This window comes from Pinus tabuliformis, chromosome 8 (assembly GCF_031772625.1).
Source record: "Pinus tabuliformis cultivar Carrire ecotype Pingquan chromosome 8, CPIR1, whole genome shotgun sequence".
NCBI lineage: Eukaryota > Viridiplantae > Streptophyta > Pinopsida > Pinales > Pinaceae > Pinus > Pinus tabuliformis.
This window is the reverse complement of record NC_142294.1, coordinates 1,877,053,333-1,877,125,421: the sequence shown is the minus strand read 5'-3', so window position 1 is coordinate 1,877,125,421 and position 72,089 is coordinate 1,877,053,333.

Below are 72,089 nucleotides of genomic sequence, written 5' to 3'. Positions count from 1 at the left end.
TCTCATTAAAGATGATAATTTCTCTTTGATTTGCTTATTCCAGTAACCTTTAAATTTTGTATCCTTGCATATATGTTTGTATTCTTGTCGTCAAAGGATCATCAAGAGTGAAACAATATTCACAAGAAAAACTTCTCAAAAAGTGTGTTGTTATTTAGGAGGAACAACAAAAAAATGCACACAAAAAAGGGTGTTGTTTCTTAAAAGGAGCTGTCACCGTTCCTTAAGAGAAACAACAGAAAGACAAACAGCACACAAAATTGTTGTTCCTTAGGAGGAACAAAACAAATTGCACACGAAACTATTGTTCCTTAAGAGGAACAACAGTTATTCCTTCAAAGGAACAATGGAAAAATGAGCATAAGAGAAAGTGCTGATCCTTCAGGGGAACAACAAATAATGACGAAATTGTTGTTCCTTAGAAGGAACGGCAGCTGTTCCTTAGGAGGAACAGTAACTATTCCTTAAATGGAACAACATAAAGCACTTGCATAACAAACTGTTGTTCCTTAGATGGAACAATTGTTGTTCCTTTAAAGGGTGTTAGAGCCTAGATCGACCTCAAGCTGAAGGGAGGCAATCCTAGGATAACCAAAAACCACGCTTAACCTGATAGCTAGCCCTACCAGGTCGGGAGAGGGCTTTCTCCTTGTCAATCTCAATTAGGATGAATATAATTACAGCTTGAGATGACTGAATTGAATATGGATTTTAGGCTAGGTATAGTAGCACTAGGGTTTTTGGTTGATTTTGAAGGTTTTGTTGCTGGATCAAATGGAGCAGGCAAGTTGGGTCTGGGAAATCAAATCAGGGATACATACATGTTCTGTGGGGTGAGGTAGACAAAGGATTTATGTACTAGAAATTGGTTAAGATGGTAGATTTAGATTGCTGAGGGTTTGAAGAGGGCATGAGCATGAATCCTTTTCAAACTGTTGAAAAACACAAAAAACCAAATGCTTTCCCAAGACAAAGCATTGTAAATTAGTGTATTTTGTCTATTCACCTTGATTCATTTAGTTTATAAGAGAGAGAGAGAGAGAGATGTGGATACATATAAAACATCAGAAAAACTCATTACAAAGAAGAAACAATACATAAACTCAATATCACAAGAATCCCACAAAATAGCTGTGAAACCTGGTTTTATTCATTGCCAACTACTGTAGAGATATATAATAGAGCTCAGAGCTTCCACAAGAGTCCAACCTTTTCAAATTACTAAGAAAGTACATAATATAGGCACCAAACCACCTGTGCTAGCCATCAGGGATTGAATGCATGAGAAGTGGGGTGGTTTCAACCATATCTAAACTAAGAACAAGAATATAGGCAGTGGAATAGCTTGCCTCTAAAACCAAGGAAACCAATTTATTCAACTCAAAACCACCTATGACTTGATGTATCTACCCTATCAAGTGTTTTACATACATAACTACATCAACTTACATAATTTACCATGCCAAATTCATCAGGAGAGCGAGAAAAAGTCAATTGTAGAGAAAACTAAGAAAAATTTGACTTTTCTAGCATAACTAGCAAAATTTCGTTTAATGCGTAGTGCCACTTCAGAGGTAGTTTTGGAGGTCTTCCACACATCCAAATCAGGCCCAAGATGGCTTGTTGGAAAGCGCTGTCTGTCTAGTTTCTGGAACAATTTTAATTTCTTGATTTGGAGGTCATTTTCCCGCTCAAAAGTGGAATCTCGCAAGACTACTTCCTGTGTAACAAAAAATTGGCAGAGAGGTCATTTTTTGATGGTATTTTGGCCTTTAGGTGACCAAGATCTGCTCCAAAATTGATGAAACTTTTTGGGTTTTCTTGTTTTTTCATGCTGAATCCAAAAATTCAAACCATTCTCTCAAAATATGCTCCAATAAAAAGTGCAGTGCCAGTGGCGTTGCGCACCTATTGGGTTTTCCTGTGTTTCCAATTTCAAAATTTGAAAATTGCAAAATTTTCTCAAAATTGCCCCAAATTTGGTACAAGGCACCCTCAAGCACTGCTATGATGAGCTAATGAGGCATCAGCTAGGATTTCCAACTTGTTTTGCTCCTTTTTGCTTCTCAAAGCCTTCCTCAATCTTGCCTTAAGCTTTCTCATTCTTATATTGCATATCTTGTTCTGGGTTAAATAGTGATAAGCCATGTGGAAAAACAATTTCTTCTCTTTATTGGACTTCTCAAGCATCTTCTCAAGGTGAATGTTCACCCTCTCTAACCAAATTTCTCAGTCATTCTCAATTTCTTGCTCAATGGAGGTCATCTTTCCCTTTTCTTTCTTCCCTAATCATTTGCAATTCCATAATAGCTTGTTTATCTGTTAATTTCTTGTTTTCCTACTCAAGGTATTTAATTATCCACTTTTCTCTTTCTAAATTGACTGATAGGGCTTGAATGTCAGCCTCTTTTTCCTTGATGATCAAATCCTTGACACTCCTTGAATTTTGAGCATCCAAGTCCATGACATTCTCCTCTTGTGCCACCTCATGGTCCACCAGGACAAAATCTCTCTCTTTCCCCTCACTAAGATCATACTCATGCATCTTTTTCCTTCCTTTATCTCTGCCCTTCTATCGCTCCCAACCTGTACCTACTAAGTTGGAGAAGAAGGAAAATCCCTTTCCACTCTAGGTGGAGATAGCATTTTCATGTGATCTATAGATGAAGGTGAGACCCCTTCCACTCCTTGTGGAGATAATACTCGCCTGAAAGCTGCAAAAATCCTCCTAGTGGCTCTCTCATGTTTTCCAAATTCATCTTTTCTTGCTCAGAAACACAGTTTGAAGAAAAACAACCGCCCCTTATGTGATGAATGGCTTGTTCCTTGGAATGAATTCTCGACAAATGGTGGAGACTTGATGTTTGATGATATGAGATGGCCTCATTCCTTCTGATATCTCTCATGCCTCCTTTTCTTATATATCTCTGATCCCATAGCCAACCCTAGCTCAGTGGGAGAGGAAATTAGGGTTTATTCTCTTTTGCTTTTGCAGGCGGATTGGTGCTCAAGATGACTTGATTTTTGCAATGGCGGGTGCTTGGAAATATCACCGGGTGACCAGGAGCAGCATGGAACCATTTATTACATATGAGAATGATAAAATTAAATTAAATTTAACTATGAAATCCAAATGCTCTGTTTTCACCTCAAAACTAGTTTTGAGGTGAGCTTTTCATTAAGCTTACAAATTAACACATTTTGACTTTTCTGATCATTATTAACCTCCTCATGTCTTTGCTAACCATTATTAGCAATAGTCACTTAAATTTGACCATGGTGGAAACCCTAGACCTAATGAGACTAAAACCCTAAGACCTAAGACCTATTTAAACATGAATCATTAACCTGAAAAGTATGAACAGAGGTCAGCAAATATATGTCATGAGGGAAAAACTCAATTGAACCCTACCATCAATTGATCCATGACCTAATGGAATGCAACTCATCAGAATGGGACTCCTAGTATGAAATGCAAAAGAGTAATTTTGATCACTGATGGTAGTGTGAAGACACTGACACTAACAAAGGGAATAGCAATTGTTCCCTAAACGGAACAACGAAAACAAATGTAAACAAAATTGTTGTTCCTTAAATGGAATGGCTGCTATTCCTTAGAGGGAATAGCAACGGTCCCTTAAATGGAACAACATAAAGAAACGCATGCAAAACTGTTGTTCCTTAAATGGAACGGCTGCTGTTCCTTAAGAGGAATAGCAGATGTTCCTTAAATGGAACATCAAAAAGAAAATACATGCGAAACTGTTGTTCCTTAAATGGAACGACTATTGTTCCTTAAGAGGAACATTAGTAGTTCCTTAAATGGAACAACAACAAAAAATACAAATAGGCGAGATTGCTTTTCCTTAAATGGAACGGCTGTTGTTCCTTAAGAGGAGCAGCAGTTGTTCCTTAAATGGAATAGCAAAAATACAAACACACGAGACTGTCGTTCCTTAAGAGGAATAGCACACGCAAATCTGTTGTTCCTTAAATGGAACGACTGTCGTTATTTAAATAGAACAACAAAAAGAAAACATCCGCAAAAATATTGTTCCTTAAATGGAATGGTTGTTGTTCCTTAAGAGGAATAGCAGTTGTTCCTTAAGAGGAACAGCAAAAAGAGAACACACGCAAAACTGTTGTTTCTTAAATAGAACAACTGTTGTTCCTTAAGAAGGACAATAACTATTCCTTAAATGGAACAACAATAAGAAAACACATGCAAAATTGTTGTTCCTTAAATGGAATGATTGTTGTTCCTTAAGAGGAACAGTAGTTGTTCCTTAAATGGAACAACACAAAAATCATATATACAGGGGACTGTTGTTCTGTAAATGGAACAACAGTTGTTCCTTAGAAGGAACAGTAGTTGTTCCTTAAATGGAACAACACAAAAATTAAATAAAGAGAAAATTGATGTTCCTTAAATGGAACGGTTGTTGTTCCTTAAGAGGAACAGAAGTTGTTCCTTAAATGGAATAGCACGAAAATCTGTACAAAAAAATACAGTTTATACAAGCAAATTTAAATAGAAAGAAAAATCTATATATAAAATTCAAAAATAAATGAGTTGTTCACTGGATTGATGCTGAGGATGGGATATCCTCTTCAGTGAGAATTTTCATGGCGGAATCTTCTCATAACTGTTGGCAAAAGGACTCCCTGGTAAGCAGTTTGTGATGCAGTCGCACTCGATGATCCATCAATGGTTGCCAATGTAATGGTGCCATAATCATGCAATTTTTGTATCTCATAAGGTCCTAACCTTCTGGTCTGGAGTTTTCTAGGGAAATCCTGGAACCTGGAATTGTATAGGAGTGCCCAATCTCCTTCGTGGAAGATCTTCTTTTTAATAAGGGCATCATGCCATTTCGCTCTCTACTGTTGGATTAGTGTAGTGTGTTGAAGAGCAGATAGCCTGATTTCATCTAATTCATTGATTTGCTGTAATCTATTGATCTAGGCTTCATTTAAATTCAAACCCACCTCCTGGGTTGTTCTTAATGTTTGAATCTTGAATTCGATTGGGAAGATGGGTTCTTTACCAAATACTAACTGATATGGTGAATATCTTGTGGTATTTCTCCATGTTGTGCAGTATGCCCACAAGGCTTCTGGCAATCTGGAAGCCCAATCACATCTGTGTGATGCAACTATTTTTGTAAGTATTGCCTCAATTACCTTATTAGTACTTTCTACTTGGCCATTTGCCTGTGGGTGGTATGGAGTTGTAATTTTGTGGAGAATATGGTAATTTCTCAATGTTGCAGCAATCTTGTTACCCACGAATTGTAGTCCTCCATCTGTAATTATGTCTCTTGGCAGGCCATATCACACAAATAATTGGAAAATAAAATGTATCACTAAATCCTTAGCAGCTCTTGGTAGTGTCTCTGCCTCAACCCATTTAGTAACATATTCTGTTGCAACCAGTATGTATGTTTTTTCATTGGATGATGGGTTAATAGGACCAATGAAATCTAGCGACCACCGCTCAAATGACTCGATTACTAATTGCAGGTTCAGAGGCATCTCATTAGATTGTCCAGGGCGTCCCACCCTCTGGAAGCTATCGCAGGCTTGTACAAACATTTTAGCATCTTTAAAGATAGTGAGCCAGTAATATCATGTTTGTAAGACTTTGTGACTGATTTTGTGGTCTGCAAAATGTCCACCGCACAACCCATCATGGCATGGCATGCTTTTAAAATGTCAAACACTTCATCTTCTTAGATGCATCTTCTAATGTGCATATCTGCTCCTATGTGGAATAAGTAGCCTCTGATCCAAGAGAACTGGGTATTGCGTTGCACTAGTTGTTTTCTTTCATTAGGCATTAGGTGCTTGGGTAATTTGCCTACTGCCAAGTAATTTGCAACGTTCGCATACCATGGTGTTCTGACAGTAACAACAAATAAATGTTCATCAGGAAATTGATCTTCAACTGTTGCTGCATCAACTGGCTTTGGCATTTGTGAGAGAAAATCAGCTACACGGTTCTCTTTACCAGGTCGATCCTTAATTGTGATGTCATATTCCTGCAAGAGAATCAACCATCTTGTCATTCTTCCATTTGTAACAAGTTTATTTGTGAGATATTTAATGGCAGAGTGATCTGTATATAAAACTACAGGATATTCAGTTATATAATGTCTAAATTTATTTACAGCATATATTACAACTAAAAATTCTTTTTCAATCACAGTATAGTTTAATTCAATAGGAGATAGATTTTTGTTGATATAATATATTGCATATGGCTTTTTATCTTCTTCCTGTACAAGAACTACTTCGATTGATGTGTCTGAAGCATCAGATGAAGTCTAGAATGGAAAATCCCAGTTTGTGTTGGGTGTGGAGCATGATTGTTTAGAGGTCTTTGTTTCAGTCGGATGTATACCCCACGAAGTTTGTACACCCCTCCACGAGCGGGGGTGCGGGGGTGACTTTTCCCCCCCACGGGGGTTTGAGGGGGCCGATCCCCCCTGGCTGGGGCGTCCGGGGGCCAGCAGTCCCCTGGCGGGGTTTCGAGGGTAGCGCCCCTGAAGCTAAAAACAGAGTCTAAATTTATTTACAGCATATATTACAACTAAAAATTCTTTTTCAGTCAAAGTATAGTTTAATTCAGTAGGAGATATATTTTTGCTGATATAATATATTGCATATGGCTTTTTATCTTCTTCCTGTACAAGAACTGCTTCGATAGATGTGTCTGAAGCATCAGATGAAATCTAGAATGGAAAATCCCAGTTTGTGTTGGGTGTGGAGCATGATTGTTCAGAGGTCTTTGTTTCAGTCGGATGTATACCCCAGGAAGTTTGTACACCCCTCCACGCGGGGGGGTGCGGGGGGGTGCGGGGGGGACTTGTCAACCTCGCGGGGGTTCGAGGGGGCCGATCCCCCCTGGATGGGGCGTCCGGGGGCCAGCGGTCCCCTGGCGGGGGTTTTGAGGGTACCGCCCCTGAAGCTAAAAACAGATGTAAATTTTCCTTGTAAAAGTACAATAATTTCTAGTCAATCTGGTCCGTTCATTAGGCAGATGATCTGACGGTAGAACTTATGTTTAGTTTAGGGTTTTTTGCCCTAGAAGGCAACCCCTCTCTTTGTATGAGGGCATTGTATTTCAGGCTGTGTAATAGATGTGTATTCTCCGAGCGAGAAACAGAGAGGTGAGACTGTGAAAGAAAACAGAGGATATTACAGCGGATCTGTTGTAGGTTGTGTCTCTTCATTTTGCTGGTTAATAGAAAGGAAGGACTGGCTGTTCGGGGTGGACGTAACCCAAACTGGGTGAACCACACATATCTGTGTCTCTCTTGTTTTATGCGTTTTCTGTGCTTATATTTCTGCAATATTTTATGTGTTCCATTGCTCCGTAATATATAATTTTTCTAACAACTGGTATCAGAGCCGAAGGTCTATTTGGCTGATAAACTCGCAGGAAAGAAGGGTTCCTCATTCGAGTGGGAGAAATGGCAGAAGATGGTAAGTTTAGGGTCGAGAAATTTAACGGCCAAAACTTCCGGCTGTGGAAGATGCAGATGGAAGATTATCTGTATCAAAAAGATCTGTACCTACCATTGGGCTGAAAAACAAAGACGCCGATGGGTATGACAGATGAAGAATGGAACCTTCTCGATAGAAAGGCACTCAAAACAATACAGTTATGCCTCGCAATGTCGGTCGCATTCAACATTTCGAAGGAAACAACGATAGAGGGTTTGATTAAGGAGTTGGAGAAGCTATATGAAAAACCCTCGGCCTCAAACAAGGTATTTCTTATGAAACGGTTATTATTAATATGAAGATGTCGGAAGGTGGATCCGTTGCAGACCATTTAAATGATTTTAATATTGTTACAAGTCAGTGATGTTCTATAGGGGTAAACTTTGATGATGAAGTTAGAGCTCTGTTATTCTTGTGCTCATTGTTGGAAATAATACTGAGAGGGGGGTTGAATCAATATTATTAAGTCAAATATTTTTTATTTCACACCCAGATCATATACGCTACTTCAGTTAGAGAAAACCGCGTATATACGCAACTTCAGATAAGAAAACCACCGTATACCATGTAGACTTATAATTTAATGTATTCTAAAGATGTTGATCATTAATCTGTGCATCAGAGTCATATAAACAGTAACCAGGAACAGTAAAAATAGAGTAGAAGACAATCACACACAAGAACACAAGATATAAGGTGGAAACCCAATGTGAGTGAAAACTACTTGCTGCAATTAGTCTCTATCTTCTTTTAATTAGAAACTTCCTTTTACAATGATTCTGTATTGGTGCAGACTTATACCAATACGCAGGTTGCAACCTGCAGAGAGCTACAACCCTCTCTCATTCTCCAGCTTCTCCTAGAAGGGAGCTGCAACCCCCTTATCTCTTGTACTAGCTGAGATACTAGTATGTAGGTGCTGACCTACAGAAGGCTACAACCTTCTCTTCCCTTCCAGGGACCACGTTTCATCAATTTTCAGACTAGATCCATGAATATCAAACAAACATCAAGTATATGTGCATCAACTAATCCCATTTCCACAAACAACTACTGAATCAACCAATAACTTCTCAGAATGCTGTAACCAGAAAACAATACTAGTAACCAAACACCAATGCTGAACCCAGAATACTACAGTAATCCACAGAAGCAGCTAGAACATATTTCAAGAGATGTACGCTACTTCACTATGTATAAACATGCGTACATACGCAACTGAATCAAGGTCAACCAGCGTATACGCTTTCTTCTCTTGCTGAACCTGCGTGTATACGCGCCTTTGCAGAGCCGAACCTGCATATAGATCTATAAAAGACAATTCACCCTTTACACTTAAACAGACTTCATTTATACTCAGATTATCAGATTTATAGATCTAATTATGCACCGATTATAACAGATCAAATCACAAAAAGATATTACTATTCAAGCCTTGAGATCTCGACCCATCAATAGAACTTATCTATCTTGTAATGCTCAGGTTCCTCCTTGATTTATATCTAGCCACGCAAACCAATCACTTGCAAGTCTTCAGATATTCAATACATCAGATGATCCTTGCCTAATGATCTCCTTCCTCTTTTATAGTCTTAGGCCTTTCACAATACCATGGTCCAAATTCATAACAAACCAATACCATGGACCCAATACTTGGGATCAATACATCTGACGAGATACTATGGTCCAAAACCATAGGTTCAAATACCAAGGACTAAATACCATGGACCAAAAATAAGTTCTCCCATATGTACGCGCTTTTCTTTGCGTGAAAGTGCGTGTATATGCATACGCGTCTTTGGAACGTCTAACCCGCGTGTATATGCGTCTTGGTCAAGGTGAACCTGCGTATATATCTTTTTCCTTCATAATAAGAACCTGAACTGAGATCTGTCATCAGAGTGAGTTGCCATCAAGGACAACACCTATGCCATAGTGCTAAACTTGAGTCATAATGTCAACAATCTCCCCCTTTGGACTTGATGGCAACCCCAAGATCCTCAAAGTCATTCTCCCCCTTTTTCATCAATGGCAAAGGGTTATGCTCCCCCAGAGTACATGCTGAAATCTCTACTCTGCTGTGCTGACCATGCTCCCCCTGACTGTAGGCAAGATCTGCAAAAATATCTTCTTCAAGAATAACCATGACTTATACATCATAAAAGAACTTCCTATCACCAAAAGACTCTTTACAAGCATCCTTTTCCCAACCAAGTGGGGATACATCAGAAGATTACATATGACAACCAAGTACATTACATCATTCATCCCAGGCATAGTGGTGAAACCAAAAATAGGTCGTTACGTGACCTTGATAATAAAAGATATACATGACATAGAGATGAAAAATTTAGAGCAAGACTATGAAGGTCACCAATAACTAATATCAACAGCACTATTCAGATCAACAACCATGTTCTCCTTTTGTTCTCCTTCTGAAGCTGATCCTCCTGAACCCAAAACAACCGGTGTACTCGAACCAAGAGCTTCTAATGTAATGCCAACAATGCATTATTAGAAGATTATCTACTCCCCTTGAACCTATGCCAGATGGTCTCTCGTCAGACCCATATCAGACTCTCTTCAACCAGAGTCTATCCCCACTGATTTCCTTCAAACCACCATATACGCGAATGTATCTGCATAAATTGGTGTATGTACACGGATCCTCCTCATGAAACTCGCGTACAACCACATTTATCTGAAACAGACAGGTTTCAACAGCAAGATGATTCATCAACTACTCCCAACTTCTGTCTGAGGTATTCAAATGTCTCCTTGGGCAGTGGTTTGGTGAGAATATCAGCAACTTGTTCCTTAGAGGGAACATACTCCAACTTGACCTTTTGTTCAAGCACTTGTTCCTGAATAAAATGGTATTTGATAGGTATGTGCTTGGTCTTTGAATGCATGACAGGATTCTTTGAAATGTTGATTGCACTTGTATTATCACAAAAAATGGAAATAGGTGGAGTACAAGTGATTTGAAGATCTTGCAATGTTTGCATCATCCAAAGGAGTTGTGTGCAGCAAGATGCAGCAGCTACATACTCTGCTTCAGCTGTAGATAATGCAATGGAACTTTGTTTCTTGCTGAACCATGATACTAATCTAGGACCCATAAAGAATGCACCACCACTAGTGCTTTTCCTGTCATCCACGCTACCTGCCCAATCTGCATCTGTATATGCATGAAGTGTGATATCTACATCTCTAGGATACCATAAACTATAGTTTTGAGTCCCTTGAAGGTATTTGAAAATTATCTTGACTGCCTGAAGATGAGTTTCCTTTGGATTTTCCTGAAACCTTCCAACTATCCCTACTGCATGCATAATGTCTGGTCGGGTACCTGTTAGATAGAGTAGACTACCAACCATGGATCTATAGGTAGGTTGATGTACATCTACTGATTCATCATTTGTGCTAAGACAACATCCTGTAACCATAGGAGTACATACTGGTTCTGAATCCTCCATCCCATATTTCTTCAAGATCTGCTTGAGATACTTGGTTTGTGATAAGAAAATGTCATCTTTGTTTTGTTTGACTTGTAAACCAAGAAAATATGTGAGCTCACCAAGCATGGACATTTCAAACTCCTTTTGCATTACCAAGGCAAAATTTTGACTCATGTCTTCTTCATTGCTGCCAAAGATGATATCCTCAACACACACAACCAGTATTAGCAACTTTTCATTGTCAACCTTTATATATAGATTGTTGTTTGTTGATCCTTTTGCAAAACCTTGTTGATGAAGGTACTCATCCAACCAAAAATACTAAGCCCTTGGAGCTTGTTTAAGACCATAGAGAGCCTTTTTGAGTCCGCATAAAAGATTTGGATCATTTCCAAGGATGAACCCATCTGGTTGTTTAATGTAAACTTCTTCATTCAAGTCTCCATTCAGAAAGGCAGATTTTACGTCTATCTGAAATACTTTGAACTTTTGAAAGCTAGAGAGAGCAAGGAACATTCTTATAGCCTCAAGTCTAGCCACTGGTGCAAAGGTTTCTTCAAAGTCTATGCCTTCTTGTTGCGCATATCCTTTAAAAACAAGTCTTGCCTTGTTTCTAACCACATCTCCATTTTCATTCAGCTTATTTTTGAAAATCCACTTTGTCCCTATTACATTCTTATCTTTTGGTCTAGGAACCAACTCCCAAGTGTTATTCCTTTCAATCTGCTCAAGTTCTTCATTCATTGCCTTGACCCAAAATTCATCTTTACATGCTTCTCTTACATTTTGTGGTTTGGTGGAGGAGAGCAATGCTAGATAGCTTGAAGCTTCTAAAATGGTTCTCCTTGTTTGTACACTTGCCTCTTTCTGCCCCAAAATTTGAGATTCTAGATGATTCTTCTGAACGTATCTGGATGGAGTCTTTTCTTCTATTCTTATTTGTTCTTCTGGTGCCTCATGAGTTTCTTCATCATGAATCTAATTTGATGTTGAGGGATAGTCCTCATCATCTTCGAAAACTTCAGATCTTTCCTGCCTAGAGGTATTTCCTTCTTCATCAATCACTACATCAATACTTTCAACAATTTTTCCAAGTCTTTTATTGTAACACTTATATTCTTTGCTATGGGGAGAGTAACCAAGGAGAATGCCTTCATCTGCTCTAGGTTCAAACTTGCCAAGATTTTCATCAATCCTTTTAATGTAACATTTGCTTCCAAAAATTTTGAAGTATTTCACCGTGGGAGTCTTACCATACCAAAGTTCATGAGGAGTCTGAGTGTCGTTTACCCGGACATTTGTCTTGTTAAGAATAGTTACTGCAGCAAATGCGGCTTCACCCCAGAAGGTTGCGGGAGTTCTAGATTCATCGAGCATAGCACGAGCCATTTGTTGAACCGTTCTGTTCATCCTTTCCACTACTCCATTTTGTTGAGGTGTCCTTGCAGCAGAAAATTCCCTTCTTATGCCATGTTCTTCATAAAAATCGAAGAATTCATCTGAGGTAAATTCTCCTCCTCGATCAGATTTGAGACATTTGATTCGTCGATATGATTCGTTTTCAACTATGGCTTTGAATGATTTGAACTTTTCGAAAGCTTCATCTTTATACTTCATGAGTCCTAACCAACACATCCTTGAAAAGTCGTCAATAAACAATATGAAGTACTCTTCACCTCGAGGTGACTTCTTCCTAGTTGGACCACATATATCAGTATGGACAAGTTCAAGTGGCCTGCTAGCTGATCCTTCCTTCTCAGGGAAATTAGTTATGGTTTGCTTACCAAACTGACATGATTTGCATATTGTATTGTTTGGAATTTTGATGTCGGGAAGATCATGAACCGCCTGATATTTGCATGCTTTCCTTATCCGAGAGAAGCTAAGATGCCCCAATCTTTTGTGCCACATCCAGTGTTCACCATTCTTTCTTAGATAGCATTGATGTTGTCCTTCTTTGAATATGTATAAATTATTTGGAGTTCTTATGCCTTTGATCACTATTTTTCCTGTATCAAGATCACGAACACTACATCCATTTGATCGAAATATTACCTCAGTTCCTTGATCACACATCTGACTGACACTCAATAGATTATTCTTTAAGCCATCAACATACATAACATTTCCGGCTTTGACCTTTTCTTTCAACTAAACAGAACCTTTACCTTTTATGAACGCAGGGGTGTCATTTCGAAATGAGACCTTCTTTGCCTTTTCTAAGGCACTATATGATTGAAGTTTTTCTTTATCACCTGTCATATGTTTCGAACATCCACTGTCGATATACCATTGATTTTTCTGTCCTTCTGCATATAAGGCTATCCCACATCTTTCTGGTTGCGGTTCTTTCATTCTCCATGTTTTGGCACTTGAGACTTGTTCCTTCTGAGTTGTCAGCCAAAACCTGCTCCTACATTCAAAATCTTCATGACCGAAGTTGTTACAAATAGAACATTCTATTTCATTTTCAAGAGCAGAAAAATTATTGTAGGTCCTTTTCATGATCCCAGTCATACTTCTTTGTTTTTAAGCTTCTCTAGTCATGATTGTCTTATAGGCAACACATTGAGCTGCTTTGTGACGAAAGTTATGACAAGAGAAACACTGGCCATTGAAGAAACTCTTGTGATTATCAAATCTACTAACTGAATGATTGTAGTTTCTATTGACATCCATTCTTGAGTCAAATTGAGGATGTTTTACCTGTGGCTGGTTGTAGCTTTTGTTCATCCTTAAAGTAGATTGCCCCTGATTTACCTGGTAGTCTTTGTTCATTCTTGAGGTAAATTGTCCCTGATTTACCTGGTGATCTCCATTGTCCCTTTGCTGTCGATTGTCAATTTGTTCACTCCTCTTTGTTGCATCAAGATAACGTTTGGAGGTGGATGGCTCCTGTGCTTAAGATGCTTCTTCATTATTTTCCAGACCTGTCTTGATTAGTGGAGAACGCTGCACTTTGATAATCTCATCTAAAGTTTCAGATCCTTTAGCAAATCTGAGATTAAGGGCTTTTGTTTTCTCAATTTCTTTTCTAAGTCCCACAATTTCACATTCTAACTTTTCATTGTATTTATCTTTTTCGGCAAGTTGGAATGTTAGAGTATCTATAATCATATTCTTTTCCTCTAAACAAACTTTAAGTCTAGAAATTTCTTCATAAAGACCTTCTTCATTTATAGCATCCAAGAAATCATCATCTTCAAAAGCCATCAAAAGTCTATCATCATTACCTCGTTCATCTTCATCACTATTTGACAGTCCATCACTATCTTCATGCATGTAATAGCTCTTCTTATTATGCTTTATGTTCCATCTGACAGGTTCCTTACCTTTGTCTAGTTTATCTTTATGAGGACATTTTGCAGCATAATGACCGACTCTTCCACAAGCAAAGCATTTGAAAGGCAGCTTACCTCTGAATCTTCCAGTTCCCCGTTGGAGGTTCTTGACAAAATTTGATTCTTCCTCTTCTTCTGACATGTGTCCTGACTCATAGTAATCTCCTTTGCTTGAAGCCTTGAATGCAGCTTCTCTCCTGTCTGATGGTCCTCCTTTTCTCATTTTGTAAGCAGTTAGAATTCCGTGCAGTTGTGACATGGTAAGGCTCTATAGATTCTGCTTTTCTTCTATGGCAGAAACTTTTGATTCAAACTTAGAAGACAAATATCTTAGAACCTTTTCAACCAAAACAACCTCTTTTATTTCTTCACCCAAGTTTTTCATACAATTAACAATCTCATCTATACGAAGGAAATAGTTAGCCACACTTTCATCATTGTGAATTCTGAGATTTTCATACTGAATTCTGAGGGTTTGAATTTTTGCTCGTTTTACCTGTTCATCTCCTTCATAGCTCAAAACGATCTTGTCCCATATTTCTTTTGCGGTTTTGAGCTGCATAACCTTGATGAATTCTGTTTGAGATAGACTCCCTAATAGAGTATTGACAGCCTTTGCATTTGTTTCATACTGCTTCTTCCCAGCCGGATTTGTAGGAGTTGCTGATGGAAATGTGTACCCTGTATCTATGATATCCCAGACTTCTGTACCAAGAGATTGAAGATAGGCTGTAATTCTTACCTTCCAATAGACGAAGTTGGTCCCATCAAAAATTGGTGGCCTGATCGAGGATTCTCTCTCGTAGTTGCTCATGATGATAGATCCTCCATCAAGCGATCAACCTTCTTCTGAAGAACCTGGCTCTGATACCAATTGTTGGAAATAATAATGAGAGGGGGGTGAATCAGTATTATTAAGTCAAATATTTTTTATTTCACACCCAGATCATATACGCTACTTCAATTAGAGAAAACCGCGTATATACGCAACTTCAGATAAGAAAACCAGTGTATACCATGCAGACTTATAATTTAATGTATTCTACAGATGTTGATCATTAATCTGTGCATCAGAGTCATATAAACAGTAACCAGGAATAGTAAAAATAGAGTAGAAGACAATCACACACAAGAACACAAGATATAAGGTGGAAACCCAATGTGGGTGAAAACCACCTGTTGCAATTCGTCTCTATCTTCTTTTAATTAGAAAATTCTTTTTACAATGATTCTGTACTGGTGCAGACTTATACCAGTACGCAGGCTACAACCTGCAGAGAGCTACAACCCTCTCTCGTTCTCCAGCTTCTCCTGGAAGGGAGCTACAACCCCCTTAGCTCTTGTACTAGCTGAGATACTAGTATGTAGGTGCTGACCTACAGAAGGCTACAACCTTCTCTTCTCTTCCAGGGACCACGTTTCATCAATTTTCAGACTGGATCCATGAATATCAAACAAACATCAAGTATATGTGCATCAACCAATCTCCTTTCCACAAACAACTACTGAATCAACCAATAACTTCTCAGAATGTTGTAACCAGAAAACAATACTAGTAACCAGACACCAATGTTGAACCCAGAATACTGCAGTAATCCACAGAAGCAGCTAGAACATATTTCAAGTGACGTACGCTACTTCATTATGTATAAACCTGCGTGTATACGCACCTTTGTAGAGCTGAACCTGCGTATAGATCTATAAAAGACAATTCACCCTTTACACTTAAACAGACTTCAGTTATACTCAGATTATCAGATTTATAGATCTAATTATGCACCGATTATAACAGATCAAATCACAAAAAGATATTACTATTCAAGCCTTGAGATCTTGACCCATCAATAGAACTTATCTATCTTGTAATGCTCAGGTTCCTCCTTGATTCAGATCCAGCCACACAAACCAATCACTTGCACGTCTTCAGATATTCAATACATCAGATGATCCTTGCCTAATGATCTCCTTCCTCTTTTATAGTCTTAGGCCTTTCACAATACCATGGTCCAAATCCATAACAAACCAATACCATGGACCCAATACTTGGGATCAACACATCTGACGAGATACTATGGTCCAAAACCATAGGTTCAAATACCAAGGACTAAATACCACGGACCAAAAATAAGTTCTCCCATATGTACACGCTTTTCTTTGCGTGAAAGTGCATGTATACGCATACGCGTCTTTGGAACGTCTAACCCGCGTGTATACGCATCTTGGTCAAGGTGAACCTGCGTATATATCTTTTTCCTTCATTCTGAGAACCTGAACTGAGATCTGTCATCAGAGTGAGTTGCCATCAAGGACAACACCTGTGCCATAGTGCCAAACCTGAGTCATAATGCCAACACTCATTGCCAGAAAGTTGGAATGGTTTAGTAATGGCCATTAGTAACTATGTTTCTGGATCTAGTACTTTAAAGTTTGATGATGTCGTCGGTGCTATCCTTAGCAAGGAAATGCGACGAAAAAGCTCCGGTGAGACATCGGGTAATGCTTTAAGTGCAGAGTCTAGGGGAGGAAAAATGGAAAGAGGAAAGAGCTCAGGATATCACAGTAAATCAAGGAAAGGTAGATCCAAGTCCAAATCAGGGATAGTGTGTTGGAAATGCGAAAAGAAAGGACACCTAAAGAAAGACTGTAGATCTCGGAAGGGAAAAGAAGGAGATGCACAACAAGAAAACAATCATGAAGCAAATGTAACAGGTGAGGTGTTACAATATGCTTTGATTCTTTCTTTCGAAAATATTACTGATTCCTAGGTGGTAGATTCAAGGGCCTCATTCTATGCCTCACCTGATAAGAAATATTTTCATGACTATGTTCAAGGAGATTTTGGATAAGTCTGTTTGGGTGATGATAAACCCTGTAAAATGGTTGGAATGGGTAAGGTTCTTGTAAAACAGCAGAATGGAAACCAATGGCTACTAAAGGAGGTAAGGCATGTTCCAAATCTGAAGAAAAATCTAATTTCAACAGGGCAGTTAGGCGGTGAAGGTTGTGTGTCAAATTTCAAAGATAAAGCTTGGAAGGTCACCAAAGGAGCCCTGGTAATAGCAAAAGGCGAAAAGGTTGGTACATTGTATTTATGCAATGGTATTTCTAACTCTGTTAATGCTTTAACTTCCAAAGGAACAGATGTAGCATTATGGCATCATAGGCTCGGACACATGAGTGAGAAGGGGATGAAGATCCTTTACTCAAGGAACTTGTTGCCGGGTTTGAAGAATGTTGATTTGGATTTCTGTGAGAATTTCATTTATGGAAAACAGAAGAGAGTCGGATTTCTCAGAGTTGGGAAAGAAAATAAGAGCGAAAAATTAGAGCTTGTGCATAGAGATGTATGGGGACCTGCTCAGGTATCATCTCTTGGTGTCTCTCGTTATTATGTTACTTTTATTGATGATGCAACTAGAAAAACTTGGATTTATTGTATTAAGAATAAATCTGATGTATTTGATACCTTCAAGAAATGGAAAGCTTTGGTTGAGATTGAGACAGGAAAGAAAGTGAAGTGTCTCAGATTAGACAATGGAGGTGAATATTGCGGCAAAGCGTTTGATTGGTACTATTCAAAGCATGGAATTCGCAGAGAGAAGACAGTTCCAAGAACACCACATGAAAATGGTGTGTTAGAAAGGATGAACAGAACAATCATGGAGCGTGCAAGGTGCATGAGATTACATGCAGGATTGCCTTTACAATTTTGGGCAGATGTTGTAGATACTGTTGTTTATCTAATAAACATAGGGCCTTCAAGTTCCTTGGATGGTGGTGTTACAGAGGAAGCACGGACAGGTAAAAAGGTAAACTACTCTTTTTTAAAGCCTTTTGGTTGTGAGGCCTTTGTCCGTATTAATAAAGAAAATAGAACAAAGCTTGAGGCAAAGTCAAAGAAATGTACCTTTATTGGATATGGTGTTAATGATTTTGGTTATCGCTTATATGATTACGAAAATCACAAAATCACTAGGAGCAGAGATGTAATATTCAATGAAAATGTCTTGTATAAGAATTAGTTGTAGGAAAAGAAACAGGAAAAATAAAACAAGGAATACACAGTTCTTGATGAAATCACTAAAAAAGTAAAGGTGCCTGAAAATAATAATAATCAACAACCACCACAATAGCAACAAGCACCCCAAACACCTGAAAGTGGTGTTAGAAGATCTACCAAGATAAGTATACCCCCTGAACAATACTCTCCTTCATTATATTATTTATTGTTGACTGATTCTGGTGAACCCGAATGTTATGAAGAAGCAATGCAAGTTGAAAGCAAGAAGAAGTGGGAGGTAGCCATGGAAGAAGAGATTGACTCCTTAATGCATAACCAGACTTGGGACTTAGTCAGGTTTCCTGCAAGAAAAACTACACTGAAGAATAAATGGGTTTACAAGCTGAAGGAAGAAGATGGAGGAAAACAAAGGTACAAAGCTAGACTTGTGGTGAAGGGGTTTGCACAGAAGAAAGGTATTGATTTTGATGAAATATTTTCTCCTGTTGTTTAAATGACTTCAATTGGAACTATTTTAAGTCTAGTAGCAGTTGAAGATTTGCATCTCGAGCAGTTAGATGTAAAGACAGCCTTTCTCCATGGGGATTTGGAGGAAGAGATATATATGCAGCAGCCACAAGGATATGAGGTAAAAGGGAAGGAGAAACTAGTGTGCAGGTTGAAGAAGAGCTTGTATGGCTTAAAATAGGCTCCAAGGCAGTGTTATCTAAAATTTGAGAAGTTTATGTCTGAACATGGTTATACTAGATGTCACTATTATCATTGTGTTTATCTGAAAAAGAAAATGTTGGCAGCTATATTATATTGTTATTGTACGTAGATGACATGCTTGTTGAAGGGTCTAACATGCAGGAAATAAATGTGCTCAAAAGAAAATTGGAAAATTCATTTGCAATCAAGGATTTGGGAGCTGCAAAACAAATCCTTGGTATGAGAATAACTAGAGACAAGAAAAATCGCAAATTAACATTGTCTCAGAATGAGTACATACAAAAGGTGTTGAAAAGATTTAACATGCACAATGCAAAACCAGTTAGTACACCTTTTGCTAGCCATTTCAAACTTAGTAAGGAAATGTACCCAAAGACCCAAGAAGACATGGATCATATGTCTAAATTTCCATATGCATCAGTAGTTGGAAGCTTAATGTATGCAATGGTCTGCACAAGGCCTGATATTGCACATGCAGTAGGAGTTATAAGCAGGTACATGAAAAATCCAAGAAAGGAACATTGGATGGCAATGAAATGGATTCTCAAATATTTGAAAGGTACCATAAATCAAGAATTATGCTTTGGTGGTTCAAACATTTCTCTACAGGGATATGTTGATGCAGATATGGTAGGTGACAGAGATAACAGGAGGAGCACTACAGGATATGTATTTACTGTAGGTGGAACAACTATCAGTTGGGTTTCAAAAATCCAAATCGTTGTTGCACTTTCAACAACAGAAGTAAAGTATGTTGCTGCTACAGAGGCTAGTAAAGAAATGATTTGGTTACAAAGATTTATGGATGAATTGGGTAAGAAGCATGATATGGGCACATTATATAGTGATAGCCAAAGTGCCATTCATCTTGCAAAGAACTCAGCATTTCATTCCAGGACTAAACACATACAGCTCAAGTACCATTTCATACGATCAGTGTTGGAAGATGGAGAGTTGAAGCTGCAAAAGATACACACTAGCCAGAATCCTGCAGATATGCTAACAAAAGTTGTAACCAGGGAGAAACTGGGAATATGCTCAGTTTCAATTGGTCTTCAAGGATGATGATGAAGATGAGAAACAGCCAGGTCCAAAGAGGAGCCATTTTCTAGCGAATGAAGCAGCGATGGAGTTGCTACAATCGTTCTCCAAGTGGGAGATTATTGGGTGTTGAGTATGACTATTCAGAGGTCTTTGTTTCAGCCAGATGTATACCCCAAGAATTTTGTACACCCCTCCATGCGGGGGGGTGTAGGGGGGACTTGTCCCCCCCCCCCCCGCCCCCCCCGCGGGGGTTTGGGAGGGCCAATCCCCCCTGGTTGGGGGGTCCAGGGGCCAGCGGTCCCCTGGCTACCCCCGAAGCTAAAAATAGTTGTAAATTTACCTTGTAAAAGTATAGTAATTTCTAGTCAATCTAGGTCGTTCATTAGACGGATGATCTGACAATAGAACTTATGTTTAGTTTAGGGTTTTTTTCCCTCTCTTTGTGTGAGGGCATTATATTTGAGGCTACGTAATAGATGTGTATTCTCTGAGTGATAAACGGAGAGGTGAGACTGTGAGAAAAAACAGAGGATATTACAGCGGATCTACTGTAGGTTGTGTCTCTTCATTTTGCTAGATAATAGAAAGGAAGGACTGGCTGTTCGGGGTGGATGTAGCCCAAACTGGGTGAACCACGTATATTTTTGTCTCTCTTGTTTTATTCGTTTTCTGTGTTTATATTTCTACAATATTTTATGTGTTCCATTGCTCCATAATATATAATTTTTCTAACAGTTTGGGCCCCTTAGCACCAGGGCTGTTGATACAAGCCTTTTTAAATCCTCGAAAGAACTTTCACATTTATCTGTCCAAATGAAATCAATATTTCCTGTTAGTGCATATAGTGGTGTAGCAATCTGAGAAAAATTCTTTATAAATCTTCTATAATAACCAGAAAATCTCAAAAAACTACGTACCTCTGTTTGTGTGGTAGGGGTAGGTATTAACAGAATTATCTGAATTTTAGCCGAATCTACCTGTATTCCAGCTTCTGAGATATAATGACCTAATATAAGTTCCTCGATCATCATGATATGACACTTTTCATGGCTTAAACAGAGCCTGGTGGCAATGCATCTTTACAACACCTTTTCTAATGTTTGTAATGTTGGCTCAAAGTCATCACCATAAGGTGTGAATTCATCCATATACACTTCGAACCCTTCATTTATCAAATCTGAAAAAATGTTGAGTACAACCCTCTGAAATGTGGCAAGTGCATTACACAGCCCAACGGGTAAGACCCTGTAAGCAAATGTTCCCCAAGGGCGGGTAAAGGTAGTTTTATCCTGATCTTCAGGGGCAATTTGAATCTGATTGTATCCACTAAAACCATCTAGGAAAGAAAAGAATTTCTTCCCTGCTAATGTGTCCAAGACCTAGTCAATGAATGAAATGGGAAAGTGGTCTTTCTGGGTTGATTTATTCAGTTCCCTATAGTAAACACATATCCGCCAGTTTCCATTCTTTTTCGGCACCACTACTAATGGAGAGACCCACTTGTTGTCAAATACTGGGTAGATAAATTTTACGTCTAAAAGCTTTTGCAATTCAGCTTTCACGATATCCTTAAGATGAGGATTTAATCTCCGTTGGGGTTGGCGAACGGGTCTAGCATCCTTTTCTGTATAGATGTGGTGCGTACACAACTGGGGATCAATTCCTTTCATGTCCGGGTAATCCCATGCAAAGGCTTCTTTATATTTTCTCAGGAGTTGAACCAGCTTTTGCTCTTGGTCAGCAATCAGGTTTTTGTTAATGTTCAAAGTTTTTCCTGGCTCAATTTCTATGGTTTTGTTGTTATAAACAGAGGTGGTTGGTATTGATTGATCATTAGTATCTTTTAGGGGATCTTCTTCTACTTCATTCTCGAATGTTGCTTCGATCATGTGACATTTTAGATGGGATCTGGCTTCTAGTTGGTTAATGAAGCTATTAATGATGTCGTCTTCTGTTTGATCTTTAAATTCGAGAGCATCTTCTATGGTTAGTGGTGATCTAATGTTTTCAGTTAGGTATGATACAGGTTGTTTTCTAGTTTTGATTATTGTTAAACTTGGCTGAGCTGGAGGATATAAGGCTAAATTCTTTACATTGCTTCCTCTTGCTATAGTCATGCTGCCTGTTTGACAGCTAATGTAAGCATCCGTAGTTGCTAGCCAAGGTCTACCTAGAATTAAGGGGTGTCCATCCAGTCGATTTCTAGGATTGATGATCAGAAAGTTTGCAAGGTATTCCCAAGAGACTACATAAACCATTACATCATGCAATGTGCCTTTTGGTCTGACTACCGATCGGTCAGCCAACTCCAATAAGGTTTTGGTTGGGTCTAATGATGTAATGCCAAGCTTTTGACAAGTGGTGGTTGTAATAATATTGATTGCTGCTCCTAAATCAACTAAGGCATTGGGAAAGGAGAATCCATTTACTTGCACGGTGACTATAGGGTTTCCTGGGTCCTCATATTTTACAGGTGTTTCTCTTCCTGATAGTAAGTCAAATAAGGTACCGACTACATGGACAGTTGGATTTGTTGTTATTTTCCTCTTTGGCTTTTTCATACATAACTCCTTGATGGTTTTTGCATAAATTGGGATATCTTGAATAGCCTGGAGGAGTGGTATTTTTATACACAAATTTTTCAATTCTCCCAGAATATGAAAATCAGGGTGTTCTATTGGGCGAGGTATGATTAGTCGTTCTGGGAATGGTGGAGAAGAGGTGATTTCTTGTTCATGAGTTTTCTGTCTAACCAAATTATCTTCTTGTGGTGTTTGTTCTATAGGTAACAGATTTTCAATTTGAACATTTTTACCCCCCTCTGATTCTATTATATGTCCAGATCTTAATTGAAGGTCATTGCACTCCCTTAACTCAGTTTCTGGTTCTGATCCTTCAATAATTTGCATATATTGAACCAGTCTGTTGTTGGGGTTCGGGTTGGGTTGGGCTAGGAGCTGCAGTCTTAAGTTGTTCTGGGGGTTTTGTTGCAATGTATAAGGTGTTGGCAGTGTGGGTTGAGGGAGGGGGATTGTTCCTGCTGGCTAATTTACGAGTCTTTGCCAGTTCCACTGCCAGTTTTGACTCTGTGAGGTGGAGGGTGACCATTGTGTTGAATATGCGTTATTTTGCCAAAATGGTGGACATTAAGGAAAGTTCGACCAATTGGTTTGATTGTTTTGATTTTTCCATGGTGACATGGGGAATGGCTGCTGTGACCAGCTAGGGAAAGGTATCTGATTCTGCCACATTCCATTATATTGTTGAGCATTATACTGAGGAGGCTGAAAAGAAGAGGATGGATCAATGGGCATACCTATTTGTCGCGACTGCCATTGGCGGGGCTAATTTAGTAGGTAAACTGGTTTTGTTTCTTCTTCTGCTTCTTTGTAGACTACTTTAAGTCCTGGGAGTGATGGGTAGCTTTCTGTGGCATGATCTTTCGTACAGATGGCGCAGATTTTGACCATATCCAACGGGCACTCTTTATGGCTATGCTTCTTTCTGCATCTAGGACAGAATATTACCAAGTTTTTTTCTGCTTCTGCTTGCTTTTGTTTGGCCTGCATAATGTCCAACTGCATTGTCAGAGTCCCTAGGATATCAATTTTGAAATCCTCTAACAGATTACCAATTTCTATGCGAGTTATTCCTCCACCAGAGACTTTGTTATCCCTTGTGATCATGTCGTGTTCTGCTGGCTTCAGTCTTGTGCTGCCTCTTGAACACATGATGCACAAATTAATGATGTCAAAAAAAAATTCGTGATATATGTCATCTTTACCCATTTTTTTTAATGTTTCAATCCATTGTTCTTTCATCCCTTTAATTAGTGTAGTTTTCAACACATTATTAGGCAAGGGCAAAGATTGTTGGGTCCCTATAATACTAGTGATTACCCCATTACTATTGTAGTTATACCCCTTATTTATATTGATGTACCCATGTAGTGCCCATATTGTTACTATTGTGCCACATAGAAGCCCACTATTGTTATTGTTGTGCCCTACAATATTATTGTTATGTAGGCTTTGATTGTATTGGGACCACTTAGACTCCTATATATAGAAAGGAGGTATTTTCATTTGTATCATCCAAGAATTGTTCATTTATGTAATGTAAAGGAGGTTTCCCCCTCGAAGAGGCTGAATTCTAAGGCGTTGATCTTTCTTTTCTATCTTTTCCTGAGCTGGTTTCATAACATTTGGTATCAGAGCTTTGGATTCTAGGGTTTCGCTGCTCCAAACAGGTCATCGTGGCATTTTCACTATAACTTTTTTTCTGTGACGTTTCAGAAGTCGCAAAAAAAACCCATTTGAGAAGAATTGGCGCTGAACCTTGGGTCCAAATTTCAGAGATTTTCGCATGATATGTTCGGAGATATGATCTGAGGAAGTTGGCCTTTTTGCAGACTCCTGAATTACATTCAAAACAGGTGACCTGGGGAAAATCGTCATAACTCTCTCTGTGAGGATCGGATTGAAATTTCGTAAAAAGGTGCAGAAAGAGGACAGACTGTAGTTTCTTGTATGTGTGTTTTAGATTCAAAGGTTGAAACAGTGACTCGTGGCACGTCGTACAAGTTCGCTCTACTGAACCAGTCTAAAAGTAAGTCACTGTGGGAGATTTCACATAACTCTTCCTTGGAGAATCCAATTTGGCTCAGACTTGTGGCATTGGAAAGAGGACGCAGAAGGCTACTGCAGGTAGCAATTTCAGAACTAGATGATTCGAAATTACAGAGATACATCAGATTCAATATCAGGCTTCTATAAAGTGAAAAAAAGGTGTGTAGTTTTTTTTTAAATTTTTGTGTAAGCTTGGTTTAAAGGAATTCAAAGGGCATAGTAAAGAATTATTATCGGTAACTGATGCCCCGAGGAAAGAAAATGCAAACACCTAGTAAGGAACCTGAAAGCTCTAGCATGACTCATGAAGAAGAAGAAGAAATGCTACATGATATATCAAAATTACAAGAACAAGTGCAACAAATGTCACGCTCACAAAAGCTAACAGAAGCTAAGATAAGTGGCGTGGAATCTAAGATAAAGGGCATGGAAGCTAAGATGGACGATTCAAAGACAGATTTGAAGAGAGACATGGCAGATTTGAAGATAGATTTGAAGATAGATTTGAAGACAGATTTGAAGAGAGACATGGCAGATTTGAAGATAGATTTGAAGACAGATATGGAAGAATTGAAGAAGTTGCTACAAGAAAGTGTCACTAATGGTGAAAAGGTAGTAAAGGAAACTCATGATGAGAACAAAAGAAATGTTAATCATGATACCATAGACGCTAATGTTGGATCGAAGACTCACCATGTTCCAAAAATCGATATGAGGAAGTTTGATGGCAAGGATCCCGCCACATGGATATTACAGATGGAGCAATTCTTCGATCTCAATAATGTGCAAAACACACAAAAGGTACGTATGGCAACTTTATATTTGGAACCAAATCAGTTTGTATGGTATCAATGGCTTTGTTCTCGTAAACAATTTATCACTTGGGCAATTTTTACGGAAGAATTGATAGCACATTATGAGGATACAAAAAGCAACACTTTTTTTAGCCAATTGATAAGTCTCAAACAAAAGGGTTCAATAATGGAGCACATTGAGGAGTTCCAAAAATTGAACATAAGGGTAAAAGATATTCCAGAGGAGCATAGGATTGATGTGTTCATAGGGTCTTTAAAGGATAATATCCAACATGATGTGCGCCTTTGGGAACCTGATTCATTAGAGAAGGCATTCAGGTTAGCAAGAAAAATGGAAAGCAAAATTATGGCAACTAGGAAGCATACCATTCACAACTATAAAGATGGAAGTGTTGTTGCCCATAGTCTTCCACAACCTACAAGGTTGACACCACAACAATTGGAAGAAAAAAGAGCAAAAGGGCTTTGTTACAATTGTGATAGCAAATACACAAAAGGTCATAAGTGTGCTGAGAAGAAATTATTCTACATAGATTGTGAAGAGGAAGAAGAAAAGGAGCAAGAAAGGTCAAAAGAAGAGGATATATTCCAGGAACAAAGCCTAGATGAAGAACAAATAAATCCGACCATATCTTGTAATGCATTGGCGGGAATTACCACTCCTCAAACCATCAAGATAGAAGGACAAATCAAGAAGAAAAAGGTAATAGTGTTGATTGATTCAGGAAGCACCCACAATTTTATTCATTGTAGGGTAGCAAAAGAATTGAATTGCTTCCTATATCCAGCACCAGAGTGTCAAGTGATGATTGCAAATGGAGGAACAATAAATTGCTCTGGAAAGTGCCATAATATCAAGCTATCCATGGGAGAATATGTATTGACTAGCCCAATGCTTTCCATTCCAATGGGAGGTGTTGATGTTGTACTAGGAGTCCAATGGCTACAATCCTTGGGTACAATAGCTTTTAATTTTCAAGAACTTTTCATGAAATTTTCTGTGGAAGGAAAGGAAGTTGAATTAAGGGGTATTGCAGGGAAACCAGGAAAGATAATCAGCTCTAATGGTATGACAAAGCTTCTAAAAAAGGAGCAAAGAGGTGTAATTGCACAATTATGTTCGCTAGATGTTTCCACATTAGAATCATCTATTTCTCCAGATCTCCAAAAAGTCTTGGACAATCATTCCAAGGTATTTGAGACTCCCAAAGGTCTCCCACCTATGCGTGATCATGATCATGCTATTCATCTGATTCCAGGAAGTGTTCCTCCAAACATCAGGCCGTACAGATATCCCTATGTCCAAAAAAGTGAAATTGAACGTATGGTTGCAGAAATGCTAGAGGCTGGTATAATTCAACCGAGTCAAAGTTCTTTCTCTGCTCCAGTAGTATTGGTGCACAAGAAGGATGGATCATGGCGCATGTGTCCAGATTATAGGGAGCTCAACAAGCTCACTATTAAAGATAAGTTCCCCATTCCTGTCATTGATGAATTACTGGATGAATTGCATGGATCAATTTACTTCACCAAGTTGGATCTTCGTTCAGGATATCATCAAATCAGAATGAAGATTGAAGACATTCCAAAAACGGCATTTAGAACTCATGAGGGTCATTATGAATTTTTGGTCATGCCTTTTGGCCTTACCAATGCACCTTCAACATTTCAAGGTTTGATGAATTCAATTTTCAAACCATTCCTTAGAAAATTTGTGTTAGTATTTTTTGATGATATACTAATCTACAGCAAGTCTTGGAAGGATCATGTTGAACATGTTGACAGGGTGCTACAACTATTGGAGGAGAAACAATTATATGCAAAAAGATCCAAATGTTTCTTTGGAGTCCAGGAGGTGGAATATTTGGGTCATATTGTATCTCATGAAGGAGTTAAGGTAGACCCTAGCAAAATTAAAGCCATTAAGGAATGGAAAATCCCCACATCCATAAAGCATTGCGAGGATTTCTTGGGTTGACAGGGTATTATCGCAAGTTTGTTAAGAATTATGGGAGAATAGCAGCACCTCTAACAACATTATTGAAGAAAGATGCATTTTCATGGACTCCGGAAGCAACAAAGGCCTTTGAACATCTTAAAGAGGCAATGTGCCAAGCACCGGTCTTAGCTACACCGGACTTCACAAAAACCTTTATTGTGGAATGTGATGCTTCAGGAAATGGAATTGGTGCTGTTCTAATGCAAGATGAAAGACCCATTGCTTTTGAAAGTCGTCCAATCAAGGGAAAGTTTTTAAGAAAAGCTATTTATGAGAAGGAAATGTTGGCAATACTCCATGCACTTAAGAAATGGCGACCCTACCTAATGGGAAGACACTTCAAGGTAAAAACGGATCATGATAGCCTTAAATACTTTTTAGAACAAAGATTATCCTCTGAAGAGCAACAAAAGTGGGTCACAAAGATGTTGGGTTATGACTTTGAAATCATCTACAAAAAGGGAAGCAAAATGTGGTGGCAGATGCACTCTCAAGAAAGGATGAGGATGTGGAAGCATTGTTGTGCGCCATTTCTATTATCCAACCAGATTGGATAAATGAAGCAAGGGAGGAATGGAAGAATGACGAAGAAGTGTGGGCACTTATTCGAAAGCTACAACAAGATTCCAGTACGTCTGATACATTTAGCTGGAAAAATGATTCGTTATGGTACAAAGATCGCTTATACCTCTGTAAGAATTCCCAGCTAAAACAAAAGATTCTTATGGAATTGCACACTTCTCCCTTAGGAGGGCACTCAGGATTTTTAAAAACTTACCACAGGGTTAAGAAGGAATTTTTTTGGGATGGCCTTAAATCAGATATTCAAAAGTTTGTGGCAGAATGTTTGGTTTGCCAACAAAATAAAGTTGAAACAATTAAGACACCGGGTCTATTACAACCTTTATCCATTCCAAGCCAACGTTGGGAGGAGGTTTCAATGGATTTTATCACAGGTTTACCCAAGTCTGAGGGAAAGAGTGTCATCATGGTGGTAGTTGACAGACTTACCAAGTATGCACACTTTTGTGCATTATCACATCCATTTAAAGCCAGTACAGTTTCTACTGCATTTATGGAAACAATTCAAAAGCTACATGGAAACCCAAAGATTATTGTAAGTGACAGAGATCCCATTTTCACTGGAAATTTTTGGACAGAATTATTTTCTTGTCTTGGTACTCAGTTAGCTCATAGCTCATCTTATCATCCTCAATCTGATGGGCAAACTGAGATAGTAAACAAATGTTTGGAAGGATATCTTCGTTGCTTTGTATCTGATAAACAGACACAATGGGTCAAATGGTTGCCTCTGGCTGAATGGTGGTATAACACTTCCTTTCATACAGCAACAAAAATGACCCCATTTATGGCACTTTATGGGTATCAACCACCATCCATCACATCATATTTAAGAGAAAATTCTAAGGTTCAGGCAGTGGAACATCACATCGAACATCAACAACAAGTCCTCCAACTCTTAAAGGATAACCTTGTGTTGGCACAGAATAGAATGAAACAACAGGCAGATCAACATCGCAGTGAAAGAAGTTTTGATGTAGGTGATTGGGTATTCCTACGGCTACAACCATATAAGAAAATGTCCCTCAAGCAAGCTAAGAAGGATAATAAATTATCACCAAAGTATTATGGTCCGTACAAGGTGTTGCAAAAGATTGGTACTATGGCATACAAATTGGAGCTTCCTGCAGCTTCTCGATTGCACCCAGTTTTCCATGTTTCATGTTTAAAGAAGGTTATAGGCGACAAGCTCCCAGTTCAAACAATATTGCCAGAACTTGATGAAGAAGGAAAAATTATATTGGAACCGGAAGCAGTTATAGAAACAAGAACTCGACAGCTACGAAATCGATCAATTTCAGAGTACCTTATCAAGTGGAAGAACTTATCCGCTGAAGATTCCACATGGGAGGATGAGAATTTTATGCAGAAGTATCCTGAACTACTCAAGCGTTGAGGAAAACACTTTTTTGAAGGAGAGGGGCATGTTGGGTCCCTATAATACTAGTGATTACCCCATTACTATTGTAGTTATACCCCTTATTTATATTGATGTACCCATGTAGTGCCCATATTGTTACTATTGTGCCACATAGAAGCCCACTATTGTTATTGTTGTGCCCTACAATATTATTGTTATGTAGGCTTTGATTGTATTGGGACCACTTAGACTCCTATATATAGAAAGGAGGTATTTTCATTTGTATCATCCAAGAATTGTTCATTTATGTAATGTAAAGGAGGTTGCCCCCTCGAAGAGGCTGAATTCTAAGGCGTTGATCTTTCTTTTCTATCTTTTCTTGAGCTGGTTTCATAACAAAGATACATAAGGAGACCTCTGGAGATTGTATTGAAAGTGTTCTACATATTCCTCCAATGTTTCACTAGGTCATGTTGTCATTTGAAATATCTCATCTTTTGATTCTCTAGATCTGCAATAGTCCTGATATTTCTTTTTTGTTTATAACGCCGCCACCTAACCCCATAAACCATCGTAAAGCTGCTCCTTTTAATGTGGAGGGAAATAACTTTAGTTTTTGGGGATTAGTGGTATAGTCATACCCTCGGCACAATACATCAAACTCAAACAGAAATGCATATGGATCCTATGATGTTAGCCCATGGAAGGTAGGAATATTCTGGAGAGGAATGGCTTTCATAGGTGTGTTGACTGTTGTGTCCACGATGGGATACTGCAGTGTGGAGGTCTAAGGTGTTGGTTGGTTCTGAGCCATTTGATCAAATATGTGCCAATACCCTTCTGGGATTTCCAGAGAGTTGTTCCTAGGATGATAGGAAGGGATGGGGATGAGCTTAACAACACTCCCTTGGTTTGGGACGATGAGTGTTCCTTGCTGAACTACCACCTGGGGGGATCTTGGCTCCTCAGTTTCTTCTATTTCTTCTTAGATAATTTTAACAGCACTCCTCTTATCTGGGTTGTTGAGTGTTTGAATTATTTCATGAGGGGATCTTGGCTCCTTTGTTTCCCTTGTTTCTCCTTCTCCTTCACGGAGATTACTAGAATTCCCTTCTTATAAAGAAATTGGGCGAGAATTTTCAATTTCTTGAAAACTTTGCTCAGTCTCTTCTGTTTTGCTATGCGCCTCAGCAAAAGCTACGGATGGTGAATCTGTGGCCCGAAGGGAGCCAGTAGGTTGTCTGGAAGCAACTTTCCTAGTGCTTACTGATGGATGAGATTTGGCCTTCTTAATGATGTCTTCTATGAAGGTTGATCGACCAAGGGTCCCCGGCAACAACGCCAAAATGTTGAGGTATAAAAGGTGTCTTTTTAACTCCTAATTATCTTCACATTGGTTATCAATGTGGGCAAGACTTTTTATTTCAAGAGTGTACACAATTTGTGGCGGCTATTTACTCAAGAGTAATGTTTCTAAATTGCAGCACAGTTCCCTCAAATACAAGAGTAAATGGATGCAGCTAGTGAACTCAAATTACAATTAAAATAAAGCTTAACTTGTTAATCGAAACCAAACCAAACATTCATTCACGTATCAGTCAATATTACGGTAACAATAACTCATTTCTCTTTTAACTGATTGATATTCCAAAAGTATTTTCTAATCTAAATAGTAGGGATCTCGGTCTGAGAGCGTAGACAGCAATAGTCAATGCTCTTTACAGTGGAGAATCTCAAGATAGCACGCTGAACTAAATTACTAGATTGGAAATAGAACGCTGAACTCAAATGACTAAATCTGAAATCATGATAAGGAAATACTGAAACATGTAATTGAATAACAACTTGAACCAATACTTCTGCAGCATGTAAAACAGAGTAATTACGTTAAGTCTAAGAATATGAAATAGCAAAGCGATGTGATAAATGGAAATCAAACCAAACCATCACACAACAGAAATCATAAAATAATGATACAGGAACAACAAGTGAATCCACCAGGGTCGAGCCCTTAGCCACCAGTGAACACCGCCAGATTACTTCAGTATGAGAGAAGGAACAACAACTGTATTATATATTAATCATTTGCAAAATAGTTACAGCCAGTTCGTACTCTGTTTCAACAATGAGAGTCGATGATCAAAGTAAAAATACAACAGTAATTTCTGAATAATCTCCAATCCCCCATTCTCTTTACAATCGCTACCTTTTATAATGGCCAAGCAGTAAGAAGGGTAAAATAGTAACAACGATCCCTCAGGATCAAGAGATCCTGAGGGATTCACGCAATATTCCATCTTCAGTTAACTTTCTTTCCTTGCGCTGATGTTGTGATCTCCTTTGTTCTTATCCATAACTGCGCACTCCATCCTTGGCTTGCTACCTGTATGCTGTTTCCTGGCTAGGGAACAACAGTTGTTCCATTTCGTCCTTTTCCTGCATAAGGAGTGATAACAATTAGCTAAATCGTGATGATAGATAATTTCCTTATTTTTACCATAATCCTTTGATATATTAACACTTTAGGGTGTAGAAGGGATATAACTAAAGAAAAAGATAATGAAATAAATAATATATATATATATATATATATATATATATATATATATATATACCTTTTCCATGACTCAACAACAGTAACAAACTACGGGCCTAACTTTCTGAGGTAATTAGTAGAAGTTATCAAGAGAATTCCATACAGATCTTTTGGTAGTTATATGTTTTTTTCAAGCAAGGGTCAAGCTTGTTTTGATAATTCTAAGACCATTTGAAGATTCTTCATTTGGAAATGAAAATACATGAAAAACCTTATGATGATATCATACATGAATGATTTTTAGAGCATGTAGAGTATGGTTACGTTTTGAATCATGTCATAGAGAAGTCCATAAGCGGGAGAAGAACTGCAAAACCTAATTCAAAATATTTTGACAAGATGGGAATGTCATTGCAGTTGGAAGCCATTGGTGTTGGTGCTTGGGTAATCTTCTTAAAACAAACTTTGAAAAACCAAATTAAAAAAATATTTAATGTTATAGTTAGTTTTTATATGAATAAAATGCCTTGTAGTCTTATGAATTAAACTATTATGAACTAACATAGATCTATGTTATACCTGATATAATATATATGGGTTTATTGTTGATTTGCTTGTCTTTGATAAGAAAAAAAAGGATATCTTCTCAACTTGACTGAAAGTTCTGCTAGTTTCTTATTGTGAAAAAAAATTACTATTAAATTATAAAGTGAGACGACTTTTATCTGCATTTTTGAAATTTATTTTCAATTTTATTGTCGATTTATACTTGTGTTCTCAAATTGGAAAATTTGAATTTGTCTAGAATGATCATGCAACAATTTCCCTACAAATGGCAAGAGATATTGAAAACAAGCATAACACAAACATTGCTAAGCTACCAATTGAATTAAGCGAGAAACAATGTATTATGGCATAGCTTGAGTGTTCTAAAGAGAATTCTAAGAAGGAAAACACCATCACATATTATAGTTCCTTCACAAAACATGAGTATATCGATACTAAATTGCAAAGGGAAATGCTGGCCACATTTTGGGATGAGATTATTGAAATGTGGGAGAGACATGAGTTGCCCGGTGATTTCAAATCTCAAAATAAGTGGATAAACGTTGGCACTACTTACAAAATATTTGTGGAGTGTCTAGATATTGTACATGATTATCGCATGTGTGGGAGTAAAGGCATCTATACTTCAGATGGAAGACACTTGTCATAGAGTTCTTCGGAAATGAATGGAAGAAAGAAAAAACTCAGAATTCAAGAGGTCTGAACGATCACACAAAGCTTGCATCCCTCACTCAGGACTCATGATTTTGCGCACAAGTAGAAGAGGCTTTAAAAGAATTGAAAATTTTGGAACGAGGGCAACACCAAAAGCTAGGAATTCTTGAAAGTTTTGAAGGCCATGTGACAAAAATGATCTATGATCGCAACATTTCATCATATCTTTTATTGGAAGGGAGAAACTTCATGGAGTGGTGGAAAGAGTGGAAATATTACAAGCAAAATCGATTTCTATAGTGTAGATCATGTAATATCCTCGACTTCTTAGAAGAAATAAGATAGGTTCCACTAGCCTAATAAGTTCTTGTAGTCTAAGGCAAGGAAATTTTTTAATAATGGAACATGAACCACATAGGAAAAATTTATAATTACTTATGGGGTGAAAAGGGGACATATCCTATGGTAATGAAAATTCACTTTAATTTTATAAAGTGGAAGGCTCCTAAAGTGACTTAATAACAATTAAAAGAGTAAAATGGAGGCAAAAGTAGCTAATCAATTATAAAAAGAGAAAAGTGAAAATTGTATCCTCATTCTAACACTTGCATTTTAGGAAAAATTTCTCTTGAAGAATTTTTGGAGAGAATCTTAGGGTTTGAGAAAACCTAGTGGCCATAGCTAGCTTTGATTTTGAAACTAGAAACCGTAGTCGGTTTTGAGAAAAATCACTGATATTTCATCATTGCACTACCATAGAGTAAAATATTTACATAATATATTTGCCACATTACACTTGGATGGTGAATCCCATGAGTGGTGGCACTATGGGCTTGTGACAATGGGTCACAACATCATCATCTCATACACTAACTTCACTCAGAGGCTCATTGAGAGGTTTGATAGGAATTTTATGAAGCTTCATTTCAAGGAGTTGGATCAACTCAAGAAGACTGGTAGTCTAAAGGAATTCATTGTAGAGTTTGAAAGACTAGTAATTATGGTCACAGATTCCTCAGAGGCTATATACCTAGGTTGTCTGAACCTCTACTCGGTTAGGTCAAAGTTTTTGAACCTTCCCCTTTGTGCAAAAATTAATAGAGCAAGGGACATGTAAGATATTTTTCTTAAGAGAAAACTCCTTTCTAAGCCTTCCTTTCCCCACAAGAGAAAAAATTCAAACCTTTCAGAGGGAGGGCACTAGGAAACCAAAGATGGATGATGAAACCTGGAAGAAGCTGAGAAAGATTTTTTTTGTTTTAGTTTTTAGGTGCCTTGGGCACCATGGCACAGGTGCCCAGGAAAGGACAAGGTGTGCAAGCCCCATTCTATTGAGGTGTACTCTAAGAGTGATAGTGATGATGTAGATTAGGAGCTAGTATAGGAGCAAGTACAGGGATACATATATCAAATCGTTAGGGATGAGACTTCACATGCAGCGGGAAAAGCCTCTATTATTACATCCATGTCAAAATTCCCCAGGGGTCATACTTTCATAGTCAAAGGCAATCTGGCAGGACACAAGGTGACGATATTGATCGATGGTGGGAATTTCCACAACTTCATATATGCAATCGTAGTTGAATGGAGATGAATTCCCATTGAGGAGTTCAATGGCTTTATGGTAGCCATACCTAGTGGCCAACAAATAGACTACTCTATATACATCCCCAACCTATAGCTAACCATGGGGAATTACATAGTGACTGATGACTTCTTCGTGCTAAATGTGTCATACACCAATGTGGTGTTAGGATTTAAGTGGCTCTACTACATCAAGAAGTACACTACAAATTAGTAGAACATGGAGATGGAATTAAAATATCTAGTGGATGGAAGAAAGGTAGTTTTGAGGGACATGCATCAATATCCACTAAAGATAATAGCATATAATAGCATGGAAGAAGTGTTGAGGCGAGGTGATATTGAGTGGTGGGTTGAGTGCTTTATTATAGACAACATACAATCAGACCAACCACGACAATATTTCGACGACATTCAAGTATTTCGTTATAAACACAAAAATGTTTTTTCTGACATTCCTCCAGGTATACCAATAGACAGGGGGTTTTGAACATGTTATAGAATTGGAGGATGTACAGGTGGTCATTACCAGCCCATTTAGACATCCCAAAGTTTACAAAGATGAAATTAAGAAGGCCATCAATGATTTGTTGAGGTTGGTTCATAGTCAGCCTAGTTCCATTTCATTTACTTCTTAAGTGGTCATGGATAAGAAGGATAATGGTACCTTGCAAATGTGTATTGACTACCAGGATATTAAAAAGAGAACATTAAAAATCTGGTATCCTATCCCTGGGATAGACGAGTTGATGGATGAACTAAGTAGAGCCAAATAATTTTTGAATATTAATCTTTGATTGGGCTACCATCATATTTAGGTTTGGGAGTAGGACATCCTGAAGATAGCTTTCAGGTGCCACTATGTACACTATGAATTCTTGGTTATGCCATTTGGGTCAACCAACACCCCCACAACTTTCTGGTCATGCATGAACCATGTATTCAATAAAAAATTGTGCAAGTACTTGGGAGGACTATCTCATGCACTTGGATGAGGTGTTGGGGATTTTGGAGGAGCAGGAACTATATGCAAAGGATTTCAAGTGTGAGTTCAGAATGACAAAGATGTTCTACTTAAGGAATGTGATTAGGAATTATGGGGTTCAGCTCCATCTAAAGAAATCTGGATGATCATCAAATGACATGCCCTGAAAATTATAACTGAGTTGAAGGCTTTCGTGGCCTCTAAAAGTACTATGGTTTTTTGCATGAGTTTTGTACATGGTTTTGGGCATGATGTCTTTCTACCCATGGTATTTTATAGATCCGATCAAGGGAACTACGGTTAGTTCTAATCCAAGCCTAATGGATTGTGGTTTATGAATGCTTTGGCATGTATATATATGTATTGTAACATTGAAAGGAATATAATGAAAAATAAATATGGTATCCCGGTTTTGGGATCCAAGGGAAAGTTTCTGTGTATATTTTTTTATGTTCTCACCATGTTTATTTTTCTATTTTAAGAATTTGTTTGCATGTAGTTTCTGTACAGGTTTAAAAACTACATTTGGTATGATAGTTGTTTCAGCTTCAAGGGAATGCCTTTGCTACAGAGGGGGTTTTCTTAGGCCTGTGGTAGACTGTGTTACAGTGGGAGATCTACAGGATCGATTCTTGTCGTGAAAGAATATGCAGAATAATCGAAAGATAGAGATCAAGAAATTCAATGGATAAAGTTTTGAGTTGTGGAAGCTCAAGATGGAGGATCTATTTGGGGATAAATATCAGTGGATCGCGGTAGATCCGGGTAATAAACCAATGAAAATTTCAACAGAAGACTGCATGAAGTGGGATCGGAAGGAAAAGAGCACAATACAATTGTGTATCTCGGATTCATTATTGTTGAATGTATCAGGGAAGCTATGATGAAAGCTTTGTGGGACAAGTTAGGGACTTTATATCAATCTAAGCCTCTGGTGAATAAATTATTCTTGCAGAAAAAGTTGTATAACCTAAGGATGAAGGATTGAGAATCAGTAACATGAACGCAATACAACAACCTTTACGTTTGATGAAACAATCTCATCCTTGTTGTCGGAGGAGATGAGACAAAAAAATATGGAGAGACAGACTAGAGATGCCTTATCTATAAGAGGATAGTCTCTGAATAGAAAAAGAAATAAGTCGTCAAGTGGGAGATCTAAATCTAGAGGGATATAAATCTCTAGGAAAACCTATAAAGGTGTGCTGGAAATGTGGAATTTAAGGGCACTATAAAAAGGACTGTAAATCTAAACCTCCTAAGAAAGGAAAGCGATCTGATGATGCTCCTTTTGTAGAGGAGAAAACCACCTTAGATGAAGGTAGGGATGTGTAATTGGCTTCTTCTTAAAGTAGACATGTAGATCATGAAGCATGGTTGATTGACTCAGGTGCATATTTCCACTTCGCTCCCCATAGGGAGTGGTTCTGCAAGCACGACAGATATGATGGTGGTGATGTCTTCTTAGGGGATGACATGAAGGATAGAATAAATAGACACAAAAAATTTGAGATGAAGTTACAGGGTGGAAGGATTAGAACACTTCATGGTGTTCTGCATATTCCTGCATTGGCCATAAATCTGATTTATGTAAGCAAGATGGATGATGCAGGTGTAAAAACAATGCTTGAGAAATATACCTGAAAGATGGTTCGGGAGCACTGATATTGATGTGGCGAGTTCGGATTGGAACTTTGTACAAGCTTCTAGGTAGCACTGTTATTGATGGATGCACCATTTCTCTGGTTTCTAAAAATGGAGCAAAAAACCTAGTGGTCTCTAGATAAAAGACCATGGTATAACATCAAAGACTTGGAAATATCAGAGAGAAGAACCTTCGAATACATCATGGTAATGGTATGGTAGAAGGTATGTCTAATTTCTCTCTGGATTTCTATTTCTATGAACATTGTGTTTATCGGAAGCATACTTGGTGAGTTTCCCCTCTGCTGCTAAGAGGGAGAAAGGGATATTAGATGTTGTGCACAGTGATGTGTTTGGAAGTGGCAATTTCATCATTGGGTAAGTTTGTGTACTATGTCTCATTTATTGATGAATTCTCAAGGAATCCATGAATATATTTCCTCAAGAGTAAATCTAAAGTCTTTCATAGCTTTAAAGAATTTAAGGCTCTGGTGGAAAATCAGATAGAGAACAAGATTAAGGTGTTAAGGAAAGATAATGGTGGATAGTTCTGCAAGAAGGAATTTGAAGAGTTTTGTAACAAATGTTGTGTAGCATGATGGAAGACTAATCCATATACACATTAGAAAAATGGATTTGTAGAAAGAATGAACAATACATTGATGGAAAAGGCAAGAAGCATGCTAACTTGGTGTCGAGTTAGGACATGAATTATGGGCAGAGGCAGTGGAGACTGCATGTTACTTGGTTAACAGATCAACTTCATCAGTGTTGGAGGATAAGACTCCAGAATATGTTGGACTGGTAAGAAACCCTCTATTTCACATTTGAGGGTATTTGGTTGTGATGCATATGTACATGTTCCAAAGGAGAAAAGAACCAAGTTGGATAATAAATATGAAATGTGCATCTTTATTGGGTATAAGGATTGTTTAAAAGGTTACAAGATTTGGAACCCGGAAACAAGGTAGATTGTGTACATCCAAGATGTGGTGTTTAGAGAGGTGAAAGATGTTATTAAACATGAATGCATACCAAAGGAACCTGAGAAGTTATAGTTTGAGCTAAAGGAGGAAGAATCAGACTCTACAACAGAACAAGAATCAGAAGAGGAAGAGCCACAAACCCCAGTTTTTAGAAGATTGGTTCAAGAGAGAAGGAAGACAAAAAGGTATGGTCCATCTTCTTTCTAGTCAAATTTTGCTTTATCTATTACTGATGATGATCCCAGGACTGTTAGGGTGGAAGTAGATTCAGAGGATGGAAAACTATGGAAATATGACATGGTTGATGAAATGGCACCTTTGGACAAAAATGAAGCTTGGGATCTGGTGGAGTTGTCGGATGGAAGGAAACCCATTGGAAGAAAATGGGTGTTTAAGAACAAGATGAATGTAAAAGGCAAGGTGGATAAATACAAAGCTCGGTTGGTAGAAAAATATTATACCCAGGTGCCGGGAATTGATTTTGGTGATATTTTTTCTCTTGTTTCCATTAGAATACTTTTATATATCGTTGTTGCTTTTTATTTTGAGGTAGAACATATGGATGTGAAGACAACATTTCTTCACGAGCTTCTGGTATGTCAGTTAAAATAGTATTTGTATGGGTTAAAACAATCACCAAGGATGTGGTATCAAAAATTTGATACATATATACAAGGACTTGGCTTCACCAGAAGCAAAGCAGATCACTGTGTAAATTTTAAATTCATTGGTGACCATGTTATTTATTTGGTCTCGTATGTGAATGATATGTTGCTCATTGGAAATGACAAAGAAATTATCTAGGATTTGAAGACCCAATTTTCCTACAAATTTGAAATGAAGGATCTTGGTGCTGCAAACTATATTATGAGCTTGGAAATTAAATGAGGTCGGGAAAAGAGGAAGCTCTGGTTAAACCAAAGGAAGTATGTCAAGACAATATTGCAGAAGTTTAATATGTAGGATAGTAAACTGATGAAGGTTCCTATTCCTATAGGTGTAAAGTTATATGTTGAATAGTGACCTAAGACACATGAAGAGGAAGAGGACATGTGTCGTGTTCCATATGTGAGTGCAGTTGGTAGCCTGATGTATGCAATGGCTTGCAGCATACCATACATTGCACATGTAGTGGTAGTATTGAGAAGATTTATGTTGAAACCAAGGAAGGAACATTGGATAGCAGTGAAGCAGGTTTTCAGGTATTTTCCTAGCACTAGTGATTATGGTTTGTGCTACCAAGGAAGACTAGGATTGGACAGAGTTTTGGATATTCATGGCTTTGTTGATGCAGACAGGGCTAGAGATCTGGATCAGAGAAGATCTAAAAGTGAGTATGTGTTTAACCTATTTGGAGGAACAGACATTTGGATGAATAAGAGGCAATCTATAGTGGCACTTTCAACTACAGAGGTTGAATACATGGCATCCGCTCATGCAAGCAAGGAAGTAGTTTTCTTGCAGATATTGTGTTCAAGTATGGGGTTGGTGTATTGAGCTATAAGAATAGACTCTGATAGCCAAAATCCAATTTTCTTGGCTAAGAACCCTTCTTATTATTCGAAGACAAAGAACATTAATTTTCAGTATCACTTTGTGAGGGATATGGTTGAGTACAAAAAGGTGTTGCTAGTAAAGGTGGACACTTTGAATAATGTTGCAGATGCATTGACAAAGTCTGTAGGCATTGATAATTTTTCTTTGTGTGGACAAACAATGGGCATTTTAGGCCTGGACCAATCACTAAGCTCTCATGTGAACCCCTGTGTGGAAAGAAAACAACAAGTGGGATAATTTTGGGTGTGTGTTATATTATTTCCATGACTAGCCCCACGTGTTGTATGTTGTGTCAGGCGTAGCAAAGGGGTGGTAGCCCCCATGCACAAGGTCTGAGACAGCAACCTGGAAAAAATAAATAAATTATGCGGACCCAATAATAGTTGGGAAAAACCAAGGATGGGGGTTGGACCCAAAGATGGTGGGTGAACCTACCCATGGTTTTGGGAAGGATGGTTTTTTGCCCATGGTATTTGGTAGATCTATTCAAGGGAACTACGGTTATGTTCTAATCCAAGGTTAATGGATTGGGGTTTATGAATGCTTCAGCATGTATATATATGTATTGTAACATTGAAAGGAATATAACGAAAAATCAATATGGTAGTCCCGGTTTTGGGATCCAAGGGAAAATCTTTGAGTATATTTGTTTTACGTTCTCTCCATTGTTTATTTTTCTTTTTTAAGAATTCATTTGTGTTGTGTGTGGAGCATGATTTTTCAGAGGTCTTTGTTTCAGCCAGATGTATACCCCAGGAAACTTTGTACACCCCTCCACGCGGGGGGGTGCGGGGGGGACTTGTCCCCCCCCGCGGGGGTCCGGAGGGGCTGATACCCCCTGGCTGGGGGATCTGGGGGCCAGCGGTCCCCCGGCGGGGGCTCGGGGGCAGCGCCCCCGAAGCCAAAAATAAATGTTAAATTGCCTTGTAAAAGTATAGTAATTTCTAGTCAATATGGGCCGTTCATTAGGCGGATGATCTGACGGTAGAACTTATGTTTAGTTTAGGGTTTTTTTCCCTAGAAGGCAACCCCTCTCTTTGTATGAGGGTATTGTATTTGAGGCTGTGTGATAGATGTGTATTCTATGAGCTAGAAATAGAGAGGTGAGACTGTGAGAGAAAACAGAGGATATTACAACGGATTTGTTGTAGGTTGCGTCTCTTCATTTTGCTGGATAATAGAAAGGAAGGACTGGCTGTTCGGGGTGGATGTAGTCCAAACTGGGTGAACCGCGTATATCTGTGTCTCTCTTGTTTTGTGCATTTTCTGTGTTTATATTTCTACAATATTTTATGTGTTCCATTGTTCCATAATATATAATTTTCTAACAATTTGCAGGTAGTTTATGTACACGATTAAGACCTACAACCTCTTATAGACCTCACCAAAAATGGGGCTTTCAGTTGAATCGCAAAGGAACAAGAAACATTTGAGAAGATGAAGCAGGTGATGAGTTCATGCATTGTGCTTGCATTACTAGATTTCAACTAGCCTTTCGTGTTGGAGTGTGACACTTTAGGGACTAGGATAGCAACAATTTTGATGTAGGATCACCATCCCATAGCATTTGAAAGCCAAAAATGCTAATATTACGAGTGGAATCACTCAATTTTTGATGAGGATATGTTATTGGCCATCATGCATTCATTGGCCAAATTCTGATAGTATCTTGTGGTGAACAAGTTCAAAGTAAAATTATATCATAACAACCTGAGATTCCTCATGGATAAGAAGGAACTGAGTGAGATACATCAAAAGTGGATCAATAAATTATGGGCCTATGATTTCAAGATCGAGTATGTCAAGGGAAACCACAATGCAGTAGTAGATGCCCTCGCAAGGATTCCATCCACTCTCTCACTCATGTAATTAACAAATGGTTGGAAATCGTTGCTACTTGTAGAATACTCCAAAAAAAATTTCTCATGTGAGATTCTAGAGGGGTTGATATAGGATGATAGTTACTGAGTTGTGCATGACATCATATTCTTTAAGGACTGTATCTATCATGTACCAGAATCACATATGAAGGAGAAAATAATGTAGACAAATCATAACTCGCCTTTGGCAGGACACCTATGATACTTGAAAGCCTATAAGAAAATAAGGGAGAGGTTCATCTGGAAGGGCCTCAATATGGATGTGTTGAGGCTTGTGTAAACAAAGTTCAAGAAACTCGTCTGGTGGGGTTGCTACAACCACTCCCTATTCTTGAGCAAAAGTGGGAGAGTATCTCCATGGAATTTATCACTGGGATACCTTTGGTACAAGGAAAGGATTGCATATATTTAGTGGTGGATAAACTCATGAATTTCACACACTTCTTTTCCATACCATTTAAATATTTAGCATCATAGGTGGTCGAACTATTCTTTAGGGATGTCTTTTTTATTGCATGGGTTGCCAAAGACCATAGTGAGTGGTAGAGGCAGCAGATTTATGGGCAAGTTCTGGCAGGAGTTATTTAGACTTGTGGGGAGTTAGCTGACACCGAGAACTAGTTATCACCCACGTATTGATGGTTAGACCGAGATACTCAACAAGTGACTGGAGGGCTATCTCTAACACTATGTATCTAGCCAAAAAAAGGCATGGGTTAAGTGGTTGCATCTTAGGGAAAATTGCTACAACACCAATTTCCACATGTCCATTCGTATGATGCTCTTCAAAGAACTATATGGATATGATGCCCAAACATTTTTAGATTGAATATTTGGGGATAATCGTGACCCTTTTGCTAAAGACTAGATTCAGAAGAGCCAAGATATCTTGTGATTCCTCAAGCACAACTTGTGGATGACTCAAAACAAACAAAAGGTGTATGCAGATGGGCACATGGTGGAGTGCAATTTTGAGGTGGGGGACATGGTATACCTTTTTCTTCAACCCTATCAACAGTCATTTCTCAAAACAAAGGGGGCATAAAATCTGAAAACTAGGTTCTATGGGCAATATAGAACTGTGAGGTGAGTTGGAGAAGTTGGAGAAGTGGTCTACGAATTTACACTTCCTAAAGGATGTAAAATTCATAACTTCTTTCATGTATCGTGCTTCAATAAGGCCTTGGGTAAGAAATTAGTTACCTTCACAGAGTTCACTTCATTGGATGAGCAAGGAAAACTAATCATAGTTCAGAAGGAGATTCTAGAAACAAGGGAGTGAAAGTTGAGGAATAGAATTGTAAGAGGATACCTAGTGAAATGGAAGGATCTACTTAATTAGGATGCCACATGAGAAGGTGAACATGTGCTCAAATATTCAGAGTTTAATTTGCTTGAGGACATGCAAACTCGGTCAGGGAGGATTGTAATGTCCTCGATTGCATAAGAGAAATAAGACAGGTTTTGCTATCCTAATAAGTTCCCATAGGCTAAGGCGAGGATATTTGTTAATAAAATAACATGATTTGCCTAGGAAAACTTTATCATTTCCAAAGGAGTGAAAAAGGGGACATATCCTAGGATAATAAAAAATCATTTTAATTTTTTAAAGTGGAAGTCTCTTAAAGTGATTTAATAAAAACTAAAAGGGTAAAATGGCTACAAAAGTGGACACTCAATTATAAAAAGAGAAAAGTGAGGAGTCTCTCCTCATTATAACACTTGCATTTTCAGAAAAAGAGCTCTTGGAGAGTTTTTGGAGAGAAGCTTAAGGTTCGAGAAACCCTAGCCACCATAGCTATCTTCAGTGGTGAAACTAGACACCCTAGTTGGTTCTGAAAGTGAAATCACTCAGATTCCACCATTGTGCTAACATGGAGTAAAATATTTACAGAAGATATTGAGGTAAATAGGTTGTATCCATTGATTTTATCTTTCGATATTATGTTTTCTATACATCTTTTCTTAAGTGGAGATGCAAGCCAAATCTGAGGTTAGTATTCCATTAAAGAGAGACCACACTCTGCCATAAAATTAGTGGGTTGAAGCTACCATATCTGAGCTCATAGTGGTCGATTTTATCTATTAAGAGGGACAATATTATTTCTCTTGTTTTTTGATTGAGTCCTTTAGTTATTGGGTTGAATTTCTTGAGGAAGGAGGGAAGTGTATATCAATTGAAATGATGAGTTTCATCAGTTTATTCCATTGGCTAAGCTCTTCATTATTGTGGGTCGAGCTACTTCATATCAGCAGTGTATTAACGCAAGGGTTTTTCATTGTTCAATGGATCGATTTACCTTCCTTAATTTTAGAAAAAATTATTCCCTTGTCTTGGTGTGTATCTAAGCTAACAAAGAGCCATATTTAGTCTCAAGCATTATGTCTATAGTGCTAAAGGGAAAGGGGTAGTGTCACTTTGTTTTCTATAAGATTGGATGAGTTTATTCCTTGTGGTGCTAGTCAAATAGAGCACTTATTCTCCTTCCCTCATTGGCTACATATTTAATTCCTAAGAATCACAGTTATATCAGTGGGTGGCCTTAGCTAAATATAAAGTTCATGGAGCCAAATTCATATCAATTTCTACGAGGTACGAGTTATTGACCTTGGTGGGACATATTCACTTCTTGGAGGCCCGTTTGAGATGCCCATATTCCAGTCAAAGCATATTGTCAAGGAATAGTGGCATTCACACACTCTCAACTCAATTCTGTTATTTGTACTGCAACCTACAACACTCTATGTTATTATATCTAAGGATGATATTTATAATTTGATGGCTTCCTTATTGTTGTAGTGAGTGTATATGAGTGGTATGTGTCGATTTCATATCCCAATGCAAGTTGTTTCTTGTGTCATTGATATATATATATATATATATATATATATATATATATATATATACATATCTACATATATACATATGTATATATGTATATATATATACATATGTATATATGTACATATGTAGATATGTATGTATATATATATATATATATATATGTATATGTATATGTATATGTATATGTATATGTATATGTATATGTATATGTATATGTATATGTATATGTATATGTATATGTCTATATCTATATATATATATATATATATATATATATATATATATATATATATATATCTTGGTTATTGGAGATGTTCTTCTGGTATTTAGTGATTATTGTGCGCATTAACTAAGTTAAATAAATGAAAAGACACACATACAGTACCTTGCATACAAATTGTTTGTAGAAATTCCACAGTGAGCCAAAGTGTATAAACTTGGAAATTTGTGGTTTTTTAAGACATTTCAGCAGAGGGAATTTTACAGATTTCCTCTATATGAAGTAATAGAAATGAAAGGTTTTAAGGGTTGAATTTGCAGATTAATGGATGGACATTGGAAAGTTGTTTCCAGGACAACCTTGTTCAAATTAGCTGTGTTTTTAAGATGTAATTTCCTTTTAATTGTTTTATATAGTCTGATCATTATAATGCATTGTACTGAAGGTCAAGGAAGAAATGCATTTTGCTTCAAAGTTCAATGTGGGGAATTTATTGATACAATAAGGAATTAGAATGGCATAGAAATAATTGAATTAAGAAACGTGTTTTGTTTAAATTTTCGAAGTGAGATATTTACTAAGACAATTATGAACCATAATTGCATAGAGAGAATAGGATTAAGAAATGAATTTTGCTTAAATTTTCAAGCAGGGATATTTATTGAGATGATCTAAAACCATAATGACACAGAGGGAATTGGATTAAGAAATGCATTTTGCATAAATTTTTAAAGTGGGAGATTCATTGAGACAATCAGGAACCATAATGCCACATAGAGAATTGGATTAAGAAATGCATTTTGCTTAAATTTTCAAAGTGGGGGGTTTATTGACAAAATTTGGAACTACAATAGAGAAACAAGAATTGAATTTGGGACAGATAGAGTTGGAGTAAGAAATTAATTTTAAGTGGGAGATTTATTGAGACAATTCGGAACTGCAACAATAAAGAGATAATTGAATATCATACTTTGTGTAGTACACATTTTACAAAGTTTGATAGATGTTTCCAAACAAGTGATGATAAGAGGTAATGAACTTTTGTTCAGTGGATGTGCTTGAGAAAGACTCTCTTTTAATGGGAATTATTAGTTTTAATTTTTCATTTTCAGAGTTATTAAATGGTGAAATTTTTGTTGATGAACAAACCATAGATAATTAATTTTTATGTACAAGAATAGTTTCATTAATGATGTCAAAAATGATAAGTCTAACATAATTTTATGGTTATTTTTATTGTGTTTTTTTAAATGATGTTATTGGTTATGTGATTTATTACAATATATTATATAGATAAATCAAATATATATATATATAAAATTTTAATACAAAATATAAAATTAGGTAGAAACTTTTGTGATTCAATTCATTAATTTTCATAAACAAATTTAATAAAAATTATTAGTTTCTCCATCACTCACATTATCACTAACCCTTTTCCATCTTCCTTCAACTTATTTAGGTGCATTGTGTTAGCGTGACAAATAATCCCTTAAAAAAGATGATCATCAAACACACACAAAAAAACTAACGTGACAAATAATCCCTCAAAAAAAAAAATCGATCATCAAACACAAAAAGAAAAATAAAACCCCTATATTAATTTTTAGAACATTAAAAAACCCTAAAGGTGGATTTGCATGTGGATTTATGTGAGTTGAGTGTTCTCAATGTACATGTGTGTGAATTGAATGTTTTACATGTTGCAAACATGCCTAAATATGTGAGTTAGATTGTTCTACATGTAAATGCATTAACTGTGTGTGATATCTTATTAGGAATTGAATGTTATACAACATGAAACATGCATAACTTGTGTGTTCAACGCATACAAGACATGTTTCTTATCAAAGAATGTGTCATGTTTGACATGTATGTCCCACATATGTTTGACATGTATGTCGCACATGTTTTATCTGTCCAAAGTTTTAACACATGACATATCATAAATCGACACTTACAGCATTCTAGTTTCCTACAAAGCACTAAAAACTAAGTTACTTAATTTAAATTAAATTATGAATCAACACTCTTACTCTTATTGTCAATATCTTTGCAACTATTTTGTTGGTTACATTACAACTTAGTATCTTATATCACCTATAGTCTATCCTTTAAAGGCCAAAATATAAATGTTGCATTAATGGAAGGGTGATTCTTTAAATAAAGGGACCATCTTGTAAAGAATTTAGTAGGAATACCATAACACCATATTTCATTGTCCTTATGAAATTCATTTTCAAAAGTTCATTGCTTTAACAAACAAGGGGAGCTGCGACGCAGCGAGTCCCTGCGTGAAGTTGAGCCTGTCTATCTTGGAAACATTAATATAAAGATTTGTTTTTCTATGGAAATAAAAAAGGAGACTTAAGCATCGAAAGAAGCATTGATATCATAAAAAGATTATAACCCAAAGTGCTTTGCAACAATGAAGGGGAAAAATGTGCAGTAAGAATATTCAATGATCAATCTTATCATTAGTAATGGATGCATCAAATGAAGCTCAAAAGATAAATTAGCTCAATACAGAATTCACTCCAGCTTGTTAGAATTTCCATATCTCAATACTTGATTCAAGGCATGCAAGTAACAAAGCCGTAACAAATTTTGATCTGAAAAATTGAAGCATTGATAATCCACTAAGTCATGTAACCAGCAATGTGCATGAAGGGGAACCACCATTGTGGGATGTCAGGGTATTTGCGCATCAATTTAGTATGGATATCAGGCCGATTGTTTTTGGATGCTGCTACAGCACGCTGCCATATTTCCCTGCACCATAACAACGCATGTCATTTAAACTAGCCAATCTGCTGTGCTGTGACAGAGTGAGGCCAAATCCAGCGCACCCACGATACACTGGTCAGGGTTGAGAATAGATAACCAGGGAACTTGCCATTACTACAAACTAATGCAATAGCTAGAGGTCAAATAGATGGATATTTTAAAATGTATATATAAATAATGTGATATAAAAATATAATTTACCCAAGCCTAAATCCATTTATACTCTTTCTAAATTGAAAAACATAACAACATAATAGAGATGGAATAATGTAACATAACTTCGAATCTGGCATCTAATAAACCGACATCCGAACAAAAATAAAAACAAGCAGAAGAGCAGAAGAGATTTTTTTTGTTACCAGCTCAATGAAGATAGCTCCCCTGATAAAATCAAGCAGTTTTCCGAACCCAGAGTTCGACTCCACTTGCATCAAAGAATGAGCAATCAGCGGGTCCACGCACGTAGAAAGGATCTTCATAAATCTGATGCTGCGTAGACTTTAAAATAAAATGACATTAATTTGCGCATTTGATAAGCATCCGGACTTTTATATATTTTAAATAAATCATCGTCTTGGATGATTGAGAGAGGGATGGTTTCGACGCCTGAGAAGCATGCTGGCTTTTACGTGTTTGAATGAAAATGATAAGAGTTTCACTTAAAATAAATAGTCTTGCATGATGGCGTTAGATGGCTTCTTGCTACGAAAGTGAAAGGCTCAATTATTCACATGTTTGTTAGAAAAACCCCATCCGTCAATTTAATATTACAAAGTGCTTTTAAATGTATATTACAAAGTGCTTTTAAATGTATAGTATTACTGCTAATAAGTTGTAATTTCCCTTATTTCAGAAGCAAAGCAATTTAATGGTTTGAAATTTTTCTTATTTCAGAACCAAAGCCATTTAATTATTTGAAGTTTATAAAACGCGGCATTCTTAACAATGGGGAAAATGAAAATGCAAACGGAAAATAAAGGCAGAATCATGTAATTGTATTATCATTGGCAGGTAAAGGCGCATGGAATAAAAAAAAAAGGAAAAAAAGTTAGTGGACTATGTGGGCCTTCGCATGAGAGCCACATGCCTTGCCACTCTATCCTCTATCACCATTACATAGCATGCAATCCGTAACAGCGCCACTTAAATGTTGCATCAAGCTAACATATGTAACTCATTCACAAAGCCAGCGTTTAACACAGAGCACCCACTAATTGTTCCCATGTAGACCAATTAATTCCTCCCATGGCCTTCGATTCACCTGCTGTCTGGCTGTTCTGGTCTCTGTAATCTCCAACGTCTTCAATGCTCGTTAACCCAACTTACTCAACAGACTGCACATTGGAGGGTGAAGAAAATAAAAAGGCTATTCTTCGGCTGTACGTTGCGGCAGAATCGAAAGATGGCGCGACAGTGCGGAAGATTTTGGCCCCCGATACAGAGTGGTCGTTCCACGGCCCGCCACGGTATCGATACTTAGCGCGTTTGCTCACAGGTGTTTATTTCCGCTACCAGCAACCTCAGAAACAGCATCTCGACCTCTGCTACCACAAGGGACCTGTACAGGCATGTGGGGTTCTTCCGCGGGCCTAAATGCACCCTCGCTGCTTCAGAATGGGGATTCCCACTTTGCTGCTACAGGGAAGGGATCCCTCACTTCCTTGCTGTCTCAGTTCCACTATTCACTAACTCATGGAGGGAATTCCAGCCTACTGTCACCATTAATTCAATACCAGGTTGCTAGAAACCTCTCGCTGCCACAAACCAGGCCTAAGAAGTGCCTCAGATAGTACTCGCTGCCACAATCAGGGCTTGAGAAATAATTTGGTGCTACTACAGTGCCTCAGACATACCCTGCGGCCACAGATGAGTGAACTAGAGGGGCTTGCACGATCAACTAGAAACCACGAAAGGTCGAGACGGAGGAGGGAACTCTTCATCGCTCAAATCTCAATCTACCTAGGAAGTGCAACAGAGGGCTCATGGCCACAGCATGATCCAGGTAACTCTTCATCGCTCAACAGCAGCGTGCAACCATAAGAACAAGAATGCAAAGCGGTGAATAATAGACTTACAGCAGCGTGCAACCATAAGAACAAGAATGCAAAGCGGTGTATAATAGACTTACGGAATGGAAAAAATAGAATGGATTACAGGCAGTTACAACAGCGTGCAGGGTGCAGACATCGACAAAGCAAATGGATTACAGGCCGTTACAGCAGCAAATGGATTACATGCGGTTACAACAGCGTGCAGACATCTACAAAGCAAATTCAACGGATCATAAACCAGACTCGGAAAGCAGTTTGATTTAAGAACCTCTCACAATCAATAAAATCCTCGAAGAATCCAAACGCGTGGCTGTATTAAATCAGTAAGTAGTTTCAAATTATAATTATAATTAGCTTCATCCGTTCGGAAAAACAGTAAGTAGTTTTAAATTATAACTATAATTAGCTTATATTTTCGGAAAAGCAAGCGTGTCTAATTAATTCCAATACCGCTAAACTCTACTCCAAATTTAGTTTCAGCTGTTTTATGTTATTACGCTTACGATTTACACGCTGAAGGATTGGTTTACCGTCCTTTTATTAAATGAGAAACCTTCAATGGATTCATACATTTTTCTATAGTTTCTATCAAGAATCAAGTCAACTAAATAAAGAATCGGCCTATAGACACGATATCAAGCTTAAGCACCCTAACTTAGCATTTTTTTAACAGAAATGGGCCGCGGTCCGCGGGGTAAATCAGAAGCACCTGAGAAGGTCCCAGCAGCACTCGATCCCTTCCGGCAGAGGCGCGAATCCATCCTTTGCTAATATATTTCGGTAAGCAGGGCCGACTGAAGGCTTGCCGTTCTGCTCTTCCTTTCCCTCTTCGATCTTCACCAAAAAATTCTCAATCATCTCCATACTTCAAGAAGCAATTCTTTCCCCGTTCCTTCGCGTCTATTGCCTGTTAAATTTTTGCACAAAAATTGCGGAGGCCAAGGAAATCTCGGCTACAGAACGCACTTCGTCATTCGGACATTGCGAACTAGCAAAATTTCAGTCGGAAGCATTGATTATTAAAGTTTTCCCCATCCATATGCAGACACCACTCCTTTCGTTTTAATGAGCTGCATCTCACGCATTTAGTTACACCGGGACGAGAACATGCAGGAAGAGCACGGACAGCAGAACACCTGCCATGCATGAAGAGAATGGACAGCCAACACCTGCCAATATGCCAACACCTGCGAACAAGCAACTTAGCATATGTACCCATTCGCACTTAACAGTAAAAATTAAGGAATTAATGTCAGCATTAAAGCGAAACCGCAAACCGTCAAGGCCAGTTGATTGTGGGTAAGTAGCAGTTTAAGATATGGTCCGGCCTCTTCCGCCTCGGGAAGAGGCCAAATAAGATGGCCAACAGAAGTTGAAGTGCAAACTTTAGGATATAACTAAAAATACCACTAAAAAACCCGGCGATTTAATGTTATCTGCCCTCCGAACGGTTACTATAGTCCCTGCCGGATGCCAGATGTCGATCCCTTCCGGCAGAGGCGCGAATCCATCCTTTGCTAATATATTTCGGTAAGCAGGGCCGACTGAAGGCTTTCCGTTCTGCTCTTCCTTTCCCTCTTCGATCTTCACCAAAAAATTCTCAATCATCTCCATACTTCAAGAAGCAATTCTTTCCCCGTTCCTTCGCGTCTATTGCCTGTTAAATTTTTGCACAAAAATTGCGGAGGCCAAGGAAATCTCGGCTACAGAACGCACTTCGTCATTCGGACATTGCGAACTAGCAAAATTTCAGTCGGAAGCATTGATTATTAAAGTTTTCCCCATCCATATGCAGAGACCACTCCTTTCGTTTTAATGAGCTGCATCTCACGCATTTAGTTACACCGGGACGAGAACATGCAGGAAGAGCACGGACAGCAGAACACCTGCCATGCACGAAGAGAACGGACAGCCAACACCTGCCAATATGCCAACACCTGCGAACAAGCAACTTAGCATATGTACCCATTCGCACTTAACAGTAAAAATTAAGGAATTAATGTCAGCATTAAATCGAAACCGCAAACCGTCAAGGCCAGTTGATTGTGGGTAAGTAGCAGTTTAAGATATGGTCCGGCCTCTTCCGCCTCGGGAAGAGGCCAAATAAGATGGCCAACAGAAGTTGAAGTGCAAACTTTAGGATATAACTAAAAATACCACTAAAAAACCCGGCGATTTAATGTTATCTGCCCTCCGAACGGTTACTATAGTCCCTGCCGGATGCCAGATGGCAGGGACTAATAAGGTCATTTTTACAATGGAGAATATTTCTTTATAATAATGATGTTATAAACCCATTTCTTATAATATAACTATAACTTTGAGTGCTCCATGAATCCTCGCAATAATTAGAAGTCACTTGCATGACTTGATCTTACTTAATAACTAGTGTAAGTCTATTTTAATTTGGATTTGTGCAGTCTACTTTAATTTGGATTTATTAAGCACAAAGAGGGAAATAATAACTCGTTATCCTATATAATGTACATCTATTTTCATTTTTTATAATAGCTCGGAAAATAATTATTATTTTGTAAATTTTTATGGATATTCCACTGAAATAGTTCATCAAAACAAATATTGTGTTACATGGAAACATTTTATTATGCAACCTTATTTCCATATATATATGATTTATTTTCACTAACTTTCTCAATTTTATGAAAACAAATAAAATTTGAAAATGAAAGAACAAGCAAATGAACACACTTTCCACACAACTAAATGCAAGATGTATATTAGAAAACCTAAAATGGGAGAAAGCCCAACTAGAAGGTGAGGACTATACTTTGGTCTCTTTTCTTTAATTATGAAAATGTAAATATAAAGAAAAGTGCACTCACTACGGAGTTGCATTTAACACTATGGCCTAAATGGTTACTACAAAGTTTTTCTTCCTCCTTAGTTATGTTGTCAAATTCCACTCCTAGATGCTCTACTCAACTACGGAACAAGTAGAATTCTAAAAGAATGGAACCCCATATCCTCATAGAAACCCACTATTTAACATAGACTAATATTCATATATGGTTAGGGTTTTTGCATGAATCCATCCTCAATTAGTGTTCAATTTTGGAAATTCTAGAATCTTATTGAATTGAGTTCAATTTTGGAAATTCTAGAATCTTATTGAAAGAACACACATGGCTAGCCCCGTACAAGTGAATAATGGGAGTTAGTGTTGTTGAAAAATGTAACTAGGTTCGATCTTCATATGGTGTAATTGTAATCATGAAATTATATATTCTTTATAAATAAAGAAAATTGAAAGAAAGAAAATTTATATTTAATTTTGGAGTATGGGTTTCATACTCAAGTTTGAGTCAAAAGCATGTTGTTCGTGCTTTTAGGATTTCTAGGTCTTTCTAGGATAAGTAATAATATTGGTCATGTGTCATAGTGCCATTCAGACTCATTGTAATGGAGGAAATTACTTATTTTATCATGTAAAAGCCATGGATAATCCCAAGACCAAGTCGGCCCAAGAGCAAGGACAAGTTGGCCTAAGGGAGGGTTATTTGACCCTCAAGGAGGGCTATAAATAGAAGGGAGCTCAACCTCATTTGGACACACATCTCTCAAGCTAGTTTGATCTGCAATAGCGAAGAGGAAGAAGAGTAGCTGGAGGACGAAGAAGAGGAGCAGAAGCTGAAGTTTGTCAAAGATTATCTTTCTCTTAGCCTTGTTAGGGTTTGTGTAGCTACCAACTACAAGAGGACGAAATTCTGGGGTAGTTGTTGGAGGCCAAGATTGCAGAGCCGAAATCCTATTGGTGGGGGTGAAGTTGTAGTAGTTGGGTTGCCGCATCGATTTTTTGGAAGTTGTTCTGAAGAAGATCATGTTGGGGTTGGCTTAGGGCTTGGACGGTTTATTGGCTTGGGTATTTAGGTCTTGGAAGTCTCTTTTGTAAGTGGATCCTAAAGAAGAAGAAAATCATTTTCTAGGTTTTCCCCTTGGAGGATTTTTGCCCTGGCTTGGAGCTTATATCTTGATACTCTATCTCTTTATGATCTTATTGTTTTGGTAATTACTTGATGAACATAATAAAATAAGTAATAAAAGCACATCTAACATCACAATTAATTATCAAGCTAAGGAAAATAAGTTATAATCATCAAGTCTCCATATTTTCCAACAAATGTGGCATCCACTCCGTTATCACATTTGTTTAAGTTTGAAATTTTTTAATGCTCACAATTACAATGTCAGTGAAATATTTGTAATAAACAGTTAACAATGCTGATAATTGGACTATCAATGCTTTTGTGAGTTCAGTAAACTATTTTAGAGAAATATGATGACAATGGGAGTGTCATTGTTATCTGGTATTTGTTGGTAACTAGAGTATCAATGCCAAACTTAAAATTTCAATTTCAATTTGGAAATGCACTACATGTTCCATGTCAACAATGAAATAATGATTACCCGGTCATGCCACAATAAATACGAAGCTGGTAAACAAGTGTTTTGTAATCATTGAAGATTTAAGCCTTTGTTACCTGTCAATCAATTACTTGGGTGTCATTTTTTCCCGTATAGTAATTTCCCCATTTCAATTGTGATTTTTTGTTAATTTTAATTATTGGAAATCCGTTCGGTTGCAAATACTTGGTAGAGATCCAAGATCGAATCTCGGTCTTTTCTTCTGTGTGATCTCAACACTATGAAGATAATGGGGAAAAGCGGGAGGTTAAACAAAAATTAACCAAAAGGACCTGATCTTATTGAGATCTACCCAGACATTCAACAACATTTTCAACTGACTGGGTGGGAGGAATGTTTCAAATGATGCACCAAATTCCACAATGAGGTTGCATGAGAATTTTGCCAGAATTTTGATGGTTAGCTTGTGGAGGTTGGAGGGATTTGATTCCAGGTGATAGAGGAGTTGATTTCATAGGTCACAACTCTACCTATAGATGAAGAAAGAGTCTTTAGGAGCCATGTCTTAGCTGAGATTGATGTCTCATTCTTCCTAAAGGTTGAGTTTAAAGAAAGGAATTGGAAGGAAAGGGTGAAAAGGTCTTGGTTGGAACACAAATGGCATGGGTTTCTGTGAATTACCCAGTCGTATTTCACATGCAAAGGGTGACGCAATCAGGTAAATTGATATCGTTTCCATTTCTTAGCTCATCCAGAAGGACAATTGAGAACGAATGCATGTTATTTTTTATTAGAAAGTCTAAAGCATATGGCTTCTCAGGTTTGGGCTAGGACAGATCCATCTCCACACTTTATTTATCACAAGGCTTTAATTTAATTATTAATTGAAATTTAGTTGGCAAAGGCTAGAAGAACATGGATCCATTTTCTATCACAGGGAGGGTTTCAACCCCATCCCCCCAAGTCTAAATGAGGAAGGAAAAGGGGTACCAAATAAATAAAAAAACCCTCAGGTAGGAACGTCCTCTCAATGTGCAAATCATAAGTCGAAATAAGGAAGACAAACCCTTGTATTTTGTTCCTAAAATACTCAACGTCTATTGTAGAGGAAGTAATGGGCTTAGAAAAATACATTCTACTGCAAACCCTCCTACTGAAAATTTTCCTCCTACTGTGAATTCCCCTCATGTTGAAAATCCATATACTAAAGGTTCCCTTGCAGATGGACAGCTACCAGAGAAAACCAAAGGAATCAGGGTTGACCCTAAACCCCATGATGAAGAAGTTTCAGCTGAAAAAGAACCCACCCCATTTGAGATGTTCAAAGGAGGTAAAAAACCTCACACCGGGCCCTTAAACAAATTGAGATTGAATATAAATTTGAAACAAAAACCTGACCTTGCCAAAGAAGTCATAGACATGGATAGTATTCCACTAAAAGGACCTAATTATAAATAAAGGGAAAGCTACAATTTCAAAAGGGTCGAAGAAAAGAAAGGAAACTAAGAAGAAAATCCCCATGGAAACTAGACAGAGCAAGAGGTAGAGGATGGATAAGGTGGACGTTTTATTGCAAGCAACCAGTACCCTTAACTGAGAAGTTGGTAGCCATCTTTTTGAGTTTTTGATCTTTAATTATTAGAGTGAAATTTCGATCAAGAACCTATTAGCGTTTAAGCACAGAAAGGCGCAAAGGAGCATTGATATTATCATTATCAACACATTTTGTAGAGAAACGTTGACATTGTCATTGTCAGCACATTTCAGAAGAAAATTCTAAAATGCTGACAGTTGGCCCGTCAGCAAAATCAACAGTTTCAGCAGCTAAAGGATTGACAATGACATTATCAGTGAATTGTAGGAGGTATACCCAAGAAGGAAAGAGCTACAACAAAATCTTGTTTTGAAGCATGACAAGGCATGATCTACAATGAATGAGGCATAACAATGATACATTTTCTCAACCCCATTTTTAGCATAGATTTTAGCGAGTTGTTTTGATTTGAAAACTTGATATGTTTAAAGATATTTTCATATGCATGTACCTAAGATATTTATACTTATATTTTTGGATTACTGTAATTAATTTTTAGCTACAAACATGTTCCAACTATTGTATTGTTTATATAAACAAAGACTGTAGAAGAAGAAAGGGTTGGAGTTTATTTGAGCTATAACTTATTTTGTGTATTATTGAGCAAATCTTAATGAAAACAATCTTCTTAAGAAACTTACAAAAATTCTTTTGTTATGATTCCTTATCTGTCTTTCTTCTTTTTATATTTCCTCATGTGTGAAATATCGAGTGTTTGAAATTGGGATTCATATATTTATGTTTCTTTTTATTTATTCTCGTGACTTTAATAATTTTTTTTCACTTAACCATTGCACTAATTTCCTTCATTTTCTTCCAAATTCCTTAAAGTGTCAAAGGAATTATCACTACCATGATTTTGTGTTTTTCTCTTTGAAACTGTGACTATATAAAGCCTGATTGGGTCAAACTCCATGCCCAATGGTAGAATTTTCACACAGTCCAACTAAACCTAGTCATTCTTCGATAAATCTAGCCATAGGACAATTGTAAACATTATACTACGTCAACCTTGAGTAGTTTAGTTTAGGGAGAGATCCTTCTCCAGGTTGAAGGGCCATCTTTCAACCTCAAAGAGGTTCGAGTTTACCTTATATTTTTTACCGCGACCAGGGTTTTCTCTAAGAGATAACACACTCAGTATCATGGTGGTCAACAACATAGATCAATTTCCAAGAGGCATAACTTCTCTACAAGCTTTAATTGAGGTGATTTTTACATTGTTGGAAAGATCTCAGTGTGCATAATAGCATTAAGGGGCTAAAACCAAAAACTTTAATTTTATTCCTTAAATGGCTTTGGAAGGTTCCAAACCCCAAATTTCCAAACTATGACTTGTCACTTAAATGGACCTTATAAACCAATTCCTCTAATTTTTTCCTTCTAGAAAGTAACAGGATAGAAAAAAAATACATATTGATCAATTCCAGGTATTACCTCCCCATTTAGGTAGGTTCCCCTAATTGTTTTACTGAATGAGATGATGAACTTTTTCTTCTACCTTCTCCCTAGAGTAGAATTTTTCCTAGCTTGGAAACTGTCCTTTCACCTAGATCTACCAAACATCATCTTGCCCCTATTTAATATTTTTGGACTTCTTTTACAACACAATATCTTTTGTCAACTCTCCGTGATATTTTGGTGCTAAGTCCTCTATGGTAGGTATGACTTACTCCTTAGCTTCCTAATCCAACAATATGGAAGGCTCATAGAGGTTCAAATTTTCCACATCCAAAATTGAGTGAATGAATATATATTGGGGTAGAATGAGTTAGACATTGTCACTCACCTTCTGCAATACCTAAAATGGACTACACCACATAGCATTGACCTTCTTACTAGGGCCCAATAGCCTTTCTTTTTATAATTACAACCAAATTTTGTCTCCCATGTTAAATGTTTTTTTAGTTATGTGCTTATTAGTATGGTCTTGTTCCTTTGTTGTGATTTCTTCAATGCCCTATGTATTTACAAATGGATCCGCTTAATATTTTAAAAAAAAACTATGCTTTGATTGCTTCTCTTGTGACATCTTTCCTCACTCTTTCTTGTAAACATCCAAGGGTAGAGGAAACAAATATCGAAAGTAAGTTTTGAAAGGGGACTCATTAGTAGAAGTATGGACTAGTCCATTGTAGGAGTGTTGAATATAGATCAATTTTTCATCCCAAGTATTTGGATGGTTCTTATTGTAACCTCTCAAAAGCTAAACTAATGACTTTTTGATTACTTCCATTTTCCCATTTATCTGTGGTTGGAATGTTGTAGATCTCTTCAACTTGATGTCCATGTTTTACCAAAGTGTAGTCCAAAAGAAACTCAAGAAACTAATATCCTTGTCTGAGATGATTCCCCTTGCCATCCCAAAGTGCACATAGACCTATTCAAAGAACATGTTTTATACTTCTTATATTTTAATGGTATTTTTAGAATATGTAAGAAGGCATGTCTTGCTAAAATTGTCAATAGACATAGCCAAATAGTCATGTCCCTTCGTGGTTGTTGGAAAAACACACACAAAATACATGAAAATGTTTTTCCAAGGCTGAGTGGGAAGAATTAATGATCTGAATGGGAAAATTAGTTTTGTTGTGTTAAATTCCTCTTCAGAATATGTAAAAGTTCTTAAGGATTCATGAGGTTAATTGCAAGTTTTATCAAGATTTTTTTAGTGTTTTCATTTTCTTGTACAAATTAACATGAACAAAACAAAGAATAACAACATATAACAGACATGAAAATCACCAAAAAAGTATCACAACAACACATGATGAAGGAGTTCATCCCACCTAGGTTGTGTCTCCTTCATCCGGCTTCCAATAGCTTGGCCCTCTCTATTATGCTCAAAAGTGTGAAGATATCAGTTTACAATACTCAAACAGCTCTGAAACCTTCTCCAATGGCTTCACAATGCCCAAGAATGCTTGTCTAGCCTCTTTCTACTCCTGAATTGGTCAAAAAATGAAGACAATATGGCTTCCTCTAGCATTTTAACTATTCGCTCTACAATTTCCCCAAAATCTAGCATGATCCTACACTTTCACATCCAATTTCGCTAACCGAGCGCTAAATTTCTCAATATCTGATCATATTTTTCAGGGCACTTAAAATCCCTCTAAGGCCTTATTTCCAAAAAGTAGGCCACATGGGGAGGCCACGTACTCGGGGCTAGGGCCAACGACCCGCCCCCTGCGGCCAGGCCCCACTTCGCTCTGCCCTTATTACACAATATTTTGTCACCTTCCCTATACTCCTCGTTCCTTGATCCTAGAGGACCTCTAAAATGAGCCCTTCATGCTTTCCCATCATGAAGAAACTCCCATTGTGTCCCTCTTCATGAGCAGAACAATTCCCCTTTGCATCGTTTTCCCAAAATATTTTGTTTTTCCTAGTTTACAAGACAAACACTAATGACCCGTGTCCTCCCCACGCAAATATGTGGGGATTACAACTGTCCCCCTTGCCAACCGGAGTGACTGAGCCTTTTCCCCGTCGCGTTGATCCTCTTTTGGAAGGTTTTTAAAATTTGGAGCCGACACTTCTAGCTCTAGAAGCTTCGTAACGGAAGTCTAGTAAATGGTTAGGCTAGATGAGGAGGTCATATTGGGCTCCTTTCCCCTATTAGGATGGAACTACCTGAAGAGATAAGACCTGCTCCCATTAGAAGAGGAACCATCTCCCATCCATTCAAGCTATATAAACCTCCACTTTTCCCAAGCACAAGCTAGTGTGTGTGTGTGCTAGTGCTAATTATGTTCTGTTTGGAGTAATCAACAAGTTATCCATACTTTGTATCTCTCTAATTTGTGTTTAAGGGAGAATTGTGAGTTGGTTTGGTATGAAGCCTAAAGGGAAGATCCTTGAGACTATCGTTATTGGGGCCATCCATGGAATGCTAGCAGAAGTGTGTGGGAACCCGGATTTGTCAGAGGATAACAACAACGTCAAGACGTTGGTTGTAACCTCTTCTTGATTTAATAAGATGCAACTATCAATTGATTTCCTACATAAGATTTAATTCCACAATTTGTATATTATCACGGTTGTTGTCTGATGTTGTCTACTTGTTTCAGGTGTTTGCAAGAAGGAACGGAAAATAAATGGAGCAAGGAAGCAAGGTCATCATCAAACGTGTAGTGTACTAAGAGGTAGGCCCTCTTAATTGGTTCTAATCTAAGGAAATATTCCATAGAATGTCTTGTTTGTGGCTAGACCCACTCTCAGGCTAGAGGAATTGTTTGTGCCAGCATTTAGAATTTTAACTACACCACAAATTGGCGACTCCACTGGGGAGCCAATCCTTTTTTTTGCTTATTTGTAATTCCATGGTTTTGTGTGAAATTTTCTAGTATCACCCTTTCCCTTTAGTTCTATATGCTCTGCCTTGTTAACTACTTTGGGTTTGAAATTTATAGTAGCAAGTACGGTCTCAACCTTTGAAAATTTTTATTTTTTCCTTGTATCCTTGGCCAGCATGCTTACTTTGCTGATAGTCACATTGAACAATGTGATATACTCAGGAACAGTCACGCCAAACAGTGCGATATACTCAGGAACAGTCGTGTCGACCCCCTTCTAGCACTTGTTTTCAGTTAGGTAGTCGTGCCGATGCTTATAGGTGAAGATTACGGTTTACCCCGGATCTCGACCTATGTGCCTTGCTCTCTTGATTTTTGCCTTGTAACTTGTTTAGATTGTTTTCTCCCTGACTGTAAACCTGCATTTTGACTTGGTTTATTTGCTTGTTGACTTGTCTTCTTTTTACTTGATTTCTTGAGCATGTGGATGGTTTGTAGCCCTAGGGAATCTAGGTTGTCATCCATTCAGTTGATTATGAACTCAGTGAGTCAAGCTATTGGTGAATTTACTCCTTGAATTTTGTTTATAGTCCTCTTACTACTTTGGTCTCCATCACACAAGTTTGAAAAGTTTTGTTTGCTTGTTTAAACATCTCTTTTCTGGCATAGGTCACATTGCTTGTCTTGTTTTTGGTAGAGTCATTGCTTCATTAGTTTGAAAGAGATTCTCTTTTGTGCCTTTTCATTTGCTTGAGGATTGATTGTCTCAAAAACTTTTTCATTGAAGTATTTGATGAAAGATTCATTTTTTCATTTCATGAAAAGCACATAATTCTAGTTTGTTGCATCAATATGTTACGTTAGTTAGCATCATTGAAGACTAGGGTTGCATTTGAATTTGAAAAGAAAAAAGAATTCTCTTCACTCTTGAAAGGACTATTTGGAGTGCACTTATTAGGAAACTAGGATTGGAAAGATTTTTTTCATTAGTTTATGTTCAAAAAGTAAAGTAGTGAAAAGATCATTTTTGCTTTCAGTTGCTTGGTTGTTTTCATTTTATTGTCTTTTCTACCCTCTCTGGTGTAGATGATTCATCGAATTGAAAGAGTCTTGTCTCATTTAGCCGCATATAGGAATTTTAAAGTCACATCGCTAAGGCCTAAAAACCGAGACATAATTCAAGATAAAATTTAAAATGAACTCAATTAACCTAAGGCACATTTGAAACCTAATGATCACATCTAGAAGGTCTAGGCTATAGACGTGTTCCAGCGTCTTTAAACCTAGCAGCTCTCATTAGCTTCAGCACTAGACAATGCTAGTACGGACTTGTGCTCCCCGTAATGTCGAGTATATAAAGGGATACCCCACTAGGTTGCAATCATTTATCCATAGGAAGCCAAGTCTGTTGCCTTGTACACTGAACACATCATTCGGGGAGATTGCCTGCCCGTACTTCTCGATTTGCCAAGAGGTATTCTACAGTTCACGGTTACCTGGGAATCCTATTTACCTAGATCATCCAGAGTAGTCATTTTATCTTTTTGACTCATTAAACTTAAAATATCATCCGAGCGTTTGTCCTTTCGAGCTCATTTCCAATCGAAAGTGATAGAGTCACCTTTGCTTCTTTCTCGACTCTTAAAACATGAAAGAGCACTAGTTTATTTATCTGTCTTTAAAAATTGTTGGCCATGATATTATAACATCCTGTTAGTCTCTTCAAGACCAAATCATGAGTATTCTTTAAAGTACATTTTAAAGCCTTGAAATTTACTCTCTTTTCCTAATACTTGAGACAAAGGCATCGTGGCTGAACCATCTGGTTTGCCTAGTTCCTCTTCCTCTCCTCCGTATAAAAGATTGTCAAAGGATTTATTTCTTTAATTACCGCAGTCACTTGAGGACCAAGGTGTTGAACTCGGAATTGTTTTGAGCATTCATCCTTTGTCATCTCGTCCTCCACCTCCTTCAGATACTGTCTCATTGTCTGATATTGGCCTGGAATCCCTGAACAATCTTGCCTAGACTCCTGGGAGTTCGCCGACTATTGAAAGTCAACTTGGACTAGTTGTATATCCTCTGAATCCTTTGTTCGACCCTGTTGATATATCACTGCAGCGTCCGTATAGTCTGTACGATCAACCATGGAGCCCGAAGGTGACGCTCCAGTCTCCTCTCTGGATCACTCGGAGGTTTCCACTCCACACACTGTCGAAGAGGAAGAATAGCAGTTTCCTCCTAAAGGTTTCCCTTATAGCATTCCTATCAGTATTTATAGGGATTTACCCCCTAATTATGTGACTTTAGCACAATTGGTCTCAAGCACACATAGTGCCTCATCACTTTATCATAACCTTGTTTGGGCGTCTAGTGCTATGCCTGCCACAGGTTCGTTCATTTAGAACCCGATCTTTGAACAGATGGTGATTTCTGCAGTTACCTTAGTCTCGGTGCAACCCACCATTCCAAGCCCTCTTTTCTTGTCCGTCCAAGTCACCCATCCAGTTCAATCGACGGTCTTGAGTCATGTTGTTGTCAGTTCTTCGAACCCTCCGGTAAGTGGACAAGTTGTGCCACCGCTTAGGGCGCGGAATCTAAATGTTTCTATGGTGTCAAGAACAACCAGTGTGAGTAGCTCACAACCTCACATGTTTGGGATGAACCAACCTTCTTCTGGTGCTCTTCAAAACCCTATTAGTCCTGTTGGGTCCAGCATTGTCCAGTACCAATAGGTCCAAAATCTCATTGGTTTGTTTGGGTCAGGCAATTTCTAGTATCAACAGCCTTATGAGACTCCAGTAAGGTCCATCTGTGCAACAACAAGGGCAGATGATGCCACAGCAAGGACAACTGCAATAATCGCAAGGGCAACCCTCACAATAGTTGCAGCAAACCATGCAGCCGCAAATGCATTATGTTCAGCAAACTTCCTAGCCTATGTCTTCATAAGGCTAACCTCTACAGCTGCAGGGACAACCTTTGCAGCAGCAAGGTCAACCCTTGCAGTAGCAAGGCCAACTCGTGTAGCAGCAACCCTCATATACATATCAACCAGATCAACCCTTGCAAGGACAAGGTCAGGGTCAAGTCCTGTGATAGCAGGTCCAGAATCCTAATGTCCAAGGGCAACATGCTCAGAATCCTTTTGCCCAAGGGCAGCAGGTCAAAAATCCTTATGTCCAAGGTCAGCAAGTGAAAAATCCTTATGCACAAGGGCAACATGTCCAAAATCCTTTTGTTCAAGGGCAACAGGTTCAAAACCCATATGTCTAAGGGCAACAAGTGTAGTATCCATATGTCCAAGGTCAACAGGCTCAATAGCCTTTTGACCCGTATGTTGCTTATCAGCAACCTATGGCTAGATAGTTTCAAGGCTTTCAAGGTCAAAATCCTCCTGACGGGCAAGATTACCTACAGTGGGGGAAAAATCAAATGTCGTATGGACATAACCTCCACTATGGGGCCAAATCCTTACCAGCAGGGATGGGCTCCTTTGTTTGGACCCGCTTATCGAACTCCAATGATTTTCAATACTCAATTTTCGTTCTTGGCTACACTAGAGTTGCCAGATGTGTCTCGACTTATGAATGATCCAATTCTTCATTTTCCATACTAGCCTCCAGTTCCTTCCAAGATCCCGAGTGATTGTCCGAAGTTCAATGGAAAAGAAAAAGAAGATCCCCAAGCCCATGTGATGACATATCACCTTTGGTGCTCTTCAAATTCCTACGTTGATGATTCTATTTGTCTCTGTCTTTTCCAACGAACTCTTACAGGCGTTGCAGCCAAGTGGTACATCGAGCTCCCTCGAAGTACTTATCATGACTTCAACTCTTTAGCCATGGCTTTCCTCATGCATTTTCAGTTGTCGGTTCACTATGAAACTGACACCTATTTTCTCACATCACTTAAGAAAACTACTGCAACACACATCTCTAATCACATCCATGAATGGAGACGTAGGCATCGCCTAATCAAGTTCGAGATTGTTGATCATTTACTGACCAAATGGTTTACCAAGTAATTTGTCACTCCAATTGCTTGTGATATAGCTATGGGTGGGTGTGTTATAGAGGAGAAAGCCATTGCTCTTGCCCAGTATTGATCTTGTTTACTCCTAATCTGTCACTTTGTATGAGTTATTACCAGATGCTCTGAGGCCATCATGTGATCCAACGACATTGAAGTCACAGGCTACACCTCCTGTCGATGGAGTAATTGGTTCAATGTCTCAGACCCCTACAAAATCTTCTTCCAAACAAAAGTCGGTCTCAAACACTGCTTCCAATAGTCCCTCCCACAATTCACCTACCCTGGTAAAACCTCAGAGGTCAACGCTATCCATTCTACCACAGCGGAGAAATCCTTGAAAGGTAATAAGAAAAGCAAAGGCAAGGGTAAAGTCGATGCCCCAAAATAGGGTCCTCCTAAGTCGTCTGCTGGTGATGCTCCACAACGGAAGCCTAAGTATCCATGCCTCATTTGTGAGGAGGATCACTATACTAAGGATTGTCCCAGACGATCCGAAGTTAGTTGCTTGCTCAAAGGGACCCCAGCTGTTCTGAAAGAGTCATTTCCATCTCAGCAGATTCAAATGGTAGACCAGCCTCAATCGTTTTCTTCCTTAGGTTCAAAAGTGTTCATGATGAGTACACCAATTAATTTGGCTACTAGATCAAAATATTATCAAACTCCTGCTCTGACAGCCGAGAAAGAGAAAGAGACCACCCCTTCTTCGTTTGCCTCACCGAGTTCTGGTCCTCTCCATATAGACAGACCTAACCCTGATTCCGCTATTCGTCCACCTTCTTGAGGTGTGCTAAGGAAGTCCTCATATAATCCCAACGCTCGAGCCACTCAAAATTATAATATTGTTGAGGATTTGGCTTAGGTGCCATCAGCTATGTCTTCTCTCAAGGTACTTCAAAGTTGTCCATCCCAACAGAAGTCATTATTGTCGGCTATTAGGGGTATTAATCCTATTGATTCTAATCTGATATGTTTTGATCTATAGAACCATGTTCCACTTTTGCCTCATCATATTGCCTTTCTCATTCAGGTAATCATTAATGATAAAACTATTCATAGGACCATCATCGATGAAGGTGCCTCTGCCTGCATCATGTCAGTTGCTTGTTGGAAGGAAATTGGTTCTCCTACTCTGAACCAATCCCCTAACACTTTGGAAGCTTTCGAAGAGCACGATTCGTGACCATTCGGTGTCTTACCCAACCTGCGACTAATTTGGAAGGCAAGATAGTACATGTTGAGGTAGAGATTTTTGACGCTAATCTCAATTATAATCTTCTACTCAGACTGAGTTAGACCCATGCCATGCATGTTTTAGCCTCCTCCTTGTTCCATGTGATTCGTTTTCCCCATCAAGGGAAGATAGACACCATCGATCCACTATACTTCTTTGGCTCATCCTCTTCAAATGGAAATGTTTCGTATGTCAAGAACACTGGTGCTCCTTATGAGAGTGTGGGGGTAGGAGTTTTTAAATATTTTGCTTTGATGGGAATTTTTCCGTTGCCACCTCCTCATGTTGCCTCTATCAACATGATCTCAGTCAAATCTGATCCTTGGGTCATACCTTCACCAGATCTTGTTGATACCTAGGGCGAGGTTATGCCACTTAGTCCTGCTAAAATAAATTATGTGGAAATTGTTTCGGCCTCAATTTTTGTATCCTCTAATTTTCTTGTTTCGAGGACATCTCTCGATACGTATTCTCAATCCCCGTGGCTTGGTGCTTCGGAATCTCCTGATCCCTTAGTCGATACTTTTCTTTCTGACGAGAGTATCATGAAAGTAATGTCTCTGGAGGAACCACCTTGGACACCCGAAGACTACTCCATATACACCTTGGGCACAACAGAAGACTACTCCATATACACCTCAGCAAAATGAAGTTGCAGAAGGAATGAACAAGACGTTGATGGAAAGGGCAAGAAGCATGCTCAGTGGTGTCGAGTTAGGACAAGAATTATGGGCAGAGGCAGTGGAGATAGCATGTTACCTGGTCAACAGATCAACTTCATCAACGTTGGAGGATAAGACTCCATAAGAGGTATGGACTGGTAAGAAATGCTCTCTTTCACATCTGAGGGTATTTGGATGTGATGCATATGTACATGTTCCAGAGGAGAAAAGAACCAAGTTGGATAGTAAATCTGAAAAGTGCATCTTTATTCAGTATAAGGATGTTTTAAATGGTTATAAGCTTTGGAACCTAGTAACAAGGAAGGTTGTGTACAACCGAGATGTAGTGTTCAAAGAGGTGAAAGATGTTATTAAACATGAATTCCAACCAAATGAACCTGAGAAGATAGAGTTTGATCTTAAGGAGGAAGAATCAGACTGTACAGCGGAGGAGGAATCAGAAGATGAAGAGCCACAAAATCTGGGTGTGAGAAGACCAGTTAGAGAAAGAAGGCAGCTAGAAAGGTATAGTCCATCTGCTTTCTATTTAAATTTTGCTTTATCTATTACTGACGATGATCCCAGAACTGTGAAGGAAGAAGTAGATTCAGAGGATGAAAAACTCTAGAAAGAGGCCATGGTTGATGAAATGGCATCTTTGCACAAAAATGAGGCTTGGGATCTAGTGGACTTGTCGACTGGAAGGAAACCCATTGGCAGCAAATGGGTCTTCAAGAAGAAGACAAATGCAGAAGGAAAGGTGGAGAAATACAAAGCTCAATTGGTAGAAAAAGGTTATTCCCAGGTGTCAGGAGTTGATTTTGGTGATATTTTTTCTCCTATTGCAAAGGTAGCTTCTATTAGATTACTTTTATCTGTTGTTGTTGCTTTTGATTTTGAGGTAGAATAGATGGATGTGAAGACAACATTTCTTCATGGGGATCTGGAAGAGGAGGTCTACATTAAGCAACCTAAAGGTTTCGCAGTGAAGGGTAAGAAATAAATGGTATGCAAGTTAAAGAAGTCTCTATATGGGTTAAAATAGTCACCAAGAATGTGGTATTAGAAATTTGATACATTTATACGGGGACTTGGCTTCACCAGAAGAAAAGAATATCATTGTGTGTATTTTAAATTAATTGGTGACCGTGTTATTTATCCGATCTTGTATGTGGATGATATGTTGTTGGTTGGAAATGAAAAAGAAATTATCCAGGATTTGAAGACCCAATTGTCCTCCAAATTCGACATGAAAGATCTTGGTGCTGCAAACTATATTTTCGGCATGGAAATTAAAAGAGACAGGGAAAAGAGGAAGCTCTGGTTAAACTAGAGGAAGTATGTTGAGACAATACTGCAGAGGTTTAATATGCAGGATAGTAAACCGGTGAAGGTTCCTATTCCTGTAGGTGTGAGGTTATCTGCTAAACAGTGTCCCAAGACACAAGAAGAGGAAGAGGACATGTCTCGTGTTCCATATGCAAGTGCAGTCGGTAGCCTGATGTATGCAATGGTATATACTAGACCAAACATTGCACATGCAGTGGGAGTATTGAGCAAGTTTATATCAAAATCAGGGAAGGAGCACTAGACAACAGTGAAGCGAGTTTTCAGGTATTTGCATGGCACTAGTGATTATGGTTTGTGCTACCAAGGAAGACCAAGATTGGACAAAGTGTTGGATATTCGTGGCTTTGTTGACGCAGACTGGGTTGGAGATATGGATCATATAATATCTACAAGTGGGTATGTGTTTAACCTATTTGGAGGTGTAGTCAGTTGGATGAGTAAGAAATAATCTGTAGTGGCACTATCAACTACAGAGGCAGAATACATGGCAGCCACTCATGCAAGCAAGGAAGTAGTTTGGTTGCAGATATTGTGTTAAAGTATGGGGTTAGTACAGGAGGTTATAAGGATAGACTGTGACAGCCAAAGTGAAATTTTCTTAGCAAAGAACCCTGCATATCATTCAAAGACAAAGCACATTGATGTTCAATATCACTTTGTGAGGGATATGATAGAAGACAAAAAGGTGTCGATGGTAAAGGTGGACGCTTTGAAGAATATTGCAGATGCATTGAAAAAACTTGTGAGCTCTAAGAAGTTCTCTTGGTGTAGAGAAACAATGGGCGTTGCAGGGTTGGATAAATGACTAAGCTCTCTTGTGGCCCCCTGTGGAAAGAAAACAACAAGTGGGAGAATGTTGGGTTGTGTTGTATTCTTTCCATGACTAGCCCACGTAGTTAACTGGGGGGTTAGAGGGGGGGCAGAGAGCCCCCTTCATTGTGTCGATTGCATAGTGGGGGGGTCACAGGGGGTTTGAGGAGTGCAGGTTTGGACCCTATATTAGGTTGGGCGGACCTACCTATGGTTTTGTGCACAATTTTCGCACATGGTTTTGGACGCGATGGTTTTTGGTCCATGGTTTTGGACACGATGGTTTTCGGTCCATGGTATTGGATGCTTCTGCATGTATAAATATGTATTGTAACATTGAAAGGAACATAATGAAAAATCAAGCTGGTAGTCCCGAATTTGGGATCCAGGGGAAAATCTTTGTGTATATGTGTTTTATGTGTTATGCTCTTGCATCGTTTATTTTTTGTGTTTTAGAATTCATCTGCAGGTAATTTCTGTACAGGGTTAAAACCTACATGTGAAAAGCAAGAACAAATCATTTGTACCATAGTAAGCAAGAAAATACAGCATATATATATATATATATAGAGAGAGAGAGAGAGAGAGAGAGAGAGAGAGTTTGATACATCCAAAACTCCAAAAAATAATACGTGTGTCCAAAATACATTCGTGGCTCGCAGGCCTCAAAAATATGGAATGCTAGACCTATGCACTAAACAACATGATGCTCGTGATAGCATGTAACTGCTCGGACTACGCGAGTCAGCAGTCGGTGGATCCAATTTGACACCCCCATTGTATGCCTCTAGTACTGGCATGGGACATCACCCATCCGAGCGTACTCTAGGATCCCATGGGTCAAACCCTTGAGATTCCGCACAACCGCCTTCTCGTTTTTGCTCCCCTCCTGATAAGGAGCGACATCAAACTGCTGAGCGATGTGCCTGGCAATCGGGGACATCCCAACAGGGCGTTCTAGTCCAACGTCTGCTTTCATAAAATCAAAATGTCATGAGCACATATATTTCAAAAATAGTAAAAACATCAAAAACTAAAAAAAATTGTTTGCTTTTACTTCCATCATCAAAATCCTCTCCTTCTGGGAGTGGCATACCCAGATCTCCACAAAAGTCGGTACCGCTGTAAGGCCCATACTCCACTACCATCAGTTGTCATCGTATCCATGAGAAGAAGGTAGACTTGTAGGACATCTATTGCCCCCCTGTAACCCTGGTCATCAACTCGCTCCGACAAACCATCCATGGGTCTTGTGGCATCGACAAATCCACCTTGATCAACTAGTATTGGAACAATGGAACCTGCTCCAAGAAGAAGGTCACTAGCACAGGCACAAAGCAAAACTACTTCAGGTTTCCCACCTTAGCTTTTATTAGCCGGTGCTTCATGTTGACTTTCATAGATTCCTCCCAGTTAAAAATAGTGGGTGTTGCACACTCGATAGCATATAGGAACTTTGATTTATTAGTCTCATGTGGCACTTGGGACCCAGCCACTCTGTTGATGGTCAACAATAACACTCTTAATACAAGACCCTGAACAGTCGCTTTCTCGATCTTGCCGCTCTTGGATTTGAGGGCTCCTGGGCAATGTTCGACAAGTAACATAGAAACACTTGCCCCAATTGGCCTCGACCCGTATAGGTTGACTGGTTCCCCTAACCAAGACAGCCCTGTGATAAAATAAATATCTAAAGTATCCAACTCCAACTCTTGGTCACCAATGATAAAAAATTCCCTATTTATGTCCCAGATAATAATCAAGTACCGTAGCAGCTCAGGTTGAGCTCGCATCCCTAGTGTGATAAAGAACCTGACGAGCCCATAGTTCCTGAAAGCCTCCAAGCAATTTGTTTCACTGATGGCTTGGGTATCAATATCCTCATGCTCTCTTTCTTTCAAATCCATAATTTTCAACGCTTTTCTTCCTGCAACAATCATTCAATCAAGTCACTAATCATTTTTTGACAGAGAAATTTGGATTTAAAGTGTGAATTAAAGAGAAAACATCACTTTTTCTTTGTTCATGGTGCCAAGACACCTATTTTAGAAACAGTTGTGCTGATGGCGCGGCTGGTAGTATTGGCAACCCCCAACCAGTGCGATTCTGTACCCGGAAATCGTGTCGACCGAGGGCGAAAAAATTATGCCAAAACCTCCTTCAAAAATCCAAAAAAATAGAAAAACAGAAAAAAGCAATATGAAAATGGAGCTTAAAGGTCTTGACTCTTACCTGCAACCGATGGCTCGGCGAATGACCTCCTGGATCTCTCGCAATATGCTCCAAAAAAATTAGAGCAAAAGTGGGTTAAAAGCTCTTCACAAAAAGGTAAAATGGTAAATGGTATAGAATAATTACTTTTCCCTCATTTTATTCATTTTTTCATGAAATATTAGTTTTTTTAAGTATTTTTTACCTATTTTCCCTCAGGAATTGGATAATGCATTTACATTTTTGTGCAGCGACAAGTCACGGATTTTCAATGATGGTACTGAGTCACGTTTCAGCTCTTCTCTTGACTCGTAAAACTCAAATGAAAAGATTGCCAAGTATTTTTCCCTTTTGACTCGTAAAAGAGAATAAAATGGGGGGTCCTCTTTCAAGCTCTTTTCCGACCCTTTAAACATGAAAATATTTTTGAGCTCTTTTCGTTTTGAACTCCTTAAAGGATGTGAAATATAATTTACCCAATATAAGTTTACCCCTTTTTCGAGTTGGGATGAAATATTTACGAAAAAGGTACCTCCTTGACTGAAATGGTCAAGCTGTTCTATCAAGTATCATTTTCTACCTTTTCGGGCTCGAGAGACACATATGTACGAAAAGGGACCATGTGGAGTTTTATTTTCCGTGTCTTTTTCAATCTCTCTAAACATGAAAAAGATACCAAGTTACACCTTTTTCAAACTCATTAAAATATCAAACGATGTCGTATTTGTCACCATGATGAACATGAGCTTCTCCTTCCTATGGCTCATTAAACTTACTAAAGTTGGATTCATCCGAAGGATGAACTTACAGTGCAAGCATATGCTATCCCCTTCAAGCTTGTGATTAAAAAATAATTGGGGTACCTACCAGAAATTATGGGGGGGAATTTAGAAATTCGATCAGTCGTGTCAGTGGCTCACTCTTGAACATGACACGTACTACTTTGTGTTGGGTTGGGATATCCTAACTTCATCATTGACCTTCCTAGGTTGGGTTGTAGATTTTTTCCATCCATTTGATCTTTTCCACATCATCATGACCACCGATCCTATGGATCCCAAGACTGCCAAGCTTCGCGTCATGTCGTCAATATGTTTAAGAGTTGTCCTTCTACAGCTACCCTTACCTCTGATTCTTTGTATCATACAAAATCATTTGCATCCCTTTGTCTCGTGTCAATGATGTGAGATACATCATGGCCCTCCTTTGACACGGTTACTTCCTGTCAACTTCAAATCATTGTCCAGGAAGTTTATCGAGAGACTCCTCTTCAATACCTTGGAGATTGCATGCCCTAACAGCAAGTTCTTCACACAAGACAATAAGTTCACATCATTGGCTTTCGATCGAGTGATTTCATGGGTGTTCGACTTCATTTCCTTCATTCAAATTCCATGAATTGTGCTACTAGTACCTTGAGAACCATTGTCATTATTGGTAGTTTCTCTCACGCTTGTTAATAGTTTACATCATTGACTAGTAATCAAGCGATTTTCTGGCATGTTTGACATTAACACATCTATTCACATGTTAGAATATGTACTTTTATCGGGTCGTGTTGGAGTGCAAAACCCTGGGCTCAGATTACAAAATTCTAGTTTGCAAGGTGATGTGACATGGTTATGCTGATATACATGTATATTTTAGATGGATGGTTGCGACCATACCATGAGTTGTCTTATGTGATCCTTCTTATTATCGGATGGTTGCACCTGTTGGATTAGTGGGGCCTGACCCAGGTTCAGAAG